At 39.5% G+C, this 62,718-nt stretch overlaps 6 protein-coding genes across 20 annotated transcripts; 4 read left to right on the plus strand and 2 right to left on the minus strand.

Annotated features, from left to right (window-relative positions):
* Positions 1-331: 331 nt before the first annotated feature.
* Positions 332-3,172, plus strand: LOC103720342 (zinc finger protein WIP2-like). The gene is made up of 2 exons (XM_039117367.1): positions 332-1,187; positions 2,433-3,172. Exons 1-2 carry the CDS (start codon positions 630-632, stop codon positions 2,868-2,870), a joined length of 996 nt encoding a protein of 331 aa, XP_038973295.1. The 5' UTR covers positions 332-629; the 3' UTR covers positions 2,871-3,172.
* A 26,043-nt stretch (positions 3,173-29,215) lies between these two features.
* LOC103720340 (protein FAR1-RELATED SEQUENCE 6-like) lies at positions 29,216-32,979 on the minus strand. The gene is made up of 4 exons (XM_008809999.3): positions 32,490-32,979; positions 29,876-32,152; positions 29,708-29,779; positions 29,216-29,614 (listed from the first exon to the last, which is right to left on the minus strand). Exons 1-4 carry the CDS (start codon positions 32,586-32,588, stop codon positions 29,519-29,521), a joined length of 2,544 nt encoding a protein of 847 aa, XP_008808221.1. The 5' UTR covers positions 32,589-32,979; the 3' UTR covers positions 29,216-29,518.
* Positions 32,906-34,284, plus strand: LOC108511757. The gene is made up of 2 exons (XM_017845983.3): positions 32,906-33,153; positions 33,911-34,284. Exons 1-2 carry the CDS (start codon positions 32,928-32,930, stop codon positions 34,138-34,140), a joined length of 456 nt encoding a protein of 151 aa, XP_017701472.1. The 5' UTR covers positions 32,906-32,927; the 3' UTR covers positions 34,141-34,284.
* Positions 34,285-36,773: 2,489 nt separating this feature from the next.
* LOC103720339 (probable polyamine oxidase 4) lies at positions 36,774-38,449 on the plus strand. Of its 12 annotated transcripts, none has more exons than XM_008809998.4 (5): positions 36,774-37,320; positions 37,506-37,572; positions 37,683-37,712; positions 37,836-37,963; positions 38,063-38,449. In XM_008809998.4, exons 1-4 carry the CDS (start codon positions 37,222-37,224, stop codon positions 37,928-37,930), a joined length of 291 nt encoding a protein of 96 aa, XP_008808220.1. In that variant the 5' UTR covers positions 36,774-37,221; the 3' UTR covers positions 37,931-37,963; positions 38,063-38,449. The 12 variants fall into 12 exon arrangements, 5 of the variants coding, with proteins under 5 accessions (XP_008808220.1, XP_008808217.1, XP_008808219.1 ...); XR_005507532.1 differs by having other exon boundaries at positions 36,795-37,127; positions 37,213-37,320; positions 37,506-37,597; positions 37,683-37,963; XR_003388118.2 differs by having other exon boundaries at positions 36,799-37,320; positions 37,431-37,597.
* A 7,458-nt stretch (positions 38,450-45,907) lies between these two features.
* Positions 45,908-47,098, minus strand: LOC103720338 (thylakoid lumenal 19 kDa protein, chloroplastic). Its single transcript, XM_008809991.4, has one exon. It carries the CDS (start codon positions 46,995-46,997, stop codon positions 46,248-46,250), a length of 750 nt encoding a protein of 249 aa, XP_008808213.1. The 5' UTR covers positions 46,998-47,098; the 3' UTR covers positions 45,908-46,247.
* Positions 47,099-48,956: 1,858 nt separating this feature from the next.
* On the plus strand, positions 48,957-58,760 carry LOC103720336 (carboxyl-terminal-processing peptidase 3, chloroplastic). Of its 4 annotated transcripts, none has more exons than XM_008809990.3 (13): positions 48,957-49,337; positions 49,525-49,606; positions 52,175-52,305; positions 52,801-52,887; positions 53,078-53,156; positions 54,335-54,423; positions 55,066-55,101; positions 55,320-55,439; positions 56,732-56,797; positions 56,889-57,038; positions 57,808-57,915; positions 58,256-58,339; positions 58,461-58,760. In XM_008809990.3, the coding sequence occupies exons 1-13, from the start codon at positions 48,996-48,998 to the stop codon at positions 58,506-58,508; spliced, it is 1,422 nt and encodes a 473-aa protein (XP_008808212.1). In that variant the 5' UTR covers positions 48,957-48,995; the 3' UTR covers positions 58,509-58,760. The 4 variants fall into 4 exon arrangements, with proteins under 4 accessions (XP_008808212.1, XP_008808211.1, XP_008808208.1 ...); XM_008809989.3 differs by having other exon boundaries at positions 48,958-49,337; positions 56,711-56,797; XM_008809986.4 differs by having other exon boundaries at positions 48,958-49,337; positions 58,256-58,760.
* Positions 58,761-62,718: the final 3,958 nt, after the last annotated feature.

Here is a 62,718-nt window from a genome sequence, read left to right on the forward strand (position 1 = left end):
GACCAGGACGCGCCCAACGAAGCAATTGCCGGAATGGGAAGGAACCGCTTCCCATCCCAAGTAAGGGCATTGAAGGTTAAAAAGTTCGCAACAAAATACTCTCTCTCTCTCTCTTATCTTAGCTCGGGAAACAAGAGACAACCCTAGTCTCTAACCTTGTCTTTGGGCTAATTCTACTTCTAATCTAACTTTCTTTAACTCCGTTTTATTGGTTGGTGTGGGCACTCAGAGGTGCGATATTTTAGTACCACCATCCTCCAATGAATGCTCTTCCTCCTCTTACTCCAGATTGTCTCTCTCTTTTATCTCTCTCTCCCTCTCTCTCTCCCTTTTCTTCTCCTTTGCTTTTATACGCTCTCTCCTTACTAAGCACTTTTCTTCTCTCTCTCTCCTCTCTCTATCCATCCTGCTATCTAACACACATCCGTTCGATCTTTTATTATTTCTTTAATCAGGGAATTTTTACTCCACTTTACACTTTTGAGTTATCTCTATTATTTGGTGCTCTAATACTCTCTCTCTCTCTCTCTCACTCTTCTCTATAATAGGCTCTTCTCTCTCTCTCCTCTATAATAATAGGCTTTCAGTCTAAAAATCCACCGCCCTCCTCTCTTTCCTGGCCTCCAACCATGGCAGACCCCTACAGCAATTTCTTCGAAGGATACCACAATTACCACCCTTACTCCACCAACCCTGCTCCCCCTCCAATTGCCATCCCCACCTACAACTTCTACAGCACGCACAGCTACAACCACAACCCCCACCTCCCAACCCCTCCCCCCTCCCCTCCCCTCAGGGAGGCCCTCCCTCTCCTTAGCCTTAGCCCGACAAGGCCACCAGAGGAGGAGGACACCTGTTGCAGTGAAGCCAAGAAGAAAGCCATGAGGATTGATGAAGAAGCTGATGATGGTGATGATGAGCCTGTGACGGTGGCCCTTCACATAGGCCTTCCAAGCCCGAGTGCAGCTGATCTCATCTCCAGAGTCTCCTCCACCGCAGAGGACAGTGGAGACAAAGAAGGAGAAGGTGGTGACGATGTGGTTCTTCTAGGCTACCCTTCCACTCCTATAGGAAGGCTCAACAAGGGCCAGTACTGGATTCCCACCCCTTCTCAGATCCTTATTGGCCCCACCCAGTTTTCCTGCCCCGTGTGCTTGAAGACCTTCAACAGATACAACAACATGCAGGTGATCCATCTCTTCCCCTTTGCCTCTTTTAAGTCTTTTTTTTTTGGAGGGGGTTATATGGGATCTGTCTTTCTGATCCACATATTTTTTGTGCTATAAGGCCTTTGCATGGTAAAGAGGTGTGGGATGTTATGTCACACCTGTCCAGATGTCTGGTGTCTGGTCTAATTGAGGCTGTGATCCATAGGACCTCCCCTTTTTATGTGATTGAACTACACATAGGCAATGTTCCTCGTGCTTTTGTTGCTTTTTGAATTTGTGTTTTTATTAGGCTTTGGCTGCTGCGAAACTCCTGAAAAGATTTCCAGCTCTTTTACGGTGGCTCAGATGTCTGTATGGCCTGTAAAGAAAAACAGTATCACATATCTACTGTACTCACAGTCACTGACCCAGAGAAACCAGTCCTTGTGAAGATTTCGATCTTGGGTGGTTTCGCCCCAAAACAAAATGAGTGCTGCAACCTTCACCCTCTCTCTCTCTCTCTCTCTGAGAGGGTGGTTCTCTTGCAGTGAACTTTCTTTGACGCTCCTATTTTCGTGTGATTATTTCCTGTGATTCCTTACTTTCAAGTTTTTGACTGATCACAAAGGCCAAACTGCAACAGTTCAGATTCACCAACATATATAAAACCAAAAGAGGAGGGCATCATTTTTGTAGAGCGCCCTCATGTCAGGGAGAATATTTCTTTCTTTCTTGCCATGATGGAGAACTTATCCCAGTCTTCTAAGCAAAAAGAATGACAAACTCTAATGACTAAAATATTCTAAAGAGCAACATTTTCTTTGTCGATACCAGAATTCCAGAATTCTACTGCAATATTTCCTACGCCAAATAGTGCAAATAGTAGTATCCTGGAAGTGTATCTCGTCACACTGGAAATCATATCGAAACTTCTCAAAGAAAAGAACTGGACATTCTATACATCAACATCATGAAATATTCTCAAGGCCAGGAAACAACTTTACTTGGTCCTTGCCGGAATTCCACAATTATTCTTATGCAGAATCCCATGTGCTGGTGGCAACCTTAACATTCTGGTTATATAGTAGAATTCATATCTAAGCTTCTCGACAAAAGTTCGAACATACCTTATACACATGTTAATGACCTCAATATTATTTGAGAAATAATAGCCCCAGTAATTTTAGGAGCACTCATTCTATGGCATATGCATCATGGAGATTCTCACTGGAACAGCAAGTGTTGATCTCTTGACTCCTTTTATTTCATGGGGTGTAACTATAGATGCATATGTGGGGGCATGGCTCACAATATAGGAAGGGTCCGGAATCTTTGAGGGGCATCCAACCAACTGCAATGCTGAGGCTCCCATGCTATTGCTGTGCACCGGGGTGCCGGAACAACATAGACCATCCAAGATCAAAGCCACTGAAGGACTTCAGGACCCTCCAGACCCACTACAAGAGGAAGCATGGAATCAAGCCCTTCATGTGCCGGAAGTGCGGCAAGGCCTTCGCAGTGAGGGGGGACTGGAGGACACATGAGAAGAACTGTGGCAAGCTCTGGTACTGCATCTGTGGATCTGACTTCAAGCACAAGAGGTCGCTGAAGGACCACATCAAGGCCTTCGGGCATGGCCATGCAGCATATGGCATCGACTGCTTTGAGGAGGAGGATGAGCCATCATCTGAGATCGAACAAGACGGTGATCTGTCGCGATGAGTGGAGGGCATGCAGTGTAGAAGAAGTGGGGTCTGGAGTTGGTACATGGTTTGATATTTGGTAGCTAGTGAATTGGCTCTATCAAATGTAGCGAGCCCTCCTAATTTCGAATTGATTTAGTTAGAGGGTTCTTTGCTCTCTTTGTTCTGGTTTTAGTAACCGACCGATATGAAAGCAATGTAGGCCAATGGCTTTGTAAATGGAGTTGCCTTAGTTTCTCTTTCTTAACTTTAACTTGGTTCGTGCAAGTTCTACTGTACTTTTAATTTGTTAGATGAAATGGAGAGCATTGAATTGAGTTATGAGGTCCTCAAGGTTTGGGCAGTTAATCTATCTTTTCTTTCCTAGTTTTGGTTAGCAATATATCTTCTTTCACTATCTTTGGTTGTCTAATTTAGTCGTCTTCTGTCCTTTGCTGGTCTCCTCTTACCCCAAAACTGGGAGTATACGGAGAGTGAGAGAAACGATGCACCTTATTGATTGTCTGTTCCTTTCAAACGGGGCAGGTATTGACCTATTTTTTGATCCAGTGCCAATGCTTTTTGGCTATAGTTTATTTCATTTTTTTCTTTTTTTTACTTTTGAATTATAATTTCCAGCACTAACACAACAATGTCAAGCCCAACTCTAGTAAATGCAGTTTGCGTTTGGTTCATGGAAATTCAGTTGTGGAAGTCCTTTTCATGTCTTCTTCTTCTTCTTTTTCTTTCTTTTTTTTGTTCCTTCAGCGGTTAATATATACTCAAATCTCTGTAACTCTTAAATACTTCTTCTTGCCCGAGAACTTGTGGCTTATATCTAGAGCTTATTAATTGTCATACAACAAGAAGGGATGCTTTATATTAATTTTCTCCAAATATCACCTTCCTCGGAGGGGAGCCTTGGAAAAGCCCCTCCTCCTCTTCCTCCTCTTTATACTTGCTTTCAGCACCTCCGGCAAGGCGGCCTCCTTCCTCTACCCCCTACCGCAAAGGAGCCTTCTTTCGCTGCAGCGAGTCCGGGCATTTTAGAAGTTACTTGTCGAAATGCACTCGTGTAAGCGCTTCCCTTGCAGAGGGATCGGCCACTCTTCTAAAGTATGTTATTCTTCCCTACTTGCTCCATGCTAGAAATCTAAGCGGAAATGTTCGGTGATCCTTATTAGGGACATTCTCTCTTGCTTGCAGCCTCTTTGGAACAGATCTTGCTATCCTATGGGAAATAGGCTTGGAGTACTTCTTTTGGAAAGATAAATGGACTCTTCTTGCTGATGTTCAGCTGGATCCTAGACTGCAAGATGGCATCTCTTGGCATCCCACCAATTCATCAGGTGAATTCTCCACTGCTTCACTCCATATATTTCTAAATACGAGGCAAGTGTTAAGTGGGATCTTGCTCCAACTGTGTAGAATCTCAAGGCCCCTCTCAAAATCAAATACTTTTTGCGGCCGGCTCTCTTGAACAAATTAAATACCAGAGGCTATATTCTGAAAGGGATAGGCAAATTTCTTGGTGGCTGCCCCTATTGTACTGAGCAGCTAGAGACCGCTAATCATCCTCTTATCTCTTGTTCGTTCGCCTCTGAGATGTGGTCCTTGTTCTGCTCTTATCTGAATAGACGTAGCTTTCTCAATCGATGCTCCTCCCCTTCAATAGTTTCTTCTTGCATGCTTTACTGCTTTACTGGTCCCTACTTTGTGATCACAAGACTTCCAGGTTTTGGCAAAATTTGGGAGTGGATCAAAGGGATCAGTGGCCCCTCTTCAGTCGAGCATGGATGAGTCCTATATCTATGTTCCTGCTTAATGTTTGCTCGCAGTTTGAGGAATGGTGCTGCATGCATCCTTCTTTTTAACCCTTCGGTATTTCTGGTCCTACTGATGGAGACGATGATAGAGGAACTACAGCTGTGTGATCGACTACAGGATCTCCTTCTGCTGCAACTGCAGCTGATTTTTTTTGACTGTGACTACTTCCGAATCTCCTGCTTTTGCTCCTATCCTGGGAGTGCATCTGTTTTTTCATCTCTATCAACTCTTTTGGCCCACTCAGTTTCTTCTTGTCTTCTATTATGATGTAAATCCTTTTCCAAACTCTCTGGACTGCATATATTCTTGTATCCTTTTTCCTTAATAAAATTGGGTGACTAATGCGGGCACAGTTCCCACTAGCCTCCTTTTTACTCAAAAAAAAAAAGCTAATTTTGCATATCAAGTCTATCTCGTTTACTTGTTTTTTTATATAACTTAATGCGATACGTATTAGTCTTTGGCTTTTTATTCTCGAGTTTCGACATTTCTGTCCCACAAAAGAATCCCATTCTTACACCCTTTCGCTCAACTTGTCTATTCCTTGCCCATAAAGGAAAGGTGCGTACGCTTTGGAGATGATTCCAAGTGCAAGCTTCTCAAACAGAAGTAGATATTTGTGACCTCACCTTTTGTATCCATGCATGGATCTTTCACCAACCCAGAATTTCCTTTTCTTTATTTTCTAAGAACTGCCATGCCTTCCACCAACAAAATCCAACGAGTCCTGCAAGACGAAGGCCAGAAGTATAATATCCCCTACAAGTGCAGTTGGATAGGCTTTTCAAACCCTGCAAGCGGATCAGCTTTTTCGGTGCATATGATGCCTTTGCTTTGCTATAGTGGATTTATGTATGTATTGGTTGATGGATGGAACATATACTACCAGTCATTCAAATCAAATGATTAGCTTGCCTTCAAGATAGATAGAGAGAGAGGGTATAATATATATTGCATGGCAAAACGCTATACTCTAAAATATAATATTGGCAGTACATCAATAGTTTATGCCATAAGGTATGTCCTGTGTGACGGAGTGAATCTTCGTGGCAGTTTCTGTTCTAAAGTGGGGGGAGAGAGAGAGAGAGAGCAGTCAGCAGCAAAAGCTCCTTGAGGGGTCTTTTCAACCACAATCCACCCATCAGTATCTGTGTGAACTGCGGATGGGGGATCAGCAAGCGTTGCAGAGACAAGCCTGCCAGCATTGCTTAGCCATCATACTTCCTCACTTTGCCCAGAATTCTTGTCATCATCCATTTATCCTTTCCGACCCTTTTGTTGTGCAACTTCTTCTTTCTTGGTTTCTCCAGTGGGATGGCTAGATATATAAATGTTATAATTTATGAAGTTGCTCCGGCATTTTACTCAAATACGCAACAACGTACAGTACAATTTTGTACAATAACTTCTCTCAGAAAAAAACAATTGGGTAAGAAGAGCAGGAAAAAAAAAACAAAGTAACAAAAATTATTGTTGTTGTTATCCTTTGGCAAACATTTAATACTACACCGTGAGGGTGAAGACTCGCCTATGCTTGTACTATAGACTCCAGTGTCTGCATGGAAGGGTAAATCTATATATGACATATAAATTTAACAAGTATTCCATTCTACTTGAACTGAGAAAATGAGCTACAGATTGTGCCATGCATCCTTTGCTCGATGGATTTAATTGCTGACTTCAAGACACCTGATGGGAGAGTAAATGCCCCTCCAATGGAATATATGGCTGTGGTTAGGTTTAATAGGAGTTCATTTTAAAGCACTTCTTTCGTTGATAGGGCACTAAATTTTCAATAACAACTATGTATCTAAAGAAGAATGAAATCTCTGAAGAGGGACAAGAAAGAAGCAGAAAAAACAAAAGGAAAAACTAAAAAAAAAAATGATGAGTGGTTCAAACGTAGTAAAAGAAAATGCTTATCGACCGCAAAATAAAACAAGACTGTTATGGTCAAGCTAGTTATGATATCTGAAAATATTTGTTATTATAGCTACTGCAATAAAAAGGGGGGATCTCTTTAGTATAGATCAAAATATACAAGCATGAACATGCATAACCAGCAAGCCTTGTATGATCTAATGGACGCCAAAGATCAAGGCGCACAGGCATGAGCATGTACACACATAAACAACAAGATTTGTATATTCTAGTGGAGACAAACGACTGTATACAAGCTTTATCTATTCTACTGGAGACCCCTAAAAAAAAGAAGAAAAAAAAAGTTGAGTGGAGATATATCACATTATTGCCCATCACTACGATCAATCATACATGGCATTGGTGCCATTGCTATTATACTCACATGCCCATGTATATATTTATCCAATAGTCGTTTCTCAAAAAATATTATGATCAAAGATTGCGTTGCGATTTGCCATTGTCCTGCATGTCAGAAATGATCGCTAGTTTTATTGAGAGTAGCACAAGTCAACGGTCTATTCTTCAAACTGTTGACTTTAAATTTCCTAGAAGTTGGATGCCGTTTGAAGTGCTAGGCAAATTCTATTTATTAACCCTGGCCTTTTCCCATGCTACGTATTGAATGAATCGTGACCTACATGCACACCTACATCCTCTTAGAACATTGCAAGCGTGTGCCTCATTGCATCAATATGCTAATAAAAAATCAAGGGAGTGCATTTCCCACGAACTCGTTCTAAACCTTTTCAGTATGGAGATACTCTCAAGAATGTCTCTTATATATTGTTATTAATTTTATGTTGAAGTGCGTGAACCAATCCAAAAGAAAGGGAGGCCAGTTTACCTGAAACAGTGGACAAGATGGAGAAGGAGGGAGGGAATGGGGGAATTACAAGAGGATTGCCCCACATGAGGGCATCAGAATTTATTGTCCCTCCGTCTAGTGGTTGAGATTCTTAAAATCCCAAGGCATTTCCGACCTCCCATATAATATCTTTGTATTATTTTCATACCTCCATACGATTCGTTTGGAATGCTGTAACCTTGACAAGGAGACCAGCACCACTTAGGAAGCAAACATTTATGCCTTTCTCCTGTTCACATTCCAACACGCATGACACGGGGACAGCTCTGTCTCCCTTGATTGGAATCACGAGGCCTTGTGGAGGGAGCTGGAGACACTCGTACTCTCATTTTCTCAAGCAACCATCCATCTTTGAGAAGCCCAAAAATAATGCAAATTGGCATGGGGCTTCGATAAACGACTCCAATATGTCTACACATAACACGAAGATAAAATTATTTGAGGATCAGATTCCAATAATCACTGGCCGCATTACCTACTTTGCATTTAAACTACTAAGATCAAAACAAAGGTGAGAATTTATCCTGTTATCCACTATATGTGTGAGAATCCGTACAGACGTGTATTTATTCCCACATCGATTATTCGTCGAGAAGATTTTGGGTACTTATACATGACTAAAGAACCCCCCGAAAATATACCTTTCGACTAGCTTTTTAAGTGAACCCCCAAAAAATATACCTTCTGACTAGGGGACACTACTCTATGGATTTACGGAGACTGACCACAAGTAGATCGTGATAGTTGTGATTAGATGTGGATGAATTTGAACTCTTAGCCTAACGAAAACGTCGGGGTTTGAATGAAAGAAGTATGTGAGGACCCGTGTGGGCGTGTGTTTAGTCTCATATCGGTTATTCACCGAAAAGATTTTGAAAACTTATATAAAACTAAGGAACTAAAAAAAAAATCTGGCTAGCTTTTTGGGAAAGGCTTGAGTTGTTACAATACATATGCCCCGAGATTGGACTGGTCCACCAAACTTTGGTCCATCTAATAATTTCTCCCAATAATGAGCGTTACTCCAATTGCCCCATGATTATCAAAATAACATTGTTACTTTTAGATGCCACAAAAATGATAGGTTAGGTAATCTTGTTAAGTATGCCTATAGTGATGGCTTGTGGATAGCGTGAAATCATTATATGGTTCTGCAGTCTCTCAACATGAAGAAGAAGAAGAAGAAAGAAAGAAAGAGAGACTAACTTGCAATATTTAGTACATCTGATTAAACTGGGAAACTTTGCAAATTTTAATGCAAGTGAATGATGAACATTTCCTAGCAACGGTGGTTTCATAAAGTTGATCTGGGCTAAACTTGTAATATAGTACTCCATTTGCATTAAATTGCTTTTACCTAATTAAAATATGCCTAGATAACTTTTTGTCATCATCAGCATCATCAAAACCTTCTCCCATCAAAGTAGAGTTGGCCATGGAACACAGCTCTAAATAAAGAAAGTTTGATAAAAAGGATCCAGCACAATTTTCCACTAATTATTAACTAGCTAGAGTCAAGTCTCTAGGACAATCATAGATACTGAAAATAGTACAATATCTGAATAAACCTAACTATTTAAAGGAATCTCAACCATTATAGCTTTCATGTACCATTGACCTTCTTTTTATCCCTTTTTCTGGGATTGACTGGACTAGATTCAACAAACTGCAAGAGTAATTGTTAGATTCACCAAGGGGTAAGAATCTATCTATATATCCTTACCAAATTATATTTTCAAATTTTGTGATCTTAATACTTCATGACCCTATGCCGGCTAGTCTTAGATCAGCTGCTTGGTATTCCTTTCCACCTGAGAAAGTAATAAAATTTGAATCATGGTGAGGTAGGAAAAGAAAAACAAAATTTCATCATAACACCATAAATATCTAACAAAACACTTGTAATTTTATATTAATGTAATTGAAAGCACTAAATAAAGTATCAGGAGGAAATAAAGAAAATCCCCTGTGGACTCTCTCGGCTACATGCTTGATGTATCTATTCAATCAAATTGTTAAATTGTTCATGTATTGGATGTTACAGAGAATCTTCGAGTTGTAGGTACAGAGGCCCCTGTGCTTGGAATAAGGGGAGGCTTGGGAGGAAAGGAAGGACGAACATGTGATCAAAAGGCAAAAGTTGGCACAAAGCATGACAAAAGAGCATTTCTAGGCCTCTTTTTATAGGACCATGGGAAAAGACATGACTTGACGTCCACAGCCAGAATACTATCAGAACATCAATTCAGGGGATAATGCAGGTAGACATGCCACTGCAAATTGAAAGATCAAGGTCTATTTGCATGAGTCTTGTCTGCAGAAGGAAAAGCACCCAGAAATAAAGCAAAAGAAGCCCACATCTTTTGAGGCGTACAAAAGCAAATCCACTGGAAGAAAACTTTTGTTTTGTGGATAACAGTAAGGGGACCTTCAACATACTAGCATGTATAAAGAAGCCATTGCACATAACCCCTCATTAGGTTTGAACATCTATAGCGCCTCATTTCTTCTTCTTCCTCTTTTTTCATTTTTCTTTTTTTATAAGTACAATGGCTGCTCATCCTATCCTTGTGTAGGTGCAGCTAAGGGGTCTCCTGATGTGTCCAGAGCACCTTTCTAGAATGCTCCGCTTCATAGGAAGCGATCCAGTCGGTAGTCCTGTTCGTCTTTCTATACACGTGTACCACCTAATACTCACTGTAATCAGAGGGTGTCCGTCTTCCCTTCGCCCCTCCTCTCGTATCCAACCGATCACCGTAGCCAAGTCTCCCTCGAGGATAATGTGCTCCGTGCTCCGCACCTTATCTCCTCCTTGCATAGGAAATGTCTTTCCATACTGCTCTAAGCTCCATTCCTAGAACTGTCAGCCCATGAGTGCATCGCCCGCCTGCAGCTATAATCTGTAAATCGTGACTCCTAATTACAAAGTCCGCTCCTGCTCTGCCGCCATCACTAATTACATTACTGTCAAAGTTCATCTTAAGATGACCGGATGGTGGGGGCTCATAGGAAACAAGGACGAACTTGAGTGCTGGATCAACGTAGCGGGAGTCCCAAATATCTCTAGCCATCCTAGCTGAAACCATCTCAGTAATTTTGATAATCTCTGCTGCTTGACGGAGGGTATAGAGCCTTATTTTTTGATAATTACGTAAACATTTACTACCAAATGAAAAAAATATAAAAATAAGAATCTTGTGGTTGGCCACCATCAACTTAACCAGTTAAATGATTATCTACAATGACACGATAGGCATGGCTAAATATATGTGTAGGCCGACTGGCAGGAAAAGTACTATAGGTAGATAAATAGATACAGAGCGCATTGGATCGTCTCTATCACCGTTGGATTGATACGGATCTTTAAACCTTAAAACTAGTGGTTAGAAGCAACCATTTCTCTGTTGCATCCTAAAAATTAAGTATTAATGGAATGTGATAGCACTAATATCTTTTTTTTCCTTGTCTCACGTGTATAATACTCATCTTTAGTAGGATGGGATATGACAGTACTATCCTCTTTCTCTCCCTCGTTATCTTTTACCTCCTCTGCCTCAAGTTGGATATTTTTCTATTTATTTCTATGATATTTATATTTATTTTTGTAGATTAAGCATTCAAGTCTAAATGTTGGCGTTTATGATGGACACCTTAGTATTTATTTATGCAGAGTTGCTGTTCACTCCTGGCAGAATGGTGTTTATTTTCGACCGTGTATTGTTTACTCAATTACTCCTCCAAACTTTCCGTCTATCTTTTTCCATTGTTATTTTTAATAAGACAGACCTCACTTGACCGAGGATGACCATATATATATATATATATATATATATATATATATATATATATATATATATATATATATATATATATATATATATATATATATATATATATATATATTATTATTTCTACAATATTTATATTTATTCTCACATACTACAAGTTTATTATTTTGGTTTTAGTGTTTATTTTGAATGGAGAAATAGGGTGCCAGAGGGCAGAGCATGTCCCAAGAAATTTGCGTCGTTGTGGACAGCATGTCTCTGTTGGGACCAAAACAGGGATATTGTGGAATAAACTAAGGCAAAACCAAAGCCAACTAGAAGCAATATTCACACAGGCAATATATCAAACACCTTAAGAGCAGAAAGAAAATACACCAAATTTACGTGGAAAACCCTCCAGTGTAGAGGAAAAAAAAACCACGGGGCAAATCCAATCAATCCACTATAATAAATATAGAGTTTACAACCCTCAAGTTTATGCCCAAAACTTGAGTTCACAACAAATTGGGAAAAACTCCAATATCACCTCCCTAAGAGTAACAATGATCTCACCCAAACCACCACAGTGTGATGAACCCAAGAATGTAATGAGATCCCTAACAATGAATACTATAAACTCCCTATAGCATCCAACATAACTCTTAGATAGAAACCCAATTTGTTAAATCATTGTGCAAAAACAACCACACCCAATAAAAATAAAGAAAGAAAGGGAACAAGAGAACCTGTTTTTCTTCCTTTATTTCTTCTTCGTTTGGCGTGCCGATTTCTGTCACTGTGCCCTCTGCCCAAAATCCCAAGAGCTAACGCACCGTGGATCCTTTTTTTTTCTTTTCTCCTCTTCACAGCCGCTCTCTGTTTTTTTTTTTTTGAGTTTTTATGTGCTGCCGCCTTTGATTCACGCCTCCCTATTATATTCTTTCACGCGCACACTCCCAGGGTCCTGCAAAGGCAAACAAAAGTAAAGCCCTAATGGGCTTTCTGGGCCTCTCCAAGTGGGCTGGACCCACTTACAATCTCCCCCTCCAGCCCACAGAGAAAGAAGACTGTACTCTAACTTGCTAGTTAGAATCCATACCGGCCAATCCGGCACAAAGTTTCAGCTTCTCTCTTGTCACAACTTTTGTCATCATGTCAGCTGGGTTCTTGTCAGTGTGAATCTTCTGTAGTAATACTAACTGTTCTGCAACTACCTGACGTAGCCAATGGTATCTCACATCTATGTGCTTCGTACGTGAATGATATGTAGCATTCTTGCTCAAATCTAATGCACTTTGACTGTCACAATGAACTACGTACTCATCTTGCTTCAAACCCAAATCTTGGAGAAACCGTCTCATCCAAAGCATCTCTTTTCCTGCTTCAGTAGCTGCAATATACTCAGCCTCAGTGGTAGATAAGGCAACACACTTCTGCAGTTTCGACTGCCAAGATACAGCTCCCCCTGCAAAAGTAAACAAATACCCTGAAATTGATTTTCTTCCATCAAGGTCACCTGCCATATCTGAATCTGTATGGCCCTCCAAAATTGGTTTTGAGCCCCCAAAAGTCAAGCACATCTTGGAGCTACCTCTCAAGTATCTGAAGATCCACTTCACTGCTTGCCAGTGATCTTTCCCAGGATTAACAAGGAACCTGCTAACAACTCCAACAGCATGAGCAATGTCTGGGCGTGTGCAAACCATGGCATACATCAAACTTCCGACTGCAGAGGAGTAAGGAACTACTGTCATACTATCTTTCTCTTCCTTTGTAGAAGGACAAGTCTTTTTACTCAGTCTGAAGTGACTACCAAGAGGTGTATTGACTGATTTAGCCTGCTTCATGTTAAACCTTTCAAGTACTCGCTCAATATACTTCTCCTGTGATAACCACAGCTTCTTGGCTTTCCTGTCACGAAATATCTGCATACCCAAAATCTGTTGTGCTGCACCAAGATCTTTCATGTCAAAGTACTTGGACAATTCTGCCTTCAAACTGCGAATCAACTGAACATCTTGTCCTACTATCAACATGTCATCTACATATAACAGAAGAATAATGAATTTACCATCAGAAAATTTTCTGACATACACACAATGATCTGCCTCTATCTTGGTATAGCCATGACCCACCATGAATGAATCAAACTTCTTATACCATTGCCTTGGAGCCTGCTTTAACCCATACAGACTCTTTTTCAACCTGCAAACCATGTGCTCTTTTTTCTTTACTTCAAATCCTTCTGGCTGAACCATGTAGATCTCTTCCTCCAAATCACCATGGAGAAAAGCAGTCTTCACATCTAATTGCTCAAGTTCAAGATCTAAGCTAGCTGCCAAACCTAGAACAACTCGAATGGAACTCATCTTGACAACTGGAGAGAATATCTCATCAAAGTCAATACCTTTCTTCTGCTTGAAGCCTTTTACCGCCAATCGAGCTTTGTACCTCACTAGTTTTTCACCATCCATCTTTCGCTTAAACACCCATTTGTTTCCTAGAGCTCTTTTACCTTCAGGAAGCTCTACCAATTCATAAGTATCATTCTTCTGTAGAGAACCCATCTCTTCCAGCATAGCCTTTACCCAGCTCTGCTTGTCCTTATGAGTCTGCACTTCCTGAAAGCTCTCTGGCTCCCCCTCTTCAGTAAGCAAAACAAACTCTGATTCAGGGTATCTAGTTGATGAACGACGCTCCCTGGTAGACCTCCTAACCTGAGGCTCTACCACAGTAGGCTGCTCCCCCTGCTCAACCCTCTCTGGCAGAGTAGACTGCTCCCCCTGCTCAAACAAATCGTCCTCATCAACAACTGGCTCATCACCTTGGTCTTCAACTTGCATCTCTCCTCTATCAGTGGTACTTTCTGGAGGCAAAGAGATAGATGTAAAGTCAGGAACACTTTCAACTGTTTGACTGGGCTTCTCTACTTTTTCAAAGTCTGCCAAGGTCTGGTCTTCATGAAAAACCACATCTCTACTTCTGATGATCTTCTTCTTCTCTAGATCTCATAGCCTGTAGCCAAATTCTGCATCTCCATAACCAACAAATATGCAAGGAATAGCCTTATCATCAAGCTTTGCTCGTTGTTCCTTAGGCACATGTGCAAATGCCTTGCACCCAAATACCTTCAAATGAGAGTAAGAAACATCCTTCCCTGTCCACACTTTTTCAGGAATATCAAAACCTAAAGGAACAGATGGAGACCGATTGATTAAGTAGCACGTAGTAAGTACAGCTTCACCCCAGAATGACTTAGGCAGTTTAGCCATCCTCAACATACATCTGACCTTTTCTATAATGGTGCGATTCATCCTCTCTGCAACACCATTATGCTGTGGGGTACCAGGAACTGTCTTCTCATGTCTAATACCATGCTCTGAGCAGTAATTCTCAAACTCATTAGATGTGTACTCACCTCCATTATCTGTACGAAGACACTTCAATTGCTTCTCTGTTTCTCTCTCTACCAAGGCATGAAACTGCTTGAAGCACTGAAATACCTGGTCTTTTGTTCTTAAAACATAAACCCATACTTTTCGTGAAGCATCATCAATAAATGTAATAAAATATTTACGGCCACCTAAGGACTCTACTTCAATGGGACCACACACATCAGAATATACCAAGTCCAATATATTGGGTTTTCTACTAGAGGCTTTTTGAAAAGAAATTCTATGATGCTTGCCAAGTAAACAATAATCACAGGGATTCAATGACATACCTATATGGAAAGGAATGAGGGACTTCCTTCCCAAAATCTGCAATCCCTTCTCACTCATATGAGCCAGCCGTCTGTGCCACAGATCTGGTAAAGCATCGTCTTCAGTCATATTCACTGTACCACCGCACAACTTTACTTGTGTTTTATAAAGTGTGCAACAGAGCTTTCCTCTAGCAAATATCATTGACCCCCTCGATAGTTTCCATCTCCTATTGCCAAAATAATTATCATACCCAGCTATATCAAGAGCATTAGTAGAGATCAGATTCAGACGCATATCTGGAACATGTCGCACATCCTTGAGTGTAAAGGAGCATCCAACATTGGTAACAAAACAGATATCACCAATTCCCACAATATCAGCATAACTGTCATTTTCCATCTTCACCCTGCCAAATTTACCTACTCTATAAGTAGTGAAGAGCTCTCTCCTTGGAGTGATATGACAGGAACATGCTGAGTCAATTACCCACTCCGCATCGGGATCTGCAACATGACAACACTGGTCCTCTCCCACACAGAGAACTGCCACTGCTTCATCTGAAACACAAGCAGTGGTGTCTTCATTATTGGCCTTGTTCTGATTCTTTTTCTCTTTCAATTTCTTTTTCCAAGCCTTGCAGTGTTTCTTCATATGACCCTCTTTATTACAGTAGTAGCACTTGATTTTTCTTCTTGTACTAGACTGACTTCTAGAAGTACCGCGCCCCTTAAAATCTCTGCTCTTACCTCTTCCTCTGTTTTCTGTAACAAGAGCCTGTGCACTGTCCTTACCCATGTCTCTTCTTCTTGTTTCTTCATTAAACAAGCTATCTTTCACCAGAGTAAGTTGTAGCACCCCATCAGGAGCAGAGTTGCTAAGTGACACTACCAAAGTCTCCCAACTATCAGGCAAGGAACTCAACAGTAATAATGCCTGCAACTCATCATCTAGCACTATCTTCATTGTGGTCAATTGATTCACCAAGTCTTGGAACTCACTCAAATGCTCAGCAACAGATCTTCCCTCTTTCAACTTCAAATTCACAAGCCTCCTAATTGCAAAGGCTTTGTTTTGGGCTGTCTTCCTCTCATAGAGACCCTCTAACTTCATCCAAAGACTGTAGGCATCTGTCTCTTGAGATACATGATGGAACACACTGAGATCAATCCACTGTCTGATATACCCAATAGCTTTCCTGTGCATCTTCTTCCAGTCACTATCACTAATGTCCTTTGGCTTAGCATTAGCACCTTCAATGGGCTCATGTAAATCCTTACAGTAAAGGATATCCTCCATCATAGGCTTCCAAATAGAATAATTAGAAGCACTAAGTTTCATCATAGTACCAGAAGAATTCTCCATCTACTTCCACAATATCTCCATACCCACACAACCTCAGCTCTGATACCACTTGTTGGGACCAAAACAGGGATATTGTGGAATAAACTAAGGCAAAACCAAAGCCAACTAGAAGCAATATTCACACAGGCAATATATCAAACACCTTAAGAGCAGAAAGAAAATACACCAAATTTACGTGGAAAACCCTCCAGTGTAGAGGGGAAAAAAACCACGGGGCAAATCCAATCAATCCACTATAATAAATATAGAGTTTACAACCCTCAAGTTTATGCCCAAAACTTGAGTTCACAACAAATTGGGAAAAACTCTAATATCACCTCCCTAAGAGTAACAATGATCTCACCCAAACCACCACAGTGTGATGAACCCAAGAATGTAATGAGATCCCTAACAATAAATACTATAAACTCCCTATAGCATCCAACACAACTCTTAGATAGAAACCTAATTTGTTAAATCATTGTGCAAAAACAACCACACCCAATAAAAATAAAGAAAGAAAGGGAACAAGGGAACCTGTTTTTCTTCCTTTATTTCTTCTTCGTTTGGCGTGCCGATTTCTGTCACTGTGCCCTCTGCCCAAAATCCCAAGAGCTAACGCGCTGTGGATCCTTTTTTTTTCTTTTCTCCTCTTCACAGCCGCTCTCTGTTTTTTTTTTTTTGAGTTTTTATGTGCTGCCGCCTTTGATTCACGCCTCCCTATTATATTCTTTCACGCGCACACTCCCAGGGTCCTGCAAAGGCAAACAAAAGTAAAGCCCTAATGGGCTTTCTGGGCCTCTCCAAGTGGGCTGGACCCACTTACACATGTCTCATCCTACTAACTAATGCTTCTCTTTTTTTCCTCCTTTTTATGTAACGCACCAGGTTTTATCATTAACAACCATTTTGGGATGCCTCAAGATGTGTACTGATCAAATAGCTGCAAAAGCAACCAGATTCGAGCTTGGCTAAACTTATGTATAGCCTGGTCCAACTATATATATATATATATATATATATATATATATATATATATATATATATATATATATATATATAGCAATAAACTTAACGGAGAGAAACAATGTTGACATATTTTAGAGTGAACTTAAGAATTCTTGTCCCAAACATTTGATAACCAGATAAGCATAAAAAAATATTGACTATACTGCATGCATCATATAGCCGTGCACACAGCTAATAACAGCTGCTGGTTTTAGCTAGCTCTATTTGTCAAGCATGTATTTTAATATATTATCATAGAAATTTGAGCCGCTGCATAGGCTAATTGCTGGTGCACGCAATAATTCATCGATAAGAACTCGAGTCGTGAGGTACTCCAAACATTCTCTCTCCCAAGCAGCATCAAATCACTAATCTTTTTTGAGGATTAAAAAGGGAAAGAAAGCATCCATCTTATAATGTTGGCCATCCCATAAATGATTAGTTTTTGGTGGACCCCAGCCCTTAACTTCTTCTATTGGCTGATTCCATTACTAGTTCATTAGTTGAGCAGTCATGATCATCTGATTTCACGTGGGCTCATCCACTGTGCGCTCAGGATCCATCAGTCCCGGACCCAGAAACTGTCGGCAAGAAGTATCTGGCTGCTTTGATTAGACCCCGAAGGGCCCAATGGACCTCAACGGGGCCCAATGGAAGGCTCCGACTGATGGGCCCACCAGATGACTTAAGAATCCGACCAGGGGGCCCACCCCACACGCATGATATTGGAGAAAAATTTTACTACCGGATAAAAAGGCAAACGGGGTAAAAGGTATGCTCTGTTCTGAAGCTAGACCTAGGTCCACCAATAATTGTCCAACTCTGTAGCCCTCCATAAAATCCGGAGGGCGGGAGTAGGGCTGGAAAGTGATCAGGCATAGGCTGATCACCTAAAGGTGAAGAGGTATATGAAATCCCAGTAAAGGCCAACAAGCCAGACTAACTGCAATGCACGCACTGCTCCAGCATCAGGCCTGAGAGTTTTTTTTTTTCAGATGAATGTATCAAGTTCCATAGCGCATCGAATAATTCTCTCTCCTCCAACCAAAGAGTTTCTTTATAATGGTTAGTTACATGAGAGACTACCCAATCTACTGTCCCATTGGTAAGGCTGAGGCTAATTAATGTGAATCTAATGCACTGCTGAAAATGGAGGTAGCCGCCTCCAGCTTGGTTGCTATTAGTTTATTGGTTTGCTTTGTTCATACTAATAACTTCGTAACACTAATATTTTTTTTTTTTGTTTCTGTAAATTAGTTGGATGTATTTTTCTGATTTGTATTATGTATGTCCATAGTTTGAGTTTTGGATTTATCAAGATGTGCATGATTAATGATACAGAAACATTTTAGTAAGTCTAAAGATAAAAGACCTTGAATTCTAGTATATTTAAGACTTAATTTGAAGTCTTTTTGTTTCACCCACCACTTGCTAACTACATAAGAGGCCTCCGGTCCTTTTATTTTTTGTTTTTTTTTTCCCTCTTTTTTTTCTTCTTTTGACTGGGTAGTAGTTTGGTCTTTGGGAATCTCGCTCGTGGGTTCGTAATATTTGATTCACATGAAATAGTTCTCCCGAAAGTTTATATAAAATTCCACCCCAAAAAAAGGGTGACGCCTATTATTTGTGGACCAGCGAGCTGCCCGTTGCACAGGATTATTTTCTGCACATATTTCTATAGCATAAATTTGTAGTTCCACTTGCAAGCAAACATTGTTTCTATTCCATTCATCCGACTCCAATAATACTACATACACATCTTTATTCAACTTGTAATAACATAGAGAGCTAAACCTCAATTTGATTTTAAAATCGATAGCAATAAATTTGTGCTCATAAAACACTGCTATTTTAGAGCTTTAATATTCATACTTTCAATTCTCAACTTGGAATTTACAATTATCAGATATGCACCCATTTTCACATCATCAACATAAGAAATATATAGCCACCTATCAGATGTTAATGGGTGGTGGTGCATCAATGGCAGCATGTGTGATTGGTGCAACACCACTATCAAGGATAAATCAAAAGGTGAAGGTTGACAACTAAAAGATAGCCACTAATAGGATAGTAAACACCAAACAATGAAAATGATTCTCACCAGCCGACGCTTAAGAAAGGCCGAGCACTATGCCCTTCGCTGACCAACATGTCGACAAACTTTAAGGGTTCGGAAGCTATCGCCATCTCAGATAAAATCAAGTCAGGTATGTGTGTGAAAGAGAGACCTAACAAGTAACAACCTTCATTCTTTTTTATCACAGTTCATTTAGCGTATACCAAATGTACAAGAATTTTTAAGACTAAGGATTCACAAACAATTCAGTGTACCTATAGAATGTCAGATGATCCATTTTTGTCGAAACCAATATCAGAGACCTGCAATAAAGTAAGTTCTCTTACGATGCGCTAAAAGATAACCATGTCACACATTTAGTAAAAAGCAATGTATTATAAAGCAAACACCATCAAGCATCCTTCTCAGGAAATCTACTTGACCATATATATAGATAACCAGATCTTGAATAATCAGAAACAGGTATATTATAATAACATCAGATCCCCTTTCAAGAAATATTATGAGCACAATAGCATTCGATCCCGTTAAAAGGTAATATAACAAAAACATGGGTATACTAGTTGTTTGCTCAGGATGAGAACTGAGTATTGCACTAGATACAGAATCTACAGGAAACAAACAAAATAACATTATATTCATTTCAGAAAGTTAATGTTGATGTGGAAAGACTAGGGTCATGAAATAAATATCAGAGCTTTTTGGGGGCAATCAACAGACAAGATAACAACCAAACTGGAAGTGAGAGATCAAGGACTTCTAGAACAGATAATTTTTCCTGATATCCATGAATAGTATGACAAACTAAGATGAAGATCCTATGGTAAATGGTCCTATAAAATTATGTGGTGGGCATCAGAATGAAAATCCACTGAAACTTCTTGTACACATTCCCATAAGTAACTATTGCATCACTCTGTTTTGGTAGGAAGGCCTTTTCTTCTGAGGGTCCATAATCAATTCTAGCTTGGTGTAAATCCATCAAAGGTGCTCTCCTTCCCATTAAAGTTGATATATTTAAGTGCTGCTTTCCCCTTTATTTGATGAAAGACTTTTCCTCTCCTTTTACTTTGAGGCCTTCTTTATCCCCCTGTCGACAAGATTTAGTTCGTCAAAAGGACCAAGTGCCATGATACTAAAGGGCTTTCTGACAACTCTCATCTCGTAAATGCACTAACCTCTCAAATCTCTCATTGGACATTGAAGAATCCAATCAAATGACAAAAGCTCTTTTTTCCCTAAACATAGCAAGAGGAGGACCATTAGTGCTTTCTGGATGATTGATTTTCATATGAATACATACATAACATGTCAGAAATATACAAGCTGCATTAAGCAGACCTTCCATACTCAAAGCTATGAATATTTCCAGTAAGTCATGGATTGTGTGGGATCCTTTAAAATGCCATAAATGCAAAAGAGAGTTCTATGACCCACATGCCTGTGACATAGGCAATCACAAAGCAAAGCTGGTGCACAATTGGTCATAAAGAACATCAAGGACAAAAAGAAGTCAAGAAGATGAATTTAAGCTAGAACAACGTGATAAATTTTCAAAGCATAAATTTTCAACTGCATATCCAAATGACATGTATTATATATTGTTGAATCAATAGTAACTTCTGAAGGCCATAACATTCAAATTGGATATCTGAAAACTAATATTGTGTATTACTGAAAAGCTAACGACAAGCTCCATGATACCTCGATGCACAATGATATTTGATCCTGCCTAACATCATAGAAAACTTTAATGTGGTTGAGTGCGAGTCAGTAAGTCAACATCTATTCAATAGTAAGTTTTGTTCAAGCAGGCATTTTGGGTCACATAGAATTAATCTTATTTGAAGGTCTTTTTAATGGTTAAGGTCAGATAATTAGTTTTGGTTAAATTTTAATTGTACTACCTTTATTAATATTTACTATGTTGAGTAGTTAAAGCTTTGAGATGTTTGCTCAAGTTTTTTCTATTTTTCCAATTGATAAAGATTACTGCTAAGTTTGCGAGTATATAGTTCTTATAGTTCAATGGCTATCACTAGCTATTACTTAATTCCACAACTTGAACTTACTCAAATTTTCTTCAGTGAATTCAAATTTATTGACCACAGAGAAAAGATGGTGATCTTCTTGCTTTCTTAACACTTCACCATATCAATAGCTCACGTCAGGCCGCTAGGAACATGTCAAAAGCCATCCTCTCCACAAATCTTCATATAGATGCCCTAATGGATGTCCCAGCCCATTTATCCATGAATAGCTTTATGATCAACACAAATCTTAGATTGCTTGATGCTCCAGGTTCATAATCACACTTACTCTTCTCTAAAACAACAGAGAAAGCAACTATGTAGGAGTCTGCCGAGAGCATTTAAATCAACGTGCAATGACGATAGCACCATTAAATTCTTTAAAATCACATCTGATTAATTGATTGGCATATTAATTGAACACCTAGTTGCCAGAGTATTGTCTAAAAAGTCTCTTTTCAGAGATATTAGTTGAACAGTTAGTTGCCAGAATATTGTCTGAAAACTCTCTTTTCAGAGATTGAGTGTAGGGTGTGTCCTGATGAAGCTTTCCAACTATTCTAGATTAACTGACATGCTTAAGATTCATTCATTCAGTCACTCAATCCAACATCAGCAACTAACTTAAATCTTACACATAGAATACTTATCTGCAAAGCCTCTCTAGAATGTGACTCCCTACCAGTCAATGATCCAGGACAATCCTTCTCTCCTTCATCATGTTGAATTTCTCTGTATTCCATCATTTTTTATTTCAATCATCTTGTATCTTAACTGCTCTAAACTCACCCAGTAACTTTGAACCATACACCTATCACAAATACAGGCTTCTGCCTGGAACTGTGAAGGGACTCAGAATGGGCTGATTGTCTAAAAACAGTTGAATCAAAACAGAAAGCAAGCATATGCAAGAAAAAGAAAAGGAAAGAATGCAATAAGCTCTTAATTCAAATATACAGAAAATAGGAAGATTAAAGAAGAAATATATAAGTAACCAGTGAAGTAGCGATGAAGTACAGATGCGATCTGGTCCTATTTGTGATTCATACTTGAAAAAGAAAAAACAATCAATAGAAATTAACCAAAATAAACATAAAAATATGTCATATAATGTCAGTTTGGTGGCCTGCTATATCAACACCATTACCGTCTCACTGATGGTTCTTGTCTACCAAGTTTTTCAAATTATGTCTCAGATTTTTTCATCAAAAAAAAATTGTCTCACTATTTACATGTCATTCCAAACCCTCATCTTGTATTTGACATCTTACAGAGGATTGTCCATGATCCGCTATGTTGCACATGTCCATAACAAACTCATATGATCTTTTCTTAATTTAGCATCTTAGATACAGAACATGGGATTCATCTGATGTACTCTTTTCTAATGCAATAAATCTTTAGTCTTACAAGCATAATACACAGCAATACCATTTGATTAGAACACTTAGAAGCAGAGTGGTAAAATATGTCTGAATTCTAGAGATGAGGAAGTTGATCAAATGGACCAAGAAGCATATAAGATATGCCAATTAGAGAAACGAACAAGCAGAAAAGCTAGAAAATCTGACACCAAATTAACTTGAATAGCAAGAACCTGGAGCTAACCAAAAGAAATAGTGATATAGGAGGATCCCAATATGTGACTGCAAAAATGGTGAATGCATGCCCATACAGCACAAATACGGATAGAGGTACAGATATGACAGGATATCGATATGCCAATACGGCAAATCTTGAAGTAGGATACGTATGGCTAAGATGATATGTAGATACGTACACATAAGAATATATGTATATATGTAAGTGGCGTATTAATATATCAACTATGAGACACATATATGGATATGAGATAAGAAGATATACACAATACGGATACGTGGATATAGCAAATCTTGATAAGGTAGGATACGATACGGCTAAGATACATACATACATCTATACAAGCATGCAAACATATAAATATGTACATATATATATATATGCATAAATATGTATATATATATGCATAGATATCTACATATACATACATGCATACCTAGATTCACGCTCATGTATATATATAAAAAAAGAATCCATAAATCATAGTAGGCTATCAAAATACATAGTCCATGCTTCGTATGGTAGCATTGGCTTTGACAAGCTCATCATTGAGCCATTATTCCATTTCCATACTTCATATTTTAATATAAGAGACTACAAAATTGACCTCCCCCCCCCCCAACTTTTTTGGAGCTATCAAGAAAGTATCTAAAGTGTATCCAGGAAGTATCTCGATTATTTTTTAAATTGTGAAAAATAAGATACTTAATACAAGCATTGGACACATATTCGAGAAGTATCTAATGAGCATCAATATCTGATATTGATACAATATGGACACGATATGTGATTTTAAGTATCCTATTATGATGCTTCTAAAATAAATAGAATAGGGTACATGAAGCTTGCCTCTAATAAATTCAAAAGGATCTAGATTATAATACGTTAGCTAGCGATAAAAGAAGGATATATTGGTTTTAGTCGCTTACTTTATTCTCTGTGTATTTTGACTCCTTGCCTAATTGGGCCACTTAACATTTTCCATTCCACAATTACCGTAAGAACATTATCTCCCCCTCCCCCCCCCCCCTCTCCCCACCACCCCCCGCCGCAACCACCCCCCCACCCCGCCATGGGGGCATCTTAATACGCCATAGGATAAATCCCAAAAACTCTTGCCTTCCAATCTCAATGTTTTCCTGTCTACTCTGAGTTCGCTTAGCTCTACCTGGTGCCTCTTTCACAACATTAGCAGTAAATATTATTTAATCTTAGATCCATCTTAGGAGATGATAAGAATGTGATACACATATAATCTGAAGTGATTCTAAATCGAAGACAGGAAGAAATTGGGGGTATGACAACAGATATGATATGTTCTCTGATTAAGGAATGCAGTTAAATACTTAAAAAATAATAATATTGTTAATCACAATTGAACATAATTAAAAATAATAATAATGTCATATCCTGTTAATTTGGGTCAGACATATGGATCCCAGATTGCCAATTGTTCTTATCCAACACAAAGACCTCAAAAGATTTTTCCACAATTTACCATTTTCATTGCGACTATTGACCTTCATCTTATGTACATGTCTCACTTTATGCTCAGCTTTATCACTTATATCAAAATATCAAGCAGTAAAGTCAGTCCAAACAGGTGTGATCTTGATAGAGATAGAATGTTTACATAAATGCATAGTAGTAAACAATAAATTCAAAAAACTGGTCATAAACATCAGATTTGCACAAATAGAAGGAAAGATCAAAGGAGATATTGTTATACGATAGGTCTATATATGCAAAAGAACTTGATAATGGTGAACGACAAACCTGCATTGAACTGAAAACAATTAGCAAATTCATACATCAAACAGGAATCTTAACCCTTGATAAAAACAAATGGAAAATGTTTTGCAGTACCTATCTCAGAGATTTGCAAGGCATACAAGTGATGCTGGGGCAATTAATGGTATTGGACACATATACTAGCTTTAAACACTTCTTCATATTTCATCCATATTTAATCAAATCCATTTTTTATCAACATAAAAATGTTGTCTGACAAGTGTTGATAAACTCGAGCATATGCAGTGTCCAGAACAAAATTAAGCCCAAGCAGTAAATACATAGAAGCAGTCTATATGTGAAAATTATTAGATTCCCTGGCCATGAATTTGAATGGTGAATTTGAATGGAACCACCCATGACAGAAACCTCATCATCACATCAAGGCAAATTTCCTGAAAATTTGAGAAGATTAAACATGCCGCATGCTGGAAAACGAGATACTGCATAGTATGGCTTGAAAATTCACTCCAATATTGCCATTAAAGGCACGATTCAGCTTGCAAATAAATAAATTTGGCAAGTTGAATTCATGATTTTCATGGCATCAGATCACATTATTTTGACAGAAATTCCTGAATGACTGTAAGATTTGCACCAATGAAGTAAAGATAGCAAACATTTTTTGATACATTTAATGTACCAAATGTTACCTCTCTGATGCTCTCTTATCTACGACGTGAAAGAAAAGGTAGTTTACCGAAGGTGTTAAAACTCATCATATGACCAGCCAAATGTATTTTCATCGATCATAATAAAATTCCATTATCATTGGTAGTACACCTCTATAAGATGCTAAAAAGGTCCACAATTTACATGAGTTTAGAAAAAACAATTGCCACTCGAGATGGTAAGCTTTATAGCATGGTATGCAATATCAGTCCGAACCAAGCAGTATGGGGCGTGCCGTACCAGTTCGGTACTGGTACCCGGTACAGGTGGCGTACTGATATGCGGTACGCCAAAAAAATTTTCGTACCGTACCGTACCGACATTGTGCTAGTGTGGCACCAGTATAGGGTCCGGTACCGAAACAGCGAACCTTACTTTATAGGCTTCCTCTATAAATGAGCCTACATCTTGTACCAATTTTGTTTTTAAGAAAGAAACAAGGTAAATATATAATTGTCCCTCACTTCATCGTATAGACTTTTTTGCAACATTCATTTAGTTAATTTACTGCCAGACTTGAGATTTTAACATCTAGCATTGATCTTAATTGATCATCAAAAGTCAAACAGTTAAATCTTGAGATTCCATAAATTCATCAACTTGTCCTTTTTTTCGTGAAATAGGGAAGAGTAGAATATGAAAAGCATCTTCAGATGTAGTCAATTCTAGTGTACAAAGGTTTACCATGAATCAAGGAAAATGTGGAGTCTTCAGAGGATGAGTACTTACCAGCTCAATCAACTGAATAAAGTACAACCAAAATCAAGGTTGTGATCTGGCTTTGAGTCCATTCATGGTATCAGTGCTTCCCTTGAACGATGGACTTACTTGGCTTAGCACGTAAAGCTCAATTCACCAATTCTTATCTCTTTCGAAAAGAACGATAATCAATAATAAAAAATAGAAAGTATAATACAATTATAATATTAATACTAATAATAAAATATATAATAAATATAGTATTAATTTATTATGAAACAAAGTAATCAATGTGGAGTGTAAATTCCAACATTCAAATCATACCATAAGATATTTTTTTGCCTAAATCAATCTTGCTGTGTCCCATCACCCATGTAGCATATTGATGATGCTCTTTCTGAAAATCTGAATAGCTGAGATCATGGGTTTAAATGAATATAACACAAAAGATTAACCCTTCAGAAGGTCATTCTAGGACTTAATGTCTGAACTCTGAAGTATGACATACCATGGAAATATTGCCATCTCATATCAAAACATATTTTAGTTGGAGTTCTTGCTTGTTTCAGGTATGTAGTACTTGCACATAGCTTCTTGGTTCAACGCCAATAGAATTTAAAGTTGAAGCACCCTCATTCTAATAGAATTACCTTACCGGATCATCCTTTGTCATCATTTCTTTTCTTGATGTCAAATTCAAAAGCATGACATAGTTCAACTATTCAATAAGTAATAATCATGGTAGAAGTAATGATTTACAAGAAATAATAAATATTAGATTCATAAAAAAGTTACAAAATTCAAGTTCTTGACTGTGACACGTGATCATAGATGAACCAATTCCGAAGCCAGTGTGCATAAAGTCTGTGTTAATCAAGCAAACATAAGCTAAGAAATGGTCATCATTCATACGAGGGGCTGTGTCATATGTTCAAACATCTGAAAATACATATGTGCGTCCGTGCGTGTGTGCATGCATTCTAAATACATATTTTAGTTGGAGTTCTTGCTTGTTTCAGGGGTGTAGTACTTGCACATAGCTTCTTGGTTCAACGCCAATAGAATTTAAAGTTGAAGCACCCTCATTCTAATGGAATTACCTTACCGGATCATCCTTTGTCAACATATCTTTTCTTGATGTCAAATTCAAAAGCATGACATAGTTCAACTATTCAATAAGTAATAATCATGGTAGAAGTTATGATTTACAAGAAATAATAAATATTAGATTCATAAAAAAGTTACAAAATTCAAGTTCTTAACTGTGACATGTGATCTGCATTGTGATGATGGGAGATGATATTATACATGATTCATGTTTAGGTTTCAAACATAGAAGAACCAATTCCGAAGCCAGTGTGCATAAAATCTGTGTTAATCAAGCAAACATAAGCTAAGAAATGGTCATCATTCATATGAGGGGCTGTGTCATATGTTCAAACATCTGAAAATACATATGTGAGTGCGTGCATGCAAGCATGCATTCTAAATACATATTTTAGTTGGAGTTCTTGCTTGTTTCAGGGATGTAGTACTTGCACATAGCTTCTTGGTTCAATGCCAATAGAATTTAAAGTTGAAGCACCCTCATTCTAATGGAATTACCTTACTGGATCATCCTTTGTCATCATTTCTTTTCTTGATGTCAAATTCAAAAGCATGACATAGTTCAACTATTCAATAAGTAATAATCATGGTAGAAGTAATGATTTACAAGAAATAATAAATATTAGATTCATAAAAGAGTTACAAAATTCAAGTTCTTGACTGTGACACGTGATCAGCATTGTGATGATGGGAGATGATATTATACATGATTCATGTTTAGGTTTCAAACATAGAAGAACCAATTCCGAAGCCAGTGTGCATAAAGTCCGTGTTAATCAAGCAAACATAAGCTAAGAAATGGTCACCATTCATACAAGGGGCTGTGTTATATGTTCAAACATCTGAAAATATATATGTGCATGCGTGCATGCATGCATGCATTCTAAATACATATTTTAGTTGGAGTTTTTGCTTGTTTCAGGGGTGTAATACTTGCACATAGCTTCTTGGTTCAATGCCAATAGAATTTAAAGTTGAAGCACCCTCATTCTAATGAGATTACCTTACCGGATAATCCTTTGTCATCATTTCTTTTCTTGATGTCAAATTCAAAAGCATGACATTGTTGAACTATTCAATAAGTAATAATCATGGTCGAACTAATGATTTACAAGAAATAATAAATATTAGATTCATTAAAAAGTTACAAAATTCAAGTTCTTGACTGACACGTGATCTGCATTGTGATGAAGGGGGATGATATCATACATGATTCATGTTTAGGTTTCAAACATAGAAGAACCAATTCCCAAGCCAGCATGCATAAAGTCTGAGTTAATCAAACGAACATAAGCTAAACAAAGAAATGGTCATAATTCATATGAGGGGATGTGTCATATGTACAAACATCTGAAAATATGCGCGTACGTGCGTGTGTGTCAGGAATTAAGGAATGGAGGATCTACTGTGCATCATTTACATCTTTGAGGATAGCAGGATAATGCTCTTGATGCTAAGAATTAAGATGGTAAAATGTAAAGCATCTATAAATGGTCATCCCTTATTTAGCTTAAATTCTCGAGAAAGACACTTAGGAGCAAATAATCTGAACAGCACTTCACAAACACTTGGCAATTCCAATCCATGTCCACATAGATACAGACAAGGTGATGCCACAAAGACCAGGATGTCACACACTTTAGGATATTTTTTATTTGTTTATAAGATATGACATTGATCACAATTATCTACTCGCGTCTAATATTATCATTATATTATCAACATATTTACAAGGAACCTTATTGATGATATCTGATTTTACTTGGATCTTTTTTGGTGTATGTTTGCAAAAAGAGTTATTTCTTTAATGCTTTGAATAAATCAAATTTGCACTTTGTTATTGAAAATGTTTAAATATATAATCTAACATATGACTGGTCGATAAATATAGGAAGGGCTGGTACTGTTAGTATGGAGATAGGATAACACATCTCTTTGCAAGTGCCCATCTCCACTTGAACTTATATACTCATAGACATTCTTATTCATAGTCATATATGTTTGATGCACATCTCTGCTAGTACATGCAACTGAAACGGTGACATATTGCTGTAAATTCAGCTTTTCTTTAGACATTTAGGTGAGCTGGAGCTAGCATTCCTAACTATAAGTATAATTTGTATTAAAAAAATGCCATGACAACATAAGAACAATGGCTTTCCACTTTTAACGATACCAGAATACATCCTTCACCTCAAAGATAACTTTTTTACAAGCCAAAACATCAAGTCCCTTGTCAACAGCCCCAAACGATTTTAACACTATCATATTACATCCTTCTAGAAGGGTCAAGGCTACCACTTTCAGGCCATTGGGGGTAAGGAGCAGGACTGTGCATTGTCCAATTCATGGATATGGATCCCACCTAGCAAAAATTTTAAAAAAAAAATAAGAAAATGAAAAAACAACAATGTAGTTTACTAGCAGAGATATATTTGATGTTGTCAGATGGACAAACCATGTGACCAAAGCCCTCTTGCATTCCAATTGGGGTCATTGCCCATGCCTCATTTGGTTGGATCTCTTGGCCCTGTACAAAAGAACAAATAAAGATGTGTTATACAGAAAATGATGTGCAGTTCAGATTTATAAAAGGGTTTCAAGGAATGTGAGGACAAAATCCTACATGCACACGAGCACTTGTGCTGTTGTTGCTCCTTGAGTTTTTCACCTGCCCGGGATTCAAATTCTGGATAGCCCTTTCTCTCTGGCTGACAAGCCTTTTCATGGGTGAGCGAGGTTTAGGATGTGATTGTGTAGGATCCAGAACCCTGGCAATTGGAGCCATGGGTGATGCATCATTTTCCAGGTCAAAAACTGCTGGAATATGGCAGTTACCACCTAACTGAGAGGTGGATGACACAGTGTTGTCGCCAACTCTTCTATCTCCATGTGATTCCTCATATTTCATCACTTTCTCCCTTGCCTCCTTCAATACCATTAGAGCAAACTCTTTCAAATCATGACCAATGGCCCCAATCTCGACAATATCCATCAAAACTTGGTGGCCATGCATGTATAAATCATCATAAATATCTGTCTCATGAAGAGATGCAATGCTAGGTGATGATGGGGATGCATTCAACCATTTGAAATCCTTCCTCCAACGTGGGAGTATGTATTTGCATGGTAGCACAGTTACAAGCTCTTGTCGCAACACACACAATGCATGCCTGCACAGAATACCTCTAAATTGAAAAGATTTGCAAATGCACCAAACAACTTCCTCGGTAGTGTTATAAGTAACCTTGTAATCAATCTTCTTGCCAGCTGCTAATTCAGTCACCTTGTGCGTGACAATGGGCCCATTCCTGTCAACTATGACACTGATGCATTGCATCAAGTGCTTCACCTCAACCTGGAACTCTTGAAAAATATTTGCAGTATACACTTCAGCAATCTGCTTTTCAAACTCCAGTTCTGATAACAGATTTGGATTTGTACTAAATGAGCGGAAATCCTCTTGAGCCTCCTTTTCGTACTTGCTCCTCAAAGCATTTTCATATTGCTCAATAAACATTCTGATAGAGGTTCTGGATGTCATATAACCATCAAAATAACTGCTACCACTCTCGTTCTTCTGCATACCTGACATACTGGCCCAAAATGTGTCCTTTACATACACAGGCACCCATTGGCTCCTATCTTCATATAATGTGGATAACCACTCATTGTCTTGAAGCTGAAATTGCTCGATCATTTCTGCCCACTCCCTTTGAAAATCAGTAACTGTCAGAGAATCGTAAACAGCCTCACTCAATTTATCACTTATTGCCTTTCTTTTTTCCATTTTACCTATTTTTTCAGGAAGCTTCCTCATAATATGCAAAAGGCAAAAGCGATGTTGAGTATGTGGGAATACCTTTGCAACTGCTCCACCTATGGCTTTACAGTGGTCAGTAATTATAGCATTAGGTGGCTTGTCACTCATACACCTTAGCCACTTCTGAAAAAGCCAAATATAGGTATCCGCCGTCTCATCTGCAAGAAGACCACATCCTAACAATATAGACTGGCCATGGTGGTTTACTCCAACAAATAGAGCAAGTGGCAAATCATATTGTTTGGTTAGGTACCTGGTGTCGAAGGTAATGACGTCACTAAAGTAGCGATATTCAGCTCTCGATCTGGCATCAGCCCAAAAAATATTCCTTAGCTGGCCTTCATCATCCATATCCCAACTATAAAAGAAATTTGAATTCCGTGCCTGCATGCTGTCAAAGAACTTCAGTAGAGCCTCAACATCTCCTTCTCCAAGCCTGAGTTTTCTTGCCTTTTCTGCATGACTTGTGCAATCCGTCTCACCGGATAAGCAGTTTTTATGTCCAACTCCTGGAGCGATTGCTGCATCAATTGACTTGTTTAGAGACTCGGCCACCTTGTCATTGATCTGGAGCTGCCCTTTCACTGAAGCTGGAAGCTCCCTAAAGCATTTCATGAATCTAACCATATCAGGTTCAAGGGGATGATTGTGCTCCAACTCAACAACCTCCACCTTCCAACGGTTCTCTAAATGGCGATCCCTTATAACCATCATGGCCTTGCATTCTGTCTTCACGGCAGGTTTCGTTCTGTACTTAGTGTTCTTTTTCTTTAGTATTGCTGACCCTCCTTTACAACATGTGAATGTTGAACGGTACCGATCTCCAAGAAAGTTATGACTTGTTCTTCTTCTAACCCCAAAGCCCATGAAATAGCCATACGCCTTATAGAACTGAAAAGCCTCATTAATCGAATCAAAAGTCATGCTCATCCTTGGAACCAGCGCATCCTCTGCACTTGTTGGAGCGTTCTTATTTACTTCCTCCAAGCATTCGTTTTCATTCCCCTCTTGTTCCCCAGCAGAACAGTCTTTGTCCGCATCATTGTTTTGCTCTTCCCTCGGCTCAGATTCGGGCAAGGCCTGTTAACCAAACCGCTAACCTTCGAATTAAAATAGCAATGCTAATAGTATTTTGCCCTCAAGGCTTGCTTGAAATTAGAAAAATTACTTGAACAGCTAGAACAGAGCGATATGAAACTGTGGCTAAACATCTAATCCCCACGCTTAATTCAGTAATCGATGCATAGCTATAGCAATGTTCTTGTAATCGTGATCACAGGAAGTAAAATTAGAGAGCTATATAGTCAAGAAAATTCCGAAATTGAAGATTTGTTTCATGCATCCAAAGGTGTCGTTAATAGGACGAGTTTCCCCAAAAAAAAAAATCAATGAAAGGAGGGAGGGAAAGGGCACGCACCGGAGCTGGGGACGAAACGGGCGTCAGATTTGGGATTGGGTCCGCCGCTTGGCCCGTCGCCGGCTCCGGCGCCGCCATGGGAGCCGGATTCTCTTCCATAGGGTTTTTCCTCTACATAGCCCCAGACGAGCTCGATCCGAGTTCTTGAGGAGGATTAGAGAGAAGGAGGGGGCTACAAGCTTCCGCTTCCCTAACGGAAATCGGTGGGCAGAGACGCTCACGGGTCCGGTCTCGGCTTGGGCGTAATAAACCCGATTTATATCCCGGATAGGACATGAACCGGACCGGAGGACACCTTAATTTATTCCCGGATCCCCCTATCCGGGGTCGGGTTTTTTTTTATAATTTTAGCGAACGAAGGCTCGACCGTTCTTGTTTTCTGAGTTTCTCCGCACCTCCGACCACCGGCTCCAGAGAAATCCACTTTTCTTTATCCCCATGGCTTTGTTATTCCCATGTCTTCCTCAATTCTTGTTATCCTCTAAGCCTTCCAAGGTTCTTATCAAATCCGCCTTAAACGCTAGTTCGAACTGGAATTTCGTTCCCATCTCTCCGCAGTCAACGGAGGGAGCGTCGGCAAAGAAGAGATGCCTGAGATGCGGCACGCTCTACCGGGATAGGGATAACTCCCCCACGGCTTGCTCCTTCCACGGCCACACAACAGGTAAATCCTGTACCCACTTGGCATTGGAATTGAGTTTTTCTCATTCATGGATTGGGTTTCCAAACGCGCGGAATGGGCTCGGGGTTTCATGTGGTCTCCCAATTGGGTCCAGTTTTATTGGGCCTGGGTGTTCAATCACCAACCGGAGGGTGATGTCCAAGCCTCCATGCAGGAGAGTTTCAAGCATACCTCTCAGCTGATATTACATTATATCATAATACATTAATATATTATATTATATAATATCAAATTATATTATATTATTATACTAAAGCATATAATATTATATTATTATATTATAATAATATTATATTACATTACAATAATATTATACTATATTATATATTTATGTATTAATATATATTATATTTTATTATACTCCATCGTATAATACTATGTAATATTTTTTATGGTCATTTTGTCATACTAAAAGTAGTTTGTTTACCAAATACATATTAAAGTTCCACAATACTTTAGAAATATAGTTATCAAATAGCAAATAGCTTTTTATAAAAGCTCTACTTCTGAAAACTCTACCGTCAAAAGTTCTACCAAACGGGCCTAATTATTGCTTATAATCGGGATGTGAAGGCAAATTCTTGCTTATAATCGGGATTTCCCAAATGTAAGGGAGCATGCAGTATTGAGCATGGGCACAAACAAACACATTTATTAGAGAGAGAGATTTATGATGTATAATGTTAATTTAGTTCTAAATTTGTTAAGTTTAGTTTGCTAAAAATGGTTTTTTTTGTAGGAGAAAGAGGATTATTCTCATTAGCTCCACCGCATCAAGGAATAGATGGTGAGTGGAGCGATAGGAGTGGAGTGATTGTTTATAAGTGGAATGAGAAGACAGAAAGGCCAAATACGGGGAGGGCTAATTGGAAGAAAAGATGGAGTTGTTGCGCTGAATATGATCAGAACGCCCCGCCATGCCGACGAGGATGGCATGTTTCTTATGACGATGGCTTCATGCTTTATTAGCGTTTGTTTGTAGCATATTATGAATATCTAAATGCGCATAAAGAAATGAACTTGGATGGTCTAATGCTATATGATCTTTAGTGTAAGCTCGTGTAATCCATAAATCAATGTTTAAAAAAGTTGGTTTTGGTTACTTGCTGAACACTGAAGGTCTCATTTAGTATCACTTGCAGTTTTCGGTTTCCATGAAAACAAAAACCAGCTTCTATTTTTTTTTTGCAAAACCAAAATTCAAAACTTGTTTGTTGGTCTCTTGAATTGTCGCGATAATGGTGGCAGCTTATCAGCAGCAATAGCTGATGGTAGGACCGATGGAATGGCAGCATCAATAGTGAAGACGGTGATAGTAGTGGTTTATGAATGGTTTCATTTACAAAAAAAAAAAAATATACATAAAAGCTTACATTTTTTTTTAGAAATTTTAAAATGTATTATTGAAAAGTTTAAAAGCATAATGAATAACTAAATACATTTTCGGTCTCGATATATTTATATATATATTGCTAAGATAGGCATTTCGCACCATTCTAGTGTGAATACATCTAAAAAAATAAAAAAATAATAAATCTTGAAAAATCCTTGGCATTTGTACCTTGTTGGTCCAAAGTATTTCACCGAAGTGATTAGTTATAAATAAAGCCATCCAATATGTTATCTCCCATATTGCCTTCCAGTAGATATGCCTCGTCTCAAAAGAGATGCATCCTCTCACCAAGCTCCAATATTTTGAAGTCGCGGGTGCGTGTCCATCTCCTTGGCTCATCTCTAAATCCAACTAATCACTATGGCCGAGTCACCCTACATCAATATGGCATCAACTCTCATAATGTGTCGAGCATGGCTGAGGCTAGCCCAAGCAACCCTCAACTCCACTCCAAGAACCGAGATATCGAAGATTAAGCTCCCACCGACTGCTATAAATCTAGAGTCTGAGCCTCTAATCACAAAGCATGCTCTACCCTCCTACCACCATCCATTACACATCCATAAAAGTTGACCTTGAGAAAACTTGGGGATGGAGGCTCCTAGATGATGAACATCGTCTGAGATGCTGCAAGAGCAGAGATGAAGTTCCAGATGCCCCAAACTATCAAAGGTTCTCCAAAAGAACCTGAGTGGATGATTTCAATAGTCTACACTTAAGTCCTTTCCAAGACTATCCTCGGTAGTTAACTACTCTCTCCAAAAAATCAAGCATTTCTAACCATCCAGATATGGTAGGCAACATATGCAGCCGCAACGACCTTCGAATTGAGGTGTGGCCCACCTAACCCACTCATCAGGTACTAAAGGAAGGAGTCAGTCGGGTTCGTCGAATGGAGCACCACCAAAGAGATGTTGGTCAATCTCCACAGTCGCCCTGCTATCCTGCATCTGAAGAGGACATGATCGACCAACGCCTCCACACTTGGTCAATCCTTGAATGCACATTAACACATACCTACTTCAAAATATTTATGTGGTATATTCTGTGTAAATCTTGGAGGATTTTGGGCATGGCAGGCAAGGCCAATTGGTGGAGATCTCGATAACAGCATAATACAACAATGCTAGTTAGTGGAGTCTTATTTGGTAGTTAGATCACTACTTAGCTAGTCTAGTCTTTTAGTTGATATAGGGGTGCCAATTTTAGCCAACCCATTCGGATACCCGACCCGATCCGACCCTAATATGGTGGGTTTTATCCAACCCATTTAAACTCGTGGTAGATTTAGATCCCATACCCGAAGTGAAGTCAGGTCGAGTGTGGGTAATGGCAAGACCAGCCTCGAACCTGACATGATATAATATAACCCTAATTTCCCTCTCCACTGCCCTTCACTCGATAACTGTCACAACCCGCCTGGCCATTTGTGGCTCCCCTACCCTACTTGCACTTCTCTGCCCCTCCCTACCCTGTACTTCTTCGTATGTTCTACTACTGGGCAGAGGACAAAGATGTGGCAGAGATGGTGGAAGGTGATAGGCTGGCTAGCCTTCGCCACTCCCTTATCCTCTCTTCCTTCTCCTCCCCAACCTTCAAGCCCCTACCGCCAAGGCACTCGCCGACACTCTGCCTCTACCTCACCATGAGGCTCTTCACAAGCTTATAGTATGTCATTTTCTATGGTCCTCTTGTTCTACTTTGTTGATTCCATGGTAGTATTTCGTGTTTATCAGGAAAAAAAAGAAGAAAGAGCCACTTTTTATCCTTGAATGTAATAAAAACCCCAACTTTCTTTTTTTTTGCATTTTTTATAAGAATGAGCTCCAAGCTATATGCATATTGTTGGGAACCCTAATGGTCGCATGCATATATTTTTTAAAATTTTACAGCGGAAGCATGAATTAAACTATTTAATTTCTATGCATGCTAGAGATCATATCTCTACAACCAAAATAAATCCAGGACTTTAAACATATATCCTAAACAAGTATCACTATAGGAAAAGTCGATTTTAGCGACGCTTTTTGCCGACGCTTTTTACAAACGTCGGCAATTTTCGGTCTAGCATCAAAATTTGTTGGTGCTTGTAACAAGCGCCGGCAATAGACGACGCTAATAAGCGCCGGTGCAGCCTAAGACAACGTCGTCGGAGCCTATTTCATACTAATCCCTAACCCCTTTCTCCTCTCTCTCTCCGTCACGCGCTTTCAAAAGGTGATCCCTAACCTCTCCAGCCACCGCAAACCCCCCCCCCCCCCCCGCACCAAATCCCTAACCCCCTCCAGATTCAAGAAGCCATCTCCTTCCCCGACCAAGTCCTCCTCTTCCTCAAATCTCCCTCTTCCCTCCGCATTTCCGAACTCTGCCTCTACTACTCTTCCTCCCTCTCCATCACCGCAGGCGGCGGCCTCATCCTCGGCTCAACCTCGGCTCCCCTCCTCTTTTCCCCGCTTCTCTTTGTGGCGTCGAGAAGCAGCGCACAAAGAACATCTCCGGCGATGATGTCTTCGCCCGCCTCTTCGCCGCCGCCGTCAAGTCTAACATCAACGACGCCCTCCAGGTCCTCCTCCTCTTTCTCCCTTCCAAGGTTTCTTTTCCCTGATGTTTCCTTAGTGGCGCATTTTTTTCTTGTCCCTGTTGTGTAGAAATTGGAGATGGCAGCCGGGGAGAAAAATAGGGCGGCGGCGATAGTGATGAATGCCGAGATCTGGCGCACCAAGGCCTGGTTGATCGAGGAGTTGGCCCTCAAGAAGGTATGTTGAGAAATATGGGTAGTTTTTCATTTAATTTTTCTTTTCTCTTCTCAAACTGTAAATCTTTATGCAACTTGCTGACCAACTATACTGCGAGTATGCGGATCTAGCCATGCCGGATCTTCGGCGAACTCCACCTCCCTCACTGCTGTCCTCCTCGCTTGCCACGGATGCAATATTCTCAGCCTTCTGACTATGAGAAGAGTGGCGGCGGCCAAGCACGACATCTATTCGATGGAATGCTGAAGAGAGGCATAGTACATACAAAATTTTTGATGTACATTGAAATTTACAGAACCCCCTTGCAATAGCTAATCTTGGGATAGTGACATCTAATTGAGGTTTTGTTATTTATTTTTCAGAGCATTATTGCATGTTGGGTGGCTATACTGGTAATGAGAACAAGATAGCTCTTCACTTTAGTACTGCCTTTTGGCCTAATGTAGAAGTTTTAGGAATGGTTGCTCCAACATCTTATGCCTGTGGCTATTTTCTCAATCTCCACAAAGCAACAGGACATCCTGTTCTTGTGTACATGGCTACTGGAAGGTTTGCTCATGACATTGAGAAACTATCTGATGAAGAAGTTGTTAACTTTGTGATGCTATAACTTAAGAAAATGCTACCAGATGCCACAGAGCCGGTAAGATTCTATCACCTGTATTCATTGGTGTTTGTGCTGTACTCCAATGGTGATTTTAGCTTCGGACTAATTTTTTTAATTGTAATTTTTTTTTTCAAGTTCAATATTTGGTTTCTCGGTGGGGTACAGATCCAGATTCCCTTGGGTCCTATTCTTGTGATCTGGTTGGGAAGCCAACTGATTTGTATGAGAGATTTTGCACTCCTGTGGATAATTTATATTTTGCTGGGGAAGCATTAATTGTTGATCATTCTGGGTCTGTTCATGGAGCTTATACATCAGGTATGTTGGTTGCCGAAGACTGCCGAAGGCATCTATTATTGCAGCATGGTATCTCGGACCGCTTCCAGATTGTATTAAGGGAGGAAATGTCCGAAATGATACCCTTCTAAATATTTAGGATGTAGTTTATTTTTTGCTGGATCAATAACGAAACCGTGTATTATTTGAAAATAAATGGAAGTAGATTTTTGTTTTTTTTTGCCATATTTTTTGCTGTGCTCTTATTGACACTCTCAATGCTACATAGGCCTTCGTCAGCCAAAAAAAGAAAAAAAAATACAGTTTTCATTCAAAATATTTTTTTAAAAAAATATTTATAACGACGCTTTAAAGCATCGCTAACTAAAAATCAAAAGGTTAAAAGCCGACGCTTTAAAGCGTCGCTAGCTGGGATTTTAGCGATGCTTAAAAGTGTCGCTAAAAAATATCGCTAAAAACCGCTTTAACGATGTTTTTTAAAAGCGTCGGCAATTCTTTTTTCCACGTTGACATAGCCGACGCTTTGGCGACGCTTTTAAAAGCATCGAAAGGAAACTGACCGACACTTATAAGCGTCGGTAAAAGCCTTAAAAAGCATCATCAAATCTTGTTTTTCTTGTAGCTATGCATGTTCTATGTCTAAAATGTAGTCATGCAGAATTTCAGCAACCTTGATTTCTAATCCTAATTTTTAATGAGATCAGATCTAATACCTTTTTACTTTGAGGACTTTGATGATGTCTTGATCACCTTATGTAGCCGCACATGCGTCCGGACTCTACGGATAATCCACGTGAAGCTCTAGGAAGATCTTCCTCTGTGGGAGTGCTAGCTCGCGTAGAGGTGCTACAGTGGTTGAACTTTTCTCCCTCGAAGCACTCAATTTTTGATTCTTCTTCAAGAGGATGAAGAATAGAGATGAAGGAGAAGAAGGAGGAGAGAGGGTGGTTGGCTCTCAAAGTTTTTTTAGAATTTAGAACCCTTTCTAAAGACCATATCTGTTAAACCCTAGGTGTGCGGGTCTTTTTATAGCCAAAAGACTCCCCACACCTCACACCTATTTTAGCCAATGAATTTGGCTGATAAAATTTCCAAAAAATTCTAATGAATCGGCAGCTAAGAATGAACAAATCCTCTTTTAATTTTGTGCCATGGATCCCTAAAAATTAGGAGGTTCATGCACCCCAAACTTCAGCCGTATGCCACCCTGCTTGATGCACCATTCAGTCCCTACAAATTAGGAATTTGATTCCAATCTCTTTAGGAAGAATTGAGGCGTGAAATTCATTGGAAAACTAGCCCCACGCCTCCTCTTTCCTCATGCCAAAAATTGGCCAAAAATAAAGAGGAAGGCACCATGAATTTAAAGGATAAGTATGAGATGTCTTTCTTTTTCAAAAAAGAAAGATAGGGTCCTAAAATTTAGGGATACTTCTTCTTATCAATTTCTAAATTTTTAAACTTAGAATTCTTATCAAATAAGGACTTTTAATAGGCTTGGGTTAAGCCCAATCCAATTGGATCAAGTTCGATTAATTGGGTCGAGCCTAATCAACTCGGATCGAACCCAATCCAATTAGGTCAAATCCTGATGTAGCCCAAATTGAATCTTATTCAATTTTGCTAAACCTGAGCTCAATCATTCAATTAATTGAGTTCATTAGCAATCTAATTTATAATTAATTCTTCAATAATTCAATAATTATTTTACTGCAACTTTTGCTTAGGATAATTTGTCAATTGAATTGACCGATGTACCCCTAAACGATTCTTAATCGCCAATCAGCTATTTGATCAACCTAGAAACTTATATGCGTGTGATCCCATATGTTCGAACCTAAGCCGGTAGCACAAGAACGACTTCCTGTACTAATTAAAGTAACTATCTAGCAATGGTACCCAACATTCGGATAAGTCGAAAAATTGCAAAGCAATATTCTGGAATTCTTGGACTATAGTTACCGTATAATTAATCCCTATGACTCCAAATGCCTAGCATGATTTCAGAGTTCTGTCAACTCTTTAATCAGTGCATCTAAAATGTATTTTAATTTTATAAATCATGTGACTCCTCACAAGGATTACCATGGCCAAGGTTTTGCTAAGTTGAACACAAGGGCATTATCTCTTGTCAACAGGAGGGGTCAACTCCATCTTGACTTATGCTCCGACTTCGCAAGTACTTGACTGCACCCAGTAGCCTTCCATCACTGAATTAAAAATTTAGATAGTATGGTACCAAAGTATAGTGAGTTGCTTGCAAGTCACCGTGGTGATCTCAGGTATAAGGGATACTTATACCCATATCCACTCGAAATATCTCTTGACAGCAGAGCGTTCCGGAACTGGTCACATTCAGTGAAGTGTATACCTATACTTCATCTGTATGACATATCAATGTCTCTACACTCCTTGGTTAAGAGGACAACCAACATATATGGCATACAACGACTTATTCTTGATAATGCTATTGTCCTAGTGATCGCATATCATTTGGTCGCAAACTAGTTTAAGGACTCACAGATAAATCCTCCTTTATCGTTTAATAGAGTCCTAAGGACTTCATTATATTACTTGAGTTCACGAAGATGTAAAATATATAATGAAATATTGCCAAATAACTTTTATTAATTTTATTAATTCATATACAATTCAATCATCAACAACTGACGATTGTCTTTCAGGACATAATTCTCAACAACTCCCACTTGGACTAAAGCCAATCAGTATAGTATCGTATACCCATCTTATGTAATCATTGAACTCTTTGGTGCCGAGAACTTTAGTAAATGGATCGGCCAGATTTTTCTTTCCATCGATCTTCTGAAGATCTATATCACCTCGTTCTACTATCTCTCGAACAAGATGATATCGTCGCAGAATGTGCTTGGTCCGCTGATGTGTTTTTGGTTCCTTCGCTTGAGCAATGGCTTCGATGCTATCACAGAATAGTGGAACTGGACCATCAATGTAGGATGTCACTCCAAGCTCGGTGATGAACTTTTGCATCCATACAGCTTTCTTGGCGGCATCGGATGCAGCAATGTACTCCGCCTCGCACACTGAATCAGTCACAGTATGTTGCTTGAAACTTTTCCAACAGACAGCACCATCTTTTAGGGTAAAGATGTAACCCGATACACTTTTACTATCATCTTGATCTAACTGAAAACTGGAATTAGTGTATCCCACTAATTTTAAGTCAGTATCTCCATAGACAAGCCACTGGCCCTTAGTATTTTTTAAATACTTAAGAATGATTTTTACAACTTTCCAATAGTTGCTACCTGGATCAGACTAGTATCTACTCACTACCCCTAGTGAGTATGCCACGTATGGTCCGGTACATGTCATTGCGTACATAATAGATCCCACTGCTGAAGCATATGGAATTCTATTCATAGTCTCTCTTTCTAGAGGAGTTGTCGAACAATCATTTTTAGAGAGCTGAATTCCATAGCCCATCGGAAGATAGCTTTTCTTGAAATTCATCATGCTGAACCTTTTCAGCACGGTATCAATGTACGTGGATTGGGATAAATTAAGCAACCTTTTAGATTTATCTCTATAGATCTTCATCCCTAGGATGTAAGATGCTTCTCCCAAATCCTTCATGGAGAATTGTGATGATAGCCAAACTTTTATTCCTTGTAATGTAGGGATGTCATTTCCGATTAAGAGAATATCATCCACATACAAAACAAGAAATACAATCACTAAACCATTAGCCCATTTATATATGCAAGGGTATTCTTCATTTTTAATGAAGCCATACATTCTGATCACTTTATCAAAGCTTATATTCCAACTCCGAGAAGCTTGCTTTAATCCATATATGGATCTCTAAAGCTTGCACACTTTTGATCCATCTACGAATGTAAAACCTTCATGTTGTATCATATATACCTCTTCTTCCAAATCTCCATTTAAGAAGGTGATTTTCATATCCATTTGCTAGATTTCATAATTAAAATGTGTTGCTATCGCAAGAATAATCCGAATGGATTTGAGCATTGCCACAGGAGAAATATTTTCTCATAATCAATACCATAGCGTTGACGATATCCCTTGGCAACCAGACGAGCCTTGTAGGTCTCCACCTTTCCGTCTGCACCCCTTTTCTTTTTAAAAATTCATTTGCACCCTATGGGTTTTATTCGTTCGAGTGGGTCAACTAATGTCCACATATTATTGACCTCCATAGATTCCATTTAGAAATGCATGGCTTCTAGCCATTTATCGGAGTCGTTCCTCTGTATTTCCGTTTCCTCAAATAAAATTTCTGATGTTTGCTTAGCATGCTAACAAGGAAAAGGTCACCGTCTTCCCTTCTATAAGTCTCAGTCAGAGTCTTCTTCTCCTCTTGAGTTAATTTTCTCAAATGTTTAGGGTTCATCCCATGTTATGTCTTCTTATGGAAATAAATATTATATGTCATTTGTGGATCATTTTAGCAAATTTGTTTGGCTCCATTCTATTCCCAGTAAATCTAATGTCGTAACTGTCTTTCGTTCTTTTCAAAAACTAGTTGAACGACTGTTTGATTGCAAAATAAAATTAGTCCAAACATATTGGCATGGGGAATATCGCTCTCTACACAAATTCTTCACAGATATTGGCATTAACCATCACATCACCTGTCCCCATACTTCTCAACAGAATGGCTCTATTGAACGAAAACATCGACATGTTGTCAAAACGAGGCTGTCTCTCTTATCTCATGGTTGTGTTCCTCATGCTTATTGGGATGACGCCTTCTTTATGGCCACATATCTCATCAACTGACTTCCTACATATCCACTTGGCACTTCCCTTTTTGAAAAATTGTTTAACAAAATCTCAAATTTTTCTCTTCTCCACATTGTCATTTGTGCATGCTACCCACTCCTTCACCTATTTAACAAACATAAACTTGACTTTCGGTCAAAGCAGTGTGTGTTTATTGGATTTAGCAACAACCATCGTGGGTATAAATGCTTAGATCTCACCTCTGGCAAGGTGTTTGTTTCTAGGCAGTTTATTTTTTATGAGAATTTGTCCCCATTTTCTTGTCTAAGTTCGATACCCACTCAACCATTTGCTGCCATACCAATGACACACCTTCCTTTTTCCATACGCCTAAATAACACCCAAACAGCCTCCACCCCTATGTTGTCCTCTCTTCCAAACAAGTCCACATCATTCAATGAGACGACGTCGTCTCACTTATCTTCCTCTTCTGCTCCTTCGATACATGTCTCTCCTTCCCATGACCAGTCTCCTTCTTTTTCCTCTACGTCTCTCACAACATCTGAGTTCTTGCCGACAAATCCACATCTTTTGCCTCATGAATCTGCTGTTATTATTGATGTTCCCATGCCTCGTTCTCATCCTATGTAGACTCGCTTTCAGAATGATATTGTGAAACCAAAGATATTTACTGATGGCACAGTTCATTATCCTTTGCCAAAAGCTCTTCTTGCTATGAGCATGGTCCCTGAAGATCCCTCTTGTTACACTGAGGCTAGTAAGCATGCTAAATGACCCTCTGCTATGGATGAAGAATTTTTAGCTCTCATGAAAATTGGCACTTGGTCCCTTGTGCCGGCTACCCCAGATATGAACATTATGGGTTCTATGTGGGTTTATAAAACAAAAAAAAAAGTTTGATGGCTCTATAGAGCATAGGAAGGTTCGGCTAGTGGCCAAAGAGTATCACCAACAGCAAGATATCGACTTTGATGATACTTTCAGTCTCGTGGTTAAACCAACTACCATCCGCTTAGTTCTCAGTATTGCAGTTTCACATCATTGGAAAATTTGCCAAATAGATGTTCAAAATGCCTTTCTCCATGGATTTCTTTCGGAAGATGTTTATATGCGCCAACCGACTGGGTATGTGCATCCTAATTTTCCCAACCACGTCTACAAATTACGCAAAGCTCTCTATGGCTTGAAGCAGCCCCCACGTGCCTAGTTCTCTCGTTTGAGCGAGCAATTCTTGTCTCTCGGCTTTGTGAATTTCAGTTTTGATATTTCTTTATTTATCTTCAAACATGGTTCATTACTTTATTTGTTCTTGTGTATGTGGATGACATTATTATTATTGGGTATGATGATGCTACAATTACTAAACTCATTTTTGATTTAAGTTGTGAGTTTACTGTCAAGGATTTAAGGGATCTCCATTATTTCTTGGGTGTTGAAGTGCTGCGTGTATCTGCTGGTCTTCTCCTCTCTCAAAGAAGATAAAATTTCAACCTTCTTCGGTGCACTAATATGCTCGACGCCAGGCCGGTCTCCTCACCAATGTCATCCTCTCAACCATTATCCTTGTTTGCCGGGAATTCATTTTTGGATCCTTCTCTTTTTCGCAGCGTCGTGGGTGCACTCCAATATGTCTCTCTTACACGTCCAGATATTTCATTTGTTGTTAACAAGGTTTGTCAATTTATGTACAAACCAATGAATGTTCATTAGACGACAGTAAAGCGCATTTTCTGCTACTTGAAATTTTTCATTGATTTCGAACTTCTCATTTGACCAAGCTCCTCTTCTCAGATTTCCATTTACTCATATGCAGATGGGGTTGGCTGTCCCGACGATGAAAAATCCACATCAAGTTTTTGTATCCTTTTTGGGCACAATCTCAATTCCTGGAGCTCCAAGAAATAGCCCACTGTTACTTGTTCAAGCATGGAGGCTGAATATCGTGCCGTGGCTATGCTACTGCAGAATCTATTTGGCTCCAATTTTTGCTTCGTGAACTTGAAATTTTCTCCCCACTCGGCCTGTCTTATGGTGCGACAACATAGGGGCAACGTATCTCACTGCAAATCCAGTATTCCATGCTCGCACTAAGCATGTGGAAATTGACTATCACTTTGTTAGGAAGAAAGTCCAGCAAGGATCTTTGGTAGTTCATTTTATCTCCAGTAAAGACCAGCTGGCACCAAACAGTTGGTCTTGACTTGTTTTGCTCATCTCCGCATCAAGCTCAACGTGATCAGGCATGATAAGGATCAAATTCAAAATCCTCCAGATTTAGATTCAATTAAAGCATCTTCGATCAAGGCACAATCTTCGTCCTGTCACCCACGATTGCAGGAGTTACTCAATGTGAAATTAAATCACATTCACCCATGATTATAGGCATTCCAGTATACATTCCTCGTTGATAAGGATCAAATTCAAAATACTCTAGATTTGGATTCAATTAAGACATCCTCCGTCAAGGCACAATCTTCTCCCTGTCACCCACGATTGCAGGATTTACCCAATCTCAAACCAAATCACATTCACCCATGATAATAGGCATTCTGGTATACATTCCTTGTAAACAATAATTTTTCTATTTTCAAATGCAATCAACAGTTGTACATTCAGTATAAAGCCGAGTCCGTCTACTAAATTGGTACGAGAGTTTGCAATAACTTCTTCATCTTTTCCTAGCAACGTTGACAGTCTGCTGCAATATGACCATTGCTTATCATTGCTGGATCATTTGCAAGAAGTCATTAACTTAGTGAGACTGCTGATTTATTCTCTAAAGTATATAGATTGTTCTTAATAAAGAAATTCAAAATTTTCAACTGAATGCAAACCAGCTTTTAAGATATTTTTCTCTTCTTTCTTTCGTTCGTTTCTTTTCCAATTTCTTGAGAAAAATGCATTCCTTATATGTAGTTTGCCAAAACATGCATATTGTCAGAAGCTCCAGTAATGCAGTTCACACAATTTGGAAAATTACAGCCATATAGGGAGATTATCATGGTAGATGGACATCGAGATCCAAGGGAAGCTGGAAAATCCTCTTTTTTGGTTCTCAGAAGAAAAGGTAATCCTCACTCTTTGATCTCCTTGATTCTAGCGAGTACTTTGGTTCCAAAATCTTATCCAAGCGATATCTCCTGCATAAGATAGACACAGTACACTACAAAAGAACTTGAAATGAAGCCTAATAGCATCTGGTCTTGCTCATGAGTGCCGTTACATATATCATATTACCGCGGGGAACATCGAAACGAACACCGACGAGGAAGAGCTAGGAAGGAGAAGCGGGGTCGACGACGGTCCTGAAGGACTCGTGGAGCCGGCGGAGGGTATCCTGATCCCGATTCCACTCCGGGTTGGGCGCGCTTACAAAGTGGGCGTATAGCTTGTTCCGGGCGCACGTAACCGAGACCAGGCTGTGGGCCCCGGCACCCTCGATCTCGTAGGCGTAGTAGAGCTGCCCCTTGTCGTCCCGCCGCTCCGCCGACCGCACGGACGCGGCGCCGGCGATCAGGTCCTGGAGATCGACGTCGGAGAGGGCGAGATTGGAGAGGACGGCGTCGACGGGGGCGAGGGCGCGGAACCCGGGGAGGAAGGTGAGGTACACGCGCTCGGCGCGCTTCTTGGGGTTGTAGAACTCGCTGTCGGTGCCGTTGGTGCCCTTCTCCACTTTGGAGATGGGCCGCTCCTTCCAACCGTCGGGGACCTCGTAGATATACTCCGCCGAGTCCTTCTTGCTCTCGTTGCCGCCGTAGCCGCCGTAGTTGGCGGCACTGGCGGCGGTGCCGTAGTAGAGGTGGACTGTGGGGGAGTCCGCGAGGGAGGGGGAGGGGGTGGAGAGGAGGAGTGAGGCCGCGGCGGCGGTGGCGGCGAGGGTGGTGGACAGAGATTTGAGGTGAGGGAAGTGGGGTCTGATTAAAGGTCTGGGAGGGGCCGGGGAGGTGGTGGTGGTGGTGGTGGCGGCGGCGGCCGCGGTTGTGGCGGTGGAGAGGACAGCGGAGGGGGCGAAGAGGGTTGCCATATCGTGGATTTTTCTGGGGGGGATGGGGGTTGAGTTTGTGATGCCTGTGGAAGCCGGGAGGAGGTGACCTTATCCACTAGCGGCATAAAATCTGGGATCAGATCACAATCTATTACCTTCACCTCCCTTTGTCTCCGGACCTGGGTCGAGCACGTGGAACGCTTGTGAGTGCGAACGAGCAAGAGCAAGATGTGGGACTTTGTTTACGTGTTCACGCTTCGTTGTAGTTCCACGCAGGAGGATCCGGGGCGGATAGGTAAAAGCACGGATTCCCTCTGGTATTCTTTTTGGTAAGGCAACTGATATAAATAACGGAACGATTGATCGACAATAGTTATATAATCATCCATAGGATGAAGTAATGTGGATCCATATTTTATATTTAATCATATCTTGTATTCATGTTTTTTAGGGGATGTTGCCACTAAGATCCGGCTTGTCTTAGGCGTCGAGCAAAAAAAATACAACAACGAAATATTCCAGTCATGCAAGGCCGCAAATTGGGACGAAGAGCTATCGATAGGGTTCTAACATGCGGTCGAGTTTTGGCCAGAAACAACAAAGACAAAGAAGTTGTTTTGCTAGAGTATGTCCAGTGGGTATCTTTCGATACCTAAGTTAGGACGATACTCAAAAAAAAAGAAGAAGATTTTCAATGGTCTGCCAGGGTATGTGAGTACTTACCTAAAAGATCCTTCGGAAGTGGATTGTATAGGTAGAAGCGCGAGCCTGTCGCCGTAACCCGTAAGTCGGTCGGGATTGGTAGTGTCTCGGATGGTCTTCTTCATCTGAGAGCCCCCACCTCCTAGTTTTTTCAAGGTCAATTTTAACGGATGTGTGCTTGATGGTGGCAGGCGTGGTGCTGGCTTCGTTATCAAAAGTTCAGACTCTAGGATGGTTGCAGCCGGTGGGCGTCATATCTTCAGTTTCGAAGACTGAGATGAGGGCGGCATGAGTAGGGCTGGGCTATGCTCAATGTGTGGTCATCCTTGAGGATGATTCGTCTACGGTGATCAACTAAATCCTAGTAGGGTTCGGTGGTGCAAAGGGGTTCTGTCCTCTGCCCCTAGACATTCGGACTATGTGGACAATAGGGTGACATTCCTAGCTAGGCAAGTTTTTGAAAGACAAATAGGCCGCGAATTGGGTAACCTCCTTTATGGCAGACCATTTAGGAGTGGACCTATAGGTTGGGAAGAGGGAGTTGCCAAGAGCCCTACGTGATGTATTATTTTTTGATTTTTTTAGATGTATCCGTGCTAGATCTGTATGAATCATTCTCTTTAGCAAAACAAAAAAAAGAAAAAAAAAAGAGGGAGAGAAAACATTGAAACCTGGTTATGCAACAAAGCCCGGATGATTGCGGGAAGAAAACCAAGAAACTCTGAAATCGGTATCAAACGGTGCATCTCGAGAGAACCACCCAGCGATCCAATTATCCAAACATGGCGATAGCGAGGTGTCAAAGCAAAGCTGGTCCTGCCTGAATTCCCTGATATTACAAAAATACAATTGACACAGCAACAGGGAACCAGTATTATTAAAAAAAATTGTATATGCTAATGGGAGCTCTAAAGCATTTTCAATTCACTAGATACATGTAGCGGGCGAATTTTTCTATTTAATTGGGAAAGAAATCATTGCTGATCAATTAAAATGTGCATAGAGTTTCCTCGAGAAAAAAAAAATCATATATTTCTTTAATTCGCCCAAGAGGTCCAGGGCCAGGCATCCCGAACGTTCGCCATCTTGGCCGAAGAGCCGTACGGTGAAGTCCCGGAGACCACAGCCATATAAACCTGACCCTGTGGTGCACTCGTCGCGTACGCGTTCTCGCGCCTCACGGCAAGGTGTTTGGTGATTTGATTCTCTCGAGATGCCGGGAGACGGAAGCTACGGAGACCACTATTTAGATTCGAGTCGGCCCCACCGGAATCTCTCGAGTTCTATATTGGAGGCAGCCGCCCTCATTCGCCCGCCCAGGCCCAACTCCTCCAAATGGAATCCCTCCGTCCAACACCCGAGCTCGGCCTCCGCAGCCTCTCCTCGGCGCCTCTCTTCGAGCTTCCAAAGCGGGCGCGAGGAGTCCGCATTCCCTTTCAATTTCGCTCTGGTCCCAGGCTCCGGATTCGGTCGGAGAAGAGAGAGGAGTTCCGCGCCTCCGGATCCGTCGGATTCGAAATCGATGCCTCCGATGGAGGCCTGGCCAGAGTACTGCGGCAGGCGGCCGCCGGATTCGCTGCGGCAGCCGCTGCTGCTATGATCTCCATGTACGGCTGTGATCCTCCGGCCCTCGCGGAGTCCCTCACCGTTGCCTTCCCGGTTTCCAGAGCTCGCGAGGTAAGAGGGGAAGAAAAAAAGATTTTCTTGAATATGGTCGGACAATATACGACCTTTTTTTCCAGAAAAACAAGAAATCATGTTTTTTAGAATAATATATGAATATTGGGAATTAAATTTAAGTTAAAAGATGCGGTTTGGTGATGTTCTTTATTTATTTCTTATGAGTATGTTGTTACTCCGTCAGGTGAATACAGTGCAGAGAACTCTGGTGGAGGCTTGGGGCTTGATCCGTGAGACCTTCATAGATCCAACTTTCAACCATCAAGGTACCGTGCCAAAATTTTCCTTTTCTTTTGTTTATTATTATTATTAGTATTATTATTTTCAAACCTCCCTTAAAAGTTGACGTTTTGAAATCTTTATCATTCTAAGAAAAACGTTATTTGATTTATTGACTTTTATTGTTCTGCCGATTTGTTTGGGCTTTCTTGTCGGATTACATCACCGGTCAGTTAGCTACTGGTTTTCCATTTCAACGAGAAATTTTATTGCTCGAGCCCTTATAAAGCCTCATAAGGTGTTACTGGGAAAAATAAAGCCTTACAGTGGGGTAGCTTCGGTTTACGCTCCCTGCAAGGTTGTTTAAAGATTCAAATATCTTGGAGAATGCATGAGATTCCGGTCCCGTGATGTGAATCTGGATTTTCAGTTCGTGCGGCTGCATGGACTAATGGAACTTGAAACATATGTGATGGGCCAAATATGAGTTTGGCAATGGAAACATGTGCAGCAGATGTACGGTTTAAGAGATGATAAAGCTCTAGATGAATGGTCCATGCAAGATCAAGGAAACATCGGAGCCTGGAAGAGTGGCCAGGGTTGGCCAGTTATCTAGACCTAGTTGGTTGGTTATTTGGGGATTAATGCATTGCGGTTTATGGATTGTTATATATGGCTTGATGGTTGGCAGCTTAATCTTTGTGGCTGAGGCAGCACGGGGGTCTCCTTTTATTCAGATTAATGGGGCTGAGATCACCTATGCACCTTAAATCATAACATACAAAGCAAAAGGTCCAAATGAGGTTTGAATTCTTGCTATGAGAAATTGTTAGTTAGCTGCCATATAACTAATATGCAAAATCTTTTCCTATTATTTAATTTAACTAGGGTGTTGAGATGATATGCCACTCATTATGTTGCATGAGTAAACTGAACAATTCTCTTTTTTTTTTCCTTTTGTGAGCAAAAATTGAACTGAACAATTTGAAAGTGATAAACAACATTGACTAACCATGTGCATAACAATATCACTTGGACTTCCATTATCATACTATACAAGCCTGGTCCATATATTTCTGGTTGGCCTTATTCATTTTTTTGAATCTTTCACGTCGAAGCTGTATCCATTGATAAAGTTGAGCTTCCTTAAGTTCTTTGGTACCTTGTCCTAGTGATGCGAACCCACGAGGATTAGATCCTTAGAACCCACGAACAAGATGATATTCTAACCCCAAGAAAGCTAAAACCAGATTTGGATGATCCACTAGAACCCTTGAATATGAAGAAACAAGGACCCAAAGTGCTGAAACGCCACAAGGTTGATCAATCCTTGATAAATTTAGGCAGTTCAATGAAGAACATAAGAGAAAGCTTCTCTCAAATCTGAAATTCAGAACAAACTCATTGTTTTTCATTCTCTACATGACCTGAAATATAAATACTAGTCTTGGAACACCCCTCCAAGCATAGGAAACACAAAGCATTAATTAACTACCTTGAAACACCCCTCCAAGCATAGGAAATACAAAGCATTAATTAACTACCTTGGAACACCCCTCCAAGTATAGAAAACACAAAGCATTAATTAACTACCTTGGAATATCCCTCCAAGCATGGAAAAGACAAAGCAACTAATGAGAAGTTTCAAATGATGAAAAGTCTTCATAAATTCATGCACCCCATTAAATGAAGATAAAAACACCATGTTGAGCTCAAATTAATGAAGTCCAGATTCAAATGAATCAGCCCATGTATGAAATTCAGCAAGATTTCTTCATTTATGGTAGATTTGGCCCAAGTGTCATCAACAGCTCTCATCTTCTACTTGAATGACATTGATGACTTCTTGTAAATTGCTCAAGCCCAGCTTTATATTTGTAGATCCACTCGAAGCTTGCCTAGCCCATATGTTTAGAACAAGCCTAATCAGAGCTTTTCTAAGTCTTTTAGCCTGGGACCTTGTAATAGGCTCACTTGGAATGTGCAAAGGATCACTTGATATACTTGACTCAGCTTGTTCCTCTTGATGAGTCACATCACCTAGTCTCTCGTCCTTGATCACCCACCTCTTTTCAGACTATTCAACTGAAGTTGGAAGGCCCTCTGGATTGGACTGTCCACGACTTTTGCTGCCCCTCATCATTATCAGTACATTGCATATCGGACATAGAAACCCTGGGTGTACACCATGGAAAATTCCCTTAGAGCATGGAATCTAAATGGTCTGCAGATGAATTTTTTCAAGCATCATTTATAACTCATGCAGGTGCATCAAGGTTTCATACATGCAGATTTTTGACAAATGAAACTTACTTTTTGTACCCTATTGCAGTCTTCCATGTGGAAAATTCTACCAAAGCATCATTTCATTTCTTCATTTTCCAAATAATTGAAATATTTTGGAGTCTCTCATTGAAGGATTTGATCTGGATAACATTGACTTATCTTGAAATTCTTTCCCCTCCTCTACCTGTTTACTATGAGAATAAATCTTAGTTGTTGTTGTTTCTACAGTCTGTTACGTTCACTTTAGCTCTTATCATTCTGAGTTTTGTTAGTTGTTTCTATTCAAGTTCTTTCATGAGATTATTCTTTACAAGATTATTTTTTTGCAGATTGGGATCAAAAACTACAGCAGACTATGGTGGAAATGTTTCCACTGAAGTCAGCAGATGCAGCATATAACAAAATCAGTGGAATGCTTGCATCCCTTGGGGACCCATTTACTACAATTATTAGCCCAAAGGTTCTTGGTTTCGAAACAAGCCTTGTCTTTTCATTTTTATGTTCCATTATTTGTTTTTACTTATGCTTGATGTTGAATATTTCATCTTCTTAAATCTATTAGGACAAATGTTCCAAATTTCAAGGAAAACTTTTCTCTCATTAGGTGCAACTGTAACTCATGGCATTTATATCATAAAACTTTCTATGTTGTGCTTTGTCACTCGAGCTCAAAGGGAAAAACAGTCACTTACCAGCATGCATGAGGACTTATTCCTTTTCTGTTGTCACCTTTCTTACTTCATGCAAAAATTCCCTTGTATTTTCACTCCTGAAATTAATTATGTTCCATTTTTATGCAATTAGAATGTTAAAAAAAATCGTTATATTTTCAGTGTTGGAATTAACTACGTTCCATTTTATGCAATTATAATGTTATATCTGGGTAGGTCATTCTCTTAATTGGCTCTTGCAATTGAGGCCATAGTTGGACCTAACAATTGTTCTCGAATTGCAGGAGTATCGAAGTTTCAGAATAGGTAGTGATGGAAATCTGCAAGGAGTTGGTCTCTTTATCAACAAGGAACCAAGTTCTGGACGCTTGGTTAGTAAAACAATTCTTCAAGTCCATCTCTTCTTCATCTAGCTTTGTTTTACTGCAGTACTTGCATTAGTTATATGATGTCTGCAGATGACATTTATATAGTGTTAAAACAGAAATCGATATGATGTGCCACTGTTGTGTGTTTTATTGAAACACCAACCTTTACTTATTAATGTCAATATTGGCACAGGTCGTTCTGTCTTGTATCGAGGGAAGCCCAGCTGATCGAGCTGGCATACATGAAGGGGATGAGCTGATTGAGATTGATGGTAAGTTTAAAACAGAGCAGTTTCCTTTTTCTTTTCCTGCTTACTTATCAAAATTATGTGCATTTTCATCCACATAATTTAATTTTGAATCTCGTTTTCTTGATTGCTTTGAGATGGAAAAAGAAGCACTTGACTCTGTAAGGGCAATGTTCTTAAATAACCACACTAGATGTGATTCATAAGTATCTAAATCTTGTTAATTTATTTGCTCACTACAGTTTTTTAATCATAGGTTTAGCTGGAGTTTTAGTTTCTCTCTGTATTAGTAATCGAAATAAAATTTTGTAGTATTCCTTTTCCTTCTTATAAAAGATTTATCACTCAATGCACTTTAGTTTCGAAATATTTTTACAATCCTTAAACCTATTCCCAAGTCATAGTTGTCTTATATATCCTAAATCCTTTTATCCATAATGATATCATCATGGCTCAAGTATTATACTTATACCACATATTCTCTGCCTCACTTTGTTCACTTTGTATTTTCTAACACAGATCTTTACATTTATCATCTAATTATTTTGATAAAGAGTAGATAAAATCTGGATCTTTCTCATTTTCAAATAATGAATATCAGAAGTGCCATAATCATGGATAACAAGCCTATCTTTTCTTTTAAGTTCCGTATTAGTTATTCTTTGCAATCCATTCTTCTCAAAAGTTAAATCCATGACAAAGTAACCTTTATAAGTTAAATTTTGTAACCACCATCGAAGTTTCCCCAGCTACCCTTGTGCTTTTGCAAAAGGTCCAAATCTTTCATTTTACGAGGCTGCCTTCTACCTATCTTACATGAAAGATGCAGTCTTATTCAGTTCTTATCTACTATATCCTGTACTGTGGCATTTTTTTTAAACAATTATACTCATTTCCTTACTCCACATATTCTTGTTCCTACATAGATGACATTACAATTGTGCCACAAGGCCTTCTTATCAGTACAAATCGTCCAGGTGCATGCAAAGCGTCTTTTCAGTTGTTAATTATTGAAGTCATCTTACTACATTGCTTTGCATGTGCAAAATGAATTTAACTCTTGCAGAAGAAAACAAAGTAGAACGTCTACTAGCATTTTCACATGTTAATTATGTGAAGCAGAAAATTGTGTCTATGTAACTGATCCATTCTAGAAGATATCAATAAGACTGATTCAGTGTTCTTTTGTTCTTTGTTATCAGGAGAGAGTCTTGCTGGAATTGATGGTGAGGCGGCAGCTGTGAAGCTTCGAGGGCATGTTGGAACAAGTGTGACAGTAAAGCTTTACAGAGTAAATACCCACTTAGTTTCTTCATTTCATGATGCATTAATAGTCATGAAGAGCATTTTTTTCCCAATTAGTGTATTAAAATTGTTTTTTTTTTGGTGGCAATCTAAAATGCAAATAATCTTTTAGTCTTCTATGTTAAAGTGTCATTGTGTGTAGTATAGCTCATGCAAAGCTTTAAAGAGGTAAACTGTTGTTATTATTGCTACAAATTATTGATACAATTGCTATCCTGAATACATCGTTATTTACTTATATAAATGTGAAGACAAACCTTAGCTTAATTTTTAAATATGATTTACTTACTTTACCATCTCCACTCCTTTCCCAATGCCTTCTAAGTTGTTGATATAATAAATTCACATCCATTTTTTTTCCTTCTCCGATAATCTGCAATTTTGTGGAGCATATGCCATTTTCCCAGTAAATGACTCCTGGCAGTTATTTCCCCTCATGTTTTATCCTTAAGTTGACAGAATTTCTGCAAAGTGCATATACAGAGAGTGATTGATGGGTATATACACTGGAATTTCCTTAGCAACATCAACATGCTTGACATGAAGGCCCAGACAAGTTTATCGCATTCTTATTTCTCTCTCAGAAAGCATATGTATAGTTTAACTGATGCAAAATCTGACTTCCCAGGGGATGGATCATGGAAGCAGCAATGGTCTTAGAGAGGTAGAATTCTTTACCTTTTTTCATAAAAAATCATATATGGAATATCAGTTATATATGTCTTTAGCAGATAACACTTGCTAAACTTCTCCAGTAGAATGATTTGTGTGAACTTTCTTTCTCTTTTAAAGTTTTCACTGATGCCATATTACATTTTAAATCCATGGTTGTGTTGGATGAGTCCTGATTGCAGCTCTACAACTTTTTTGTTTTCACTGAAGGTGAAACTTTCTCGTGAGTTTATTAAGCTGTCACCTATATCTAGCACTGTCATCTCTTATAAATCAAGCGATGGACATGAGTCGAAGACTGGATATGTGAGGCTATCTGCATTCTCACAGGTGCTGGTTCTGAAGCTATTTTTGTTGCATGGCAAGCATTAATTTGATGCAATCTTCAGGAAGTTAACTGATTTTTTAATGCATTTCTTTTATTATCTGAATAAGCTTGTCAAATATAGCAACTGGGTATGCATGGTATTCGTTCGGGATATCTGGTTCAAATTTTCGAATCTGATTTTTTTGACATTTTTTTCTGATTGGATATCTGTCACTCAGTCTTAGATCGAGTGAAATTGGGCAACTTTATCATGGTTCTTGATTAGGTTGTCCTCCTGGAAGATCCTTCTTCTTTAACATGGAAATGTTACTATGATGTAACATGTAAATCAATTTCTTTTTTCTGAGTTGGCATTATGAGGTCAAGTAGTTCTCATCTATTCTTTTCTTTTTTAGATGTAACTTCCGTTGTTACCCTAATCAATGCTGAGGAGATAACGATTTTTCACGTCAAAATAAAGGCATTATCAGATCATTTGCAAGTGTCAGATTTCTGTTAGTGACGAATCGGCCAAGACCAATCTGATACCAGTCAGAGCTGATCAACTAACATGAGGAAGGATATATTAACATCTAAAATTCCATATCCATGATCATGGAAAGCGAAAGATTTTATTCAAATTTATTACATACTTTGTCATGCTATTGTGTATGATATTAATTTCATCGAATATATATATATATATATATATATATATATATATATATATATATATATATGTATATATATATATATATATATATATATATATATATATATATATATATATGAGTAGGCTATTTTAGATCATCTAAGTGTGTGTTTTTCACTTTTCTTCCTTTTGAAACTTTTAATTTAACTAACAGGCGAAAGATATATCCCTAAATTCAACTCCAAAGGAAGAGTCAACCATGAAAATCGTATATTAGTAGAATACCCTAGTGATAGTGGATGTAGTTTGACTATCACCAAGAAATATAGGGAATAACAATGATAAGTGAATCTGGGAGGCTGAGGGCCTCCTTTCACCTCAACAAAATAAAGGGTAATAAAATGATAGATCTTTGTGAAAACACCATGTATTGAGAGGAACTTATTTGGTCCTGTATCTGATCTTCACAAAATTTGTTAGCTCGTACATATTACCAACATGATTTATTGCATAGGGACCTTTTTTACACTGGATTCTAGTGTGATCTGGATGCAATATTTCTGAAAATCTAATGCTATTGTTTAAATAAATTACTTTGTTTATCTTTCTGATATCAATATTTGTTTGCATGTTTCTGATCAGAACGCTGCTGCTGAGATGCAGAATGCTATTCATCAACTGGAGGTTCAAGGTGCTCAGTCATACATACTAGATTTGCGTAATAATCCGGTGGTTAATTCTCATGACTCATTAAATATTTTAACTGTTCCAGTTAGATATATAACATCTCATCAGTCTGATCTCTTCATGTTTTCCACAGGGAGGTTTAGTGAAAGCTGGACTTGATGTTGCCCAAATATGGCTGGATGGTGACGAAACTCTTGTGAACACTATTGACCGGGATGGATATTTGTTACCTATCAATATGGTCAATGGACATGCTATAACGCATGATCCACTTGTTGTTCTTGTTAGTTTTCCCTCCATTTTCATAAATATTTCAAATTATTTGGTAATTCAAAACAATATGGTGACTGATTTTGCAAGCATGCATGAATATTCTTCTGCGGCAAAGTGTTGCCTTATAAATCTTTGGTTCGGTCAATTTACTGTCTTGTCAAAGCCCTCTTCGTTAATAGTTAAAAACGTGCACAAATCTTAAAATGATTGCTTTGCATGTTAGATTAAAAAAAAGGCACTCCGGTGCACGAGGTTCGCGTGCAGGGTTTGGGGTAGGTCAAATGTATGCAACCTTGCCCCCACATGTAGGTAGGCTGTTTTTGTGATTTGAACCCGTGACAGCGAGGTCAAAATGGAGCAACCTTACTGTTGCGCCAAGGTTCACCCTTCCTCTGCATATTAGATGGTATTGTTAAATAATTCTATGAATTATTGTATATTATACCAAGAAACTAGCATAAATATCAATTAATTAACTCCTGTTAGGGCTCTATTTCTTTGCTTTTTACTGCTTTTTACTTTCCATAAATGACTGGTTACTCCATCTTGAGCACTCTTTAAGTTTTTATTGAGCTTATCCTATTTGTAAAAATTCTATTTGTATGTCACATGCTTCTTTATTACCATTGTCTTTTCAGTCTAATATGTACTTTTAATAATTAATCGCAAAGTTGCACTTCTTCTTGATCAGCTTATTATATATTTGTCGGACTGGAGAGAGTGCAATTTGGTACTTCTCCAAGTGACTTCTTTTTTGTGTTTTTGATTTGTCAAGACAGGTTAATGAAGGTAGTGCAAGTGCAAGTGAAATCCTGGCTGGTGCATTACATGATAATGGTCGTGCTATTCTCGTTGGACGCAAAACCTTTGGTAAAGGAAAAATTCAGGTATTCTTCATTAGTTTCACATGATAAACTGTATGAGTTCTTCATATAACTGTAACTCCTAAACAACCTCATGCTCTTTGACCGTTGACATGGTCAGAGATGAATTCTTCCATCTGGACCCAAAAAGGGGAGAGACTACATGGCACCTCCACTATCAGCAGTCTGATGCCATAGAGAATGGCAGGGCCTAGAGAACTTAAAAGTTCTTTGTTCCAGTTTATCTGATTCAAAATTTTAATTACCATTTGGTCACTTATAATAGTCATAATCAATTAGTTCTTTGAGCTCTTGTCAAGCATTTAACCTATGCCATGATGTTGTCTATAAAATTGCGATGCAGAGTGTGACTGAGCTTCATGATGGTTCGGCACTATTCGTCACTGTTGCAAAGTACTTGTCACCAGCGCTGCATGACATTGATCAGGTTGGCATTACACCTGATGTACAATGCACTCCGGATGCACTAACTTTACCCAAAGCATTGCTATTGAGAGATAAGAGCACAACCTCTGCTTTGGAGTCTGATTCTTGCATCATGGTGGCAGAACACGAGTTGGAGATCCAGCAGTCAAAGGGAACAGCTTCATGAGTAGAATCAGATTTGCGACCATTCCAGTCTCAAGCAAATTTATATAATCAGTGATAAATATAAATAATGGTAATTATCTTTGTAAGCTAGCATTACAATGTACGTACCTCATCTGTTGAAAAACTATGTTAAGATCAACAGACCGCAAGTGTATACACGAAAAGAAAAAGAAAAGGTTAATGCATCATATATGCAATTAGTTATGAATTATTATGATGAGATTTAGCAAGGGAAAATCCATACTTTTTAATGTAAATATGATCTATCAATCTTTTTATGCCCCTCGGTACTCATGTTGCAGTAGCTGCACTAAAGTTCCTGATTCCTGAATGGGCTATTAGGCACAAGGCCTCACAGTTCAGGCAAGGTAAGACTTCTACGAGTTTATAAACGGCAAGTTTGGACGTATTAAAGAATCATATGCAGCTTTAGATTTATTTGGTAAGTATTCAGATTTAGATTTTTGAAGATATATAATCCAAGAGTCCATGGAACCTTTGCTTGCTAACTTGAGGGGCTGATATTTATGGCGGCTAGTGTCACCTGAGTTAGTGGAAGGCATTCAAGTATGAAATATAAAATGTCTCTAGTCCATTTGAGACACTTGAGTGGATGCAACAATTAATAGCATGGTATATCAATTCAAAACAAACCTGAAGTGTGGTTGATACATGTAGATTTATAGTCTTCTGTGAGATTATCTAGATGCCTTGCGTCACTCATGTATGCTAAAAGATGAATAAGGCAGCTGATTGGATGGCATCGTGCGTTGCCCAGCATTTCGGTGGCTTTTTATAGAATAGTTTAGAGTTTTCTCTTCTTTCTATCGCATTCTTCTCTTTTTGATTTTGTTGGATGTACTCATATTAAAATGGTATGAAAGTATCCATGTTATCAAAAAAAAAAAACACGTCTATTTGATTTGTCTACTTGTTAAATAGACTTGGTTCGGATTTAGAGTCTTGATCCATTTAATAATTAAATTAGGTTGACATGATTATTTTCCAACTATTTAACTTATTTAAGGACAGAGTTAAATGTTCGGGCCATGGACATAGGGATAAATACATCAACCCAATTTGAGATAATCTTGTTACTTGTTTCAACCTGGCTCGATAGGTCACGTATCTTTGGATGGATGCTTATATAATTTTACATTGCTCTTAAACGTGGTTGATGGAAAAAATATTGGACACCTGGACCTTAGGCCTGATCGACCTTTTTGTCCTCGGACGTAAACTGAAGTGAAATACTTCGGCTCCCACCGAGGAGTCGCCAACCACGGAGAACAATTGGCACGCATCGATAAGGGTTGACAGCTCGATTAGCACCAATACCGTAGTCGTTCCACTAGTCACTGTCTGGCCATCATTGCACGCCACGTCAATTCGGGTAACGACAAATTGGCTTCCCTATATAAGGAAAGCAACTCAGGAGACCTCAGGTACGCAATATATACACAATACACTACTCTTCTCATAGAGCTCTCACTCTGCTGAAATTTCTCCCTTTCATATTGTTGCCTTATTCTTTTGACTTAGCCATTGGAGAGTGCTTGCCGAAAATCCACCAACAAGTGAACTTCTTGCAGGCCACCCGGCGGAGGAGTTCAGCGCCCAACGCCTCAACTAGTCTGCTTAGCTCGTCTCCAACCAACTTCAGGATCGTCCGAGCTGCGCTCCTACATTAGTTCGAATACAACAGCAATGGTGGTTATCATCTATATCTATATTATACATTAAAGGAGCATCCCAAACTCTCTGAAGCATGCTAAATGGCAAGCATTGAAACTGCCAGCGCGCTTTTATTTTTTATTATTAATATTACTTTGCTTCGAACCCATCCGCTAATTAGATAATGCTCGTGTTCCTGGATGCACCCTAAACAGGAGTGGGGCAACGCTACCTCTTTTTTTTTGTAAAAGCGGCTACTCATGTCATATAATTCTAACGTGAGTACATCCCGCCAAATTAGGAAAAGTAAGAAATACAAAGAAGGAGGAACATCTGATGCGGATGTCCAAAAAAAATCTCCGGAATGCCGGGCGACAAAGGAGGCGACCCAGTCTGCTGCCCTGCTTGCCTCCCTAAATACATGTGCTACCTGAAAGTCGCCCATCATCTAAGCCATCCTGTTAGTCTCCCGAATAAGGGGGTGACCATCACCATACCTATCCGCCCTCCGAATCCAATCGATCACCATAGATGAGTCTCCCTCGAGGTACACCCGCTCGACACCAAGTACCAGCCTCGCATAGGATATACCCTCTCAGGCTACCCGCAGCTCTGCCCCGACTACTGTAAGCCCTCGCGTGTGTCATCCTCCTGCTGCTATCATCCTACCAAGGTGGTCCCTGATCACAAAACCAACCCCTCTAGTCATACCATCCACTGACCTACCACCGTCGAAGTTTACTTTGAGATAACCAAGGGGTGGGGGTACCCAAGAAACAAGGGCAAACTAAGGCGCTGAAACAGCGTAAAGAGTACCGCAGGTGTCCCTAGCCATTCTAGAAGAAAACACAACAGCATCCGCAATGACCTCCCTCGCATGTATCGTCGCTCTATCCACCACCATCCTCGGAGACATTCTCCTCCCCTCAAACAGACCGGCGTTCCTATCCAACCAAATGTATTAGAACAAGTATGCCATCAGAATCCTTGCCTCAGCAGACCAAGGGCTCCGCATAGAATCTCTCAGCATGCGAGTCAGGTCCTGCGCCGAAACCACTGAGTTGGGTAGTGGGATCAGTGACCTTCTCCATATCTCTCGAGCTCTAGGGCACTGCAAAAGAACATGCTCGGTGGTCTCCTCAACATCTGCACACGCTTCACAACAGTAAGTGATCTGCATGCCATGCCGAACTAACAAGCTCTTGATTGGAAGGTAGCCCCAAGCCACCTTCCAGATGAAGAGCGCCATATGGGGATGAATCCGTAGCCTCCATATGAAACCATCCTCAATCTGTCGATCTGGCTCCATACTGAATAGGGCATGAAGATCTCTAGCTCGCACCTGCGACCATCCCGTCGGCATCCATACTAGCTTGTTAGACTCCTCCGGTAGGGACCGACAAAATCAAAACCAACTCCGCCAACTGCTCCCCAAAAGCCTCCCAAATCAGCTCCTCCCCCCAACCACCCTCCTCTGAGTCCAGTAAATCACTCACCCTGCAGCCTGCTAATCTCGCCGAGTCTACCATGGTCAGCATATGACACATCGGCTACTGAGTTACCCAACTGTCCCCCAGCACATCGATAAATTGACCGTCACCAATAGCCCATCTGATCTCCGGAAACACCACCATAGCTCTAGCGCACATCTCCCTCCAAACTGGAGAGTGGTGACGTCCAGCTTGCACACCAGGTATCAAAGCTCCATACTTGGCCCTCATCAACGAGGACCACATACTCTCCAGCTCAAGTACAAATCTAACTGCATGTTTGGCCACTAAGGCCTTCCGTCTCACCACCAAGGACTACACCCCCAGTCCTCCAGAATTGATCAACTGACACACAACCTCCCAAGCCACTAGGTGGATGCCACCTCTACCACTGCTTCTCCCCCATATAAAGTTTCTGAAAAGCTGCTCAAGGGACCTCAGGATCGTCATTGGAATGATGGCGTTGGAAAGTAGGTAGATAGAAACCGAAGTAAGAACTAATCAAACAAGAGTGTCCTACCCATCATAGAAAGTGTATGCATCTACCATCCGTCTAATCTGCATCTGATGCTAAGCTCAAGAGCAGTGCTGTCCCTACTCCGAAGCCGCTGGCCGGAGAGTGGGATCCCCAAGTATGTCTGTTGTGAATTGTGTCCCAAAAGTCAATCATCGGCTTGTTGATGATTGAATTATATATGAATTAATGAATTAATAAAAGGTTATTTGGCATTATTCATCGCATATATTCTGTGCATCTTTTTGAACTCTTGTGATGTGATGAAGTCCTTAGGACTCTTTTAAGAGATAAAGGGAGGATTTGTCTATGAGTCCTGAAACCAGATCACGATCAAATGACATGCTATTACTAGGACAATAACATTATCAAGAATAAGTCGTTGTGTGCCATATCAAACATAAACTTCTGGGCAATAACTACATTGTCAGATATACTCCGCCCCTCCAAAAGAGCCCCCTGCTCTAGACTGATAAGCCTAGGAAGAACACCCCTCAACCTGATGGCAAGGATCTTCATGGTAGCCTTTACAGAGTC

This window comes from Phoenix dactylifera, unplaced genomic scaffold, assembly GCF_009389715.1.
Source record: "Phoenix dactylifera cultivar Barhee BC4 unplaced genomic scaffold, palm_55x_up_171113_PBpolish2nd_filt_p 000207F, whole genome shotgun sequence".
NCBI classification, from domain to species: domain Eukaryota; kingdom Viridiplantae; phylum Streptophyta; class Magnoliopsida; order Arecales; family Arecaceae; genus Phoenix; species Phoenix dactylifera.

Coding starts and splice junctions, on each gene's coding strand:
- LOC103720342 (XM_039117367.1), top strand. CDS start 630: ATGGCAGACCCCTACAGCAATTTCTTCGAAGGATACCACAATTACCAC. Junction 1,188..2,432: donor ACAGATACAACAACATGCAG/GTGATCCATCTC, acceptor GTGTAACTATAG/ATGCATATGTGGGGGCATGG.
- LOC103720340 (XM_008809999.3), bottom strand. CDS start 32,588: ATGGAAGAGAATCCGGCTCCCATGGCGGCGCCGGAGCCGGCGACGGGC. Junction 32,153..32,489: donor CCGTTTCGTCCCCAGCTCCG/GTGCGTGCCCTT, acceptor TTTGGTTAACAG/GCCTTGCCCGAATCTGAGCC. Junction 29,780..29,875: donor GCACAAGTGCTCGTGTGCAT/GTAGGATTTTGT, acceptor TCTTTTGTACAG/GGCCAAGAGATCCAACCAAA.
- LOC108511757 (XM_017845983.3), top strand. CDS start 32,928: ATGGCTTTGTTATTCCCATGTCTTCCTCAATTCTTGTTATCCTCTAAG. Junction 33,154..33,910: donor CTTCCACGGCCACACAACAG/GTAAATCCTGTA, acceptor TTTTTTTTGTAG/GAGAAAGAGGATTATTCTCA.
- LOC103720339 (XM_008809994.4), top strand. CDS start 37,222: ATGGCAGCCGGGGAGAAAAATAGGGCGGCGGCGATAGTGATGAATGCC. Junction 37,321..37,430: donor AGGAGTTGGCCCTCAAGAAG/GTATGTTGAGAA, acceptor ATGCGGATCTAG/CCATGCCGGATCTTCGGCGA. Junction 37,573..37,682: donor CGATGGAATGCTGAAGAGAG/GCATAGTACATA, acceptor TTTATTTTTCAG/AGCATTATTGCATGTTGGGT.
- LOC103720338 (XM_008809991.4), bottom strand. CDS start 46,997: ATGGCAACCCTCTTCGCCCCCTCCGCTGTCCTCTCCACCGCCACAACC.
- LOC103720336 (XM_008809984.4), top strand. CDS start 48,996: ATGGAATCCCTCCGTCCAACACCCGAGCTCGGCCTCCGCAGCCTCTCC. Junction 54,424..55,065: donor TGACAGTAAAGCTTTACAGA/GTAAATACCCAC, acceptor CTGACTTCCCAG/GGGATGGATCATGGAAGCAG. Junction 57,039..57,807: donor ATGATCCACTTGTTGTTCTT/GTTAGTTTTCCC, acceptor TTGTCAAGACAG/GTTAATGAAGGTAGTGCAAG.